This window comes from Lacerta agilis, chromosome 4, assembly GCF_009819535.1.
Source record: "Lacerta agilis isolate rLacAgi1 chromosome 4, rLacAgi1.pri, whole genome shotgun sequence".
Lineage (NCBI taxonomy): Eukaryota > Metazoa > Chordata > Lepidosauria > Squamata > Lacertidae > Lacerta > Lacerta agilis.
This window is the reverse complement of record NC_046315.1, coordinates 92055984-92128072: the sequence shown is the minus strand read 5'-3', so window position 1 is coordinate 92128072 and position 72089 is coordinate 92055984.

Below are 72089 nucleotides of genomic sequence, written 5' to 3'. Positions count from 1 at the left end.
CGATTGGCATGCAGATCAAAGTTTTTCCAAGAATCATAAATAAAACAAGACATGCTGTGGTATCTGTTGGAAATAAGCTATGCAGGCAACGATTTCGAAAGACAGAAGAGCTCGATTGGATTTCTCCTCCCCCCCCCCGGAAAAAAAAGTTGCTTAGAACAAAGAAACAAACAATAAATCAGAATGCAAATTCACAAGCGGTGATGAACGAACTGACTCTAAAGCTTCGACTCATTTGAGGCATATGCAATAGGTCTATCGATCCGAGTTTATGTTGTACGGCTTAGCTTAATGCAAGTGGATTCTAACTGCTTTTGCTGAATACTGTGCCATGTGAATAAGAAATTGTTAGCACTGAGAATGTGAAAATAGGTACATTGTGTGTGTGTGTGTGTGAGAGAGAGAGAGAGAGAGAAGAGAGAGAGAGAGAGAGAGAGAATCTACATCAGGGGTCCCCAAACTAAGGCCCGGGGGCAGGATGCGGCCCAATCGCCTTCTAAATCTGGCCCGCGGACGGTCTGGGAATCAGCGTGTTTTTACATGAGGAGAATGTGTCCTTTTATTTAAAATGCATCTCTGGGTTATTTGTGGGGCCTGCCTGGTGTTTTGACATGAGTAGAATGTGTCCTTTTATTTAAAATGCATCTCTAGGTTATTTGTGGGGCATAGGAATTTTTTCATCCCCCCCCCCAAAATATAGTCCTGCTCCCCCCACAAGGTCCGAGGGACAGTGGACCAGCCCCCTGCTGAAAAAGTTTGCTGACCCCTCGTCTACATCCTCGTGCAGTTCACAGAACTTTCCAGAATGAGGACCTGTCCAATATCACCTTAGTCCACCTGTCCAGCGTATACTTAGGAGTTATACGCTAACATTTTATTCTAAAGGAATTACACCTGATTTTCTGCCGTGGAAATGTGCACGGCAAGAGCTCCTCTCACTGACCGCTGGCATCCATTTTTGGCCGAGAACATCATGGGAACGGCAGATGAGATGTTAAAACTATTCTTGGGCTGTGCTGCTTGGCCTAAGGAGCGCACAGGGCAGGGTGTGGTAGGGTGGCTGGGTGTAAAAAAAAACTTCCTGCACATATGAAATGAAGCGTGTCAGCCAGAAGAGTTCCAGCATAGCTTTCTTCCTGATATTGTAGTATTGTATGTTCACAGAGGGTTTTTTTTTTTTTTTTTAATAATCAGTACGGAGGGGCATTTGGTCATGTGCTCTTCTCCCCCGGCTTCCCAGAAAGCTGAAATAGGAACAGTTTTACCAGTTCTCCTGTCGTTTATGTATATGAAGTATTGCTATTTTTCATCTGAATGGGAAATATTGATATTTATTCCCTACCTTTTTGCAATGATTGAATATAGGTGGTAGATACTGTAATAAGCAGATTTCCAGGTAATGGGGATATAGAACTAGTTGACTGGAATGCTAAAATTCTCCTCACCTTCCCTTCATTCCTTGTCTCCCTGGATGCTTCTGAATTTTCAGTAGGATTTATTTATACATGCTTGAGTCTTGCCCTTGTTGGTTTATGTATTTGTATATATTCCAGTGCTGTAAGTCACTCTGAGGACATTTAAAGCACATGACCTACCTCAAATAATCTTGGAAACGGCAGTTAACCTCCCGCAGAGCTACAATTCCCAGCACCCTTGACAAACTGCAGTTCCCAGGATTCTCTTGGGTAAGTCACATGCTTTAAATGTATGATGTGCACCTGTGGAAAGTGACAAAATCAGTAAGTAATATAAAGTAGATTCATACGTGCAGAATAATAACCCTTGATGTGCTGACAGAACAAAGGCAACAAAAGGAAACCAGCAAAGGGAAGGAAGAAGGGCGCAGGGAGACTTGGGAGAAAATGTGGAGACTTAGAAGTGCTTACGACAGACTCCAGTTACCCTTAAAAGTTAAGGAAGTAGTGACCAAAAATTCCAACAAGATTGGGGAAAATTTGGAGACTACCTGAAAAAGCAATGCCCCACTGTGAAATGCTGGCTCCATTTCTAAGCACTCTGTATTGTGAGCTAAAGTTAGAAAGGAAAATAGAAGAAAATAAAATAGAAGGATTACACAAGAATACCAAAGTAGTAAACTAGAAGAGATAGACCGACAACCTGGGATGAAGACAAGTGGAAGCCGTAAGGGAAGGGGAAGTAACAGATAGTAGAAATGGACAGAAGAAAGGAAGAAATAAGTATTACTAAAGGTTAGTACAACTGATTTATATGAATATGGAATTGGATGTTATGTTTTGCTTTGTATTATTTACAACTGAATTATTGGGAATATAGGAAGGCATTAATTGAATGCATTTTGTGTTTTTTTTTAGGAAGAATTCAACATGTAATCTTTTAACATTGTTATTCTTTGGTTATCGTTTGTTTTTTATTCGATGTTCTTTTTTCCTTTTGTATAGATGTAATAAAGTAAATAAAAAATTTAAAAAAAAAGTTAAGAACACCAGGTCTTTCTAGTGATCATTTACATAGCTTGTTTAATTTATAGCGCAGTTTACAGACATTGTGTTTTTGCTGACATAACAACATAGTCAGGTGCATCATTTTCACATTCCACAAGATAAAATAGTATTGTTGGCATCCGTTGGCCTCCAGAGAAAATGGAGTGTGCCTCTGGGGGTGAAGTCAATTGCTGTGTTAGCAGCAGCTCAGGGACCTCACTGGAGTGCAAGCCTGGGCAGCGTATCTGAAGGTCTTGGGCTGCCCAGACGCCGAGTCCACCTCTTGGCCTTGTTGTTGTGGCCCAGAGGAAAGCAGAGCAATACGTTTGACACCAGCTTGACTGCCAGAGTTGCCGTAAGGCATTTGTGGGGTATGGGGTGTTTAGGAGAGGGGTGGCAGACACGCTGTGCTCTTTCTAGGGTACTTTGTCCACCTTTGGCCCTCATCTGCATTCAGCTCTCACCTGTGGCTCCTAGAAGCTGTCAGCATGGAACAGCGGCCACACCCGGGAAGGGCTTCCACTGGCTGGCTCATAGCTGTTAACTTTTCCCTTTTCTTGCGAGGAATCCTATTTGGAATAAGGGAATTTCCCTTAAAAATGGGAAAAGTTGACAGCTATGGGCTGGCTAAATCAGGCAAGGGTAGCCAATGGGTCTCAAACCCTCCATGAGTTAGGGACTTCTCCTGCATGTTAAGACAGGCTCCGGCAGATTGAGAAGGTGAGGCCAATAGTGGGTCCAAAGGTCAAGAACGCATTTTCTGTTCGTGCTGTAGAAGGAAGGGAGGAGCCGATTGGGCTTATCAACCTGGGAAGGTAGACCATCTAGGAGAAGGAAAACTCTGATCCTAAACCTCCGCTGCATTGTGGGATATCTTCAGCAACTCCTGCAGATAAAATATATCTGCAGACAAATATATTACACAGACAAATATTAAGAATTATATTATATATTAGTGCAGGGGTCAGCAAATTTTTTTTTAGCAGGGGGCCAGTCCACTATCCCTCAGACCTTGTGGGCTGGACCAGTGTTTTTCAACCTTTTTTGGGCAAAGGCACACTTGTTTCATGAAAAAAATCACGAGGCACACCACCATTAGAAAATGTTAAAAAAATTAACTCTGTGCCTATATTGACTATATATAAAGTAATTCTCTTGAATTTTTCAATTTTTCCCACGGCACACCAGGCAACATCTCGCGGCACACTAGTGTGCCACGGAACAGTGGTTGAAAAACACTGGGCTGGACTATATTTTTTAAAAAATAATAATGAACCAATTCCTATGCCCCACAATTAACCAAGAGATGCATTTTAAATAAAAGCACACATTCTACTCATGTAAAAACACGCTGATTCCCGGACCATCCGCGGTCCGGGGTGAGAAGGAGATTGGGCCGGATCCAGCCCCTGGGCCTTAGTTTGCCTACCCATGTATTAGTGTATATTTTCTCTTATGGAATATTAAAGAGTTGTTTTCATGTTTGTAAACTCAAACTTAACTGTTGTCTTTTTAGCGCCGTAGTTTGTTAATGAGAGTGGTGCTTTTTTCTGATAGGTTATGTTCACAGACAAAGAAATAGTATTAAATGAGGGCTGTCTCAGGGCCCCACAATTAGACCAGAGCCTTTTGGGCCTTGGATATGACTCTACAAGTTCAAATACCAGCTTGCCATCTAGAGATGTTCTTGTTGCTCCCGTTTCATAGACATGTTCTAGTATTTGAGCACAAAAAAAAAAAAGGTTTGGGCGTGCCTACCTGTGCAACCGAGTGTTTTTCTCCCCCTTTGAGAATAAATAGGTGGAAATTTCCCTCTAATTTGATCTTTTCATCCCTCCAGTGTGTGGGTGGTTTGAAGCTATGCCAAGTTGTACCAAAAGTGCTGTACATGAAAAAGAGTTTTAACGTGGCAAGACATGTCTGGGGTTGTTGAATTGGCCTGGGAAAGCTGGTTGTGGCTGTTAGTAGTAGTGTAACTGGTAGAACTATCTTGGAAATCCTGAGGTAACATTGATTCTGTATGCATGCCATTGGCTTGAATTCTTTCCCAGTTCTCAGCAACCCCCCCCCCCCCCATTGCACCTTGAAGATCATTATGCAAAGATGTTTACACCTAACTTGGCAACCTTCTAGCCTGGCCATTTTTTATTCTTTTAACACAAGAAGTTTGTTTTCCACAACAGCTTTTGAAACAGCAGAAAGCCGATTCTTAAACTTTGTCAGAGAATGTGACATTAAGGGAGTTGTGAATTCAGACACTCAAGTTTATTTCCTTACATTCTCTCAAATACAAGTTCTCTCGATTCCCAGGAGAATACATCAGTTCATATATATATACAGTATAGGTGCTTTGTGACTGATCTGAAACCTAAAATGGGTTGCACCAGCAATACTAACGCAACAGAGAGAGACAGAAAGAGAAGGAAAGAGAGGAGAAAGTGATATCCAGAAGAGAGAGAGAGAGAGAGAGAGAGAGAGAGAGAAACTGGATCCCATGTAAAGGCGGTGATTGTGCTCGCCTTTATCTGCTATTAAATTATATGGTCAGGGTAAATTGTGAAGTTAGGATTATGCCCTGCATGCGATCCCCACCTGACCACTATTTAAATGTTACATTGGCCTTCATCCAATGATCGCTTGCCAAAAAATATAACAGAATCCCAGCAACTGAGCACAACCTGCTTTTAAAAGGGTTAGGTGCTGTCTGTGCTGATTTGAAGAACGTTGGCTAGCTGACACGGAAGTGAATATCACGTCTTGGGGTGTTTCCAATCATCCTCAAAGCGAAAAGGATCTCTGCCTCCAGCCCAAATGTAAGTATGTTGGGAAACTATGAACAAGCTACTCAACCCTGTTTCCTGAACGTGGTTTTCAACCATGTTATTTTTGAAAAGCCTTCTTGTAATGCGCCCTCCATATGCCTTGCTGTTTGGAGAAAATGAAAGGAACGGACTATTTCAGAGCAAGAACTGCAGAATTAGTTTAGACACAGTTTTTAAAACGATCATATTTTTGTTTGGCATGAGATTTATTTTGCATTTTACTGCTATGTCTTGTACTGTGACTCTAATTGTGCAATCCTATGTGTACTTCCTCAGACGTTAGTCCCAGTCTGTCTAGTGGGCCTGCTTCCTGTGTTTAGGACTGCAGACTACCGGTAATTTCAGGAACAAGAGAGCAATCATCCTGATCCTACTTTCTTTATGAGAAATCACAGAATGGCATGCAACTGTTTTCAGGATTGTACACTTTCTAATTTATAACCATCCTGGGATGAAAAGTTTCCTTCCACTTCTGTCCTAGGATGGTAAACTCTTGTGAATCTCAGCTCTGATTCTCAACTAAGCTTTTCAGCTCAAATTATTCCTGAAGCACGGCTTTCTAACACTCTGATGTGTTTCAGTTTGGAAAACGACGACAACAGTTGTGGTTGTTCCTGCCATTGAAATGAAGCTGGCTGTAGAAAGGTAAGATTCATATCCATTGCCCCACCTACTTTCCCCCATGCCCATACCATACCTCCCAACATCCTGCTGATCAAAATCAGAACACTCGTTTTTGGGTTTTGCCCTCTTGCTGGTTTTTTGGTCCTTTGCTCTGGCGCGAGCTTTCTGACTTGCACCAGAGTGCGAGACCAAAAAAAAGGGAACACCTGATCAGAAACCAGGTTGGCTTCTGTAATTCCAGGATGTTCCATTAGAATCGGGACTGTTGAGTGGCATGCCATACTTACCAGTGTTATGTGTTCCACACACACCCCTCCATGAAAATTGGCCACAAGGAAGCATGGCCTTGGACCTGAGAAAAGTTCCTCTCCTCTTGAGTCTGTCCGACTGATGAAGGAAAGGGATATCTAAACCAGGGGTCAGCAAACTTTTTCAGGAGGGAGCCGGTCCACTGTCCCTCAGACCTTGTGGGGGGCCAGACCAACCCACTCCTGAAAGGACCCCCACTCCTGAAAGGACCCGCCGATTCCGCCACTCACACTGCCACCGCCTCGTCTTCGGCAGCATCGTTGTTGTCCTCTGCCTTGGCCAGGGGTCCGCAGGGCACAAAGCCCATGCCGCTGGCCTGGGTGGCAGGGACAGCCTCCTCACCGCCATCGCTTCCTCCTGCTCAGCTCTTGGCCATACGTGGCCGCCTCAGCAGGAAGGAAGGGGTGTTGCCCAGAGGCGTCTGCGGCTTCGGATTGGCTGCAGGAGCTTCCTGCAGCCAATCCGAAGTCACGCCAGCATCACCACCTGCCCAGAGATGTCCATGGCTTCGGATTGGGTGCAGGAGCTTTCGGCAGCCAATCCAAAGCCGCGCCAGCGTTGATGCCCGCCTAGAGGTGTCCATGGCTTCAGAGTGCCAAAGCTGTGCCAGCATCGTGGAAGTCAGTCCCCACGTGGCGAGGCCTCCGTGCCATGCCGGTTTAGCACGGGGACTGACTGAGCAGGCGGCAGGGTAGTCCACAGGCTAGATTTACGAGCCTGGTGGGCCGCATCCAGCCCCCGGGCCGTAGTTTGCCAACCCCTGATCTATACTCTAAAAACTGAAATCAAATGTCCTAAAAAGACAACACTCCATTCACTAATACCCATCTCTTTTTGTAGATGTGGGCACAAGGGCCAGCTCCCAAATGTGGTCTTGCACATGACCACATCATCACTTTTCTGGGCGAGTGAAAAACATTGCCACTTTAGAACCAGTTCTCAGTGTTCCCAACTCTGCAGAATGAGCTAGAGAGGTACAGAATGCAACAGGGCTGACCTATCACATTTTGAAGTGAAATAATACACACCACCCCATAAGTAAGTGAAGTCATACACGCCACCAGCTAAAGGGGGTGAAGCACAAGACCATTAAGTCTGAGGAGGCCCCCCAAAGCCCATTACATCTACAGCCTAAAATGGTAGCCAGAGTAAACTGGTTCAGGGTTTCTGCAGATAAAGCTCTTGGTTTTTTGTTTTTTGTTTTAAAAATGGCAGAGAATGAAAATCCTCTCACTTTACTCAAGATCATCTTCCATTACAGATCCCAGGAAATCCAATGGAGGGGTGGCTGTGTGGTGATGGGGGAGCAATGTTAGCAGGCTAAAGAGAATGAACCCTGGAACTTGTTTGCATATGATAACGACATATTAGGACCCAGCTTTTGCTTGATTATCAAAAGGGGTGGAACTCCTATCAGCAATCGGCTATCAGATATCATTCTCTTTTATCACTTTACTTATCATCCCAGGCAATTATTCAACAATGGTAGACAAAGTCGGTCCTGATAAGCCAGCCAACATGTTTGCCATCCTCGAAACTAGCTGTGTGAACTGACTTTCTCTTACCATAACGTGCTTTGGGAATCAAGAATGAGTCACAGTGGTCACAGTCCGATGTACTATGCAAGCTATTATTGCATTCTTTGCTTCATTTTCATCGCTGAGTCTTCCACCTATGCAAATATTGTTTTTCCGGTAAATCAAATGATGAATGGCAATTCATGTGCAGCTATGAGTTTTGTGTTCTTCAAACTAGGGTTGTAGCCACAGGGGCAGTGGGACACAGGTCTCCTCTGGGCACTCTAGGGCAAGGGAGAAGAAGAAGAAGAAGAAGAAGAAGAAGAAGAAGAAGAAGAAGAAGAAGAAGAAGAAGAAGAAGAAGAAGAAGAAGAAGAGTTTGGATTTGATATCCCGCTTTATCACTACCCGAAGGAGTCTCAAAGCGGCTAACATTCTCCTTTCCCTTCCTCCCCCACAACAAACACTCTGTGAGTTGAGTGGGGCTGAGAGACTTCAGAGAAGTGTGACTAGCCCAAGGTCACCCAGCAGCTGCATGTGGAGGAGTGGAGACGCGAACCCGGTTCCCCAGATTACGAGTCTACCACTCTTAACCACTACACCACACTGGCTCTGCCAGGGAGTATTCTGCTTCATGGTATACTGCCTCCCAATGTTTTCACCAATGTGGGTGGTTGGGGGATTGTCAAGCGCTTGCTATTTATTTCTCATTTTCATTCAAACAAAATTTTATTGGAACAAAATGGAAATCCAGAGTGGGTAATGAATAGAATACTGGATTTGGAGTGGGCAGGCCCCATTTCCAATAGTCACAAATCTCACTGGGTGTCCTTGGGCCAGTCACTGGTAGGGTTTATCCACACTTAACTTTTGCCCTGCTCTTTCCAGGCACAGCTCCATGCTCCTTGCTGCATGTCTGAGCACTCCTTTTTTTTACCCCAGAGATTTCCCTGTGAAAACCTGCTCAGTCGCTAGAGAACAAGACTCTTAATTTTAGGGCCATGGGTTTGAGCCTCACATTGGGTGAAAGATTCCTGCACTGCAGGGGGTTGGACTAGATGATCCTCGTGGTCCCTTCCAACTCTATGATTCTGTTATCTATTATCTTTATAGCTGAATCGGAGCAGGGGGAAGAGGGCTTGGACATGGAGCTTTAAAGCACGGAGGAAAGGTCAGTGTGGATACTCAGCTTAAGGTAATTCACAGGGTTGTCATGAGGGTGTTATGGATGAGACCACATGTACCCACATGTTATGGATGAGACTCTGCGATCGCTGTGGGGAAAGTGGAATACAGCTGCAATATTCATTTAATTAAAATATCGGTGTGTCACCTTTTCACCTCCAAGGCACCTGATGAAAGAGAAAATAGAGTCATGGCAGACATACGTTTAAAAAGCCCAGGGATGTCAGATGAAGGAAGGGGAAGGTTTGTTGTTTAGTCGTTCAGTCATGTCCGACTCTTTGTGACCCTATGGACCAGAGCACGCCAGGCACTCCTGTCTTCCACCGCCTCCCGCAGTTCGGTCAAACTCAGGTTGGTAGCTTCGAGAACACTGTCCATCCATCTCGTCCTCTGTCATCCCCTTCTCCTTGTGCCCTCAATCTTTCCCAACATCAGGGTCTTTTCCAGGGAGTCTTCTGGCATGAGTTTGGGCCAAACTGCGGGAGGCAGTGAAAGATAGGCGTGCCTGGCGTGCTCTGGTCCATGGGGTCACGAAGAGTTGGACACGACTGAACGACAACAAAGTAACTTTAGCATATTAGACTACCTGTTTTTAATGTTTTCCTACTTATATTGATTTATGACTTTCCTTCCTAGGCGGCCCCCTGCCCCTTACCACCACCACATTTGGAGACAAAAATTCTTTGACTTTATTTTTTACTACTACCTGCCTTCTATCCTGAAAGCAAAGGACTTGGAGCTATGGCTGAGAGTGGCCCTTTCCCTACCAAAGTGGGCTTTGCTCTCGTCTTGCAAAGTGAGTGGTGATGAGTCATTATGACCACAATTAAATAAGACTTTCCTGCGTCACAGCCAGCGCAAGCTTCCTTTGTTCTCTCCAGTGTGCACTTTGCTCTATATAAGAATTCAAATATAACCTGCTAATGAGGCTGTTCTTTTTCAGTAAGCTTAGCTTCTCACAGTCCTTTCTAGCTTACTGAACCAAATGATGATTTCATCACCGAGTTTTAATGTTCTGCTAAGGGCCAGTTCAGACATGCTTTGGTGCTACCGAGTCCCGATAGTCCCTACATGGAATTATAATGGTTCCTATGATCTTAGGCAGGGGTTGCCAACTTGTGGGAACATTTCAGATTTTTGAGCTTGTGCCAGTTACAAAATGGCAGCCAGCAGGTATGTGTCATAAAACAACATGGCTGCTGTGTGGGGGGTGGGTGAATGGCATAACTCAAAATTAGACCATTTGCTGTCATTGTTGCTTCCTCGCATCCAGTGGGCAATCTCATGCTTACCATGACAACTCGGCTATGCCCTGCTGTTATTCCCCATGCCAACCCTGAAGAATTTAAAGGAAGTCAGTGTTGCCCCCACCGGTTCCTAAAATTGACTGGCAAGAACTCCTTCCAGACTGTAGATCCTTGTCCATGATGGAGTCTTCTACTGTCAGTGGACATTGATGAATATATGCAGGAATAGTAGAATTTTTGTCCTTCCTTTCATCATTAGTTATCATGCTGGTTTATATGCTTTTTAATCACTGACCCTTTGGGACTGTTTTTACATGGGGTTTTGTATTTTATACCCCTTTTCTCTCTCAGTATATGTGTATATTTATATGTTTTTTGAGACTGAACTAGGAAGACAAAATCAATCCAGGACCAGCAAAGAAGCAAAGATTGTCCTCTGTTGCAGACATAGAGCAAAATTTATCTTGCACCCACAATGCAGGTTTTTTTTTTGGGTTGCAATTTCTTTTATAATAAGCTTTAACTTTACCTTTCCTGCCTATAGAGGTACAGTCCCATTCAGTATTGTGTTTGGAAATTGGGACTACTCCAGAATTCTAGCTATCTGGAAAAGTACAAAACAACAGTGTTTACTTGCGAAAAGATACCAATCAGTGACATAAGCCTGAGAACTGGAAATATTTCTCATAAGAGAGACCAGTGCAAGTCAGTTCTTGCAGGACTCCCCCATCTAAACTCCTGCAATTGAGTAGCTCTCAGAGAGAAAAATTGTGTCATCTGGACAAATCTCACTGGTTGCTATTTAATCCATCACCATTACTAATTGACCTCATGCTAATACATGAGGAATCCTTTTGTGCTCATTGCATACCAGGTACTATGAGGAAACATCACATAGAAAGGAGATTCTGTTTAAGGCATACAGTTACATTATTTCCTACAGAACATGACAAACAAGGCAGGTGCTGAGGCAGGAGATAAGTGAGAGGGAATAGTTTATATATGTGTGCTGAGAATACTCTGTGTAGTCAATAATTTCGGCTATACCCCCAGGACATTAAAGAAGGAAACATTGTGTCATAGGTGGAGAAATTAGTAATCAGTGCTGGGGTGGAGCAAGCAAGGGCCCAGGCTACAGGAAAATTAAGGTATACGGAAAGAATGAAGGCCCTGGGAGCCAAAAGAAGTTACCAAATCAGGACAGGTGATTGAGGCAAGGCAAGGATTTTTTTTATATATACAGGAATGGTATTGCCTAAAGGTGCGAAGTGGACCATCTCAGGCAGCAGATTTTGGGTATCCTTAAAAAACAGCACATTCCCAGTTTTTTTATTATTCTGTAACAACTGGGGCCTGTGAAATGTTGCATTTGTGCAGTGTTCCAGCCAGTCAACAATGGCAGCTTCTGAGATATTCCATCCCATTCCCATTTCCCGCTGTTTTCTGGTCCCCCGCCCCCTCAATACCTGCTCAGTGTATGTTCAGACCTTATGTTCAGTCCTCATGGGGCTGTTTTGGGTTTGGTGTTCTTGGGTTTTTTAAATCAACTTGGTCTCTTCCTCCCTTCCCTCGCTGCAAATATTTTTTGTTCTTCTGTAAACCTCAGGGTTGTCTTGAGCATGCTGATAGCCTCCTCTTCTTCCTCTGGGCTCCACTGGGGCTGCAGTCATGTCAACACTCACATGCTGAGTTTGCTATTAGAGGGCGTGATCATATTTATTCCTTAATTGTAAATTAGGGACACCAGCATGCCCTTAACTAGCTCTACGTTTGTGGCAGATTAAAGCCCTCGATATTCGAGGACGGAAACACCAGCAGGTACTTATTATGGGAAATATTATTACTATTATAATTATTAAGATGGCCATAATGCAAATCCTGAGACTGTGGGGAAATGTTAAACACAAAGAGTTGATTTATATCTCTTATAGCAATGTTTATTCACACCAGTCTAAATTATCCTTTGCATTTTAAAGCAAGGACTTTATGCACACCTAGGGCTTTGATGTGCATAACTGTTTTGCCTGCCACTTTCTGTGCAAAACTAAGCTCTAACAGCTTCTTTGCAATGATCATATGTGGTGTGCAACACAGGGAACCTGGGACGGCACATAGGAAATCTTTCCGAACACATTCCACTAATAATTTGCAGTTATTCGGTCAAATGCTTTGGGAGCATGATAAAGCAACTTTGCGTGCTAAAATGTAAACATGGCATTTCCCAGGTTTAGAAAACAGCTCATAATCAGTCTTGGATGATTTGTGAAATGTGGAAGTTGGTGCCCGGACTTGAATTTCCCTCCTGAAATTCAACTTCCTGAGCACTTCTCAGCATTTGTACCCAAGTAGGCCAACAGCAGAAGACAATATTTTTAAAAGATTGTTGTGAAATATTGAATTGATTACCCAACCAAATTTTATCTTATTTCTCTATTTTTATCCTTGAGTACATGTGCTGCATCGTGAATAACTTTGAGAACATAAGTAACTTAGACAAAACTCAGGATTGCAACTTTGGAAAATCAGTTCACTGTCCTGTTTAATAGCAATCTGCTTGGTTTCTTTAAAAGGATTTTTCTGTCCTTGTTCTCATATGCCTACACCACTGCCTTTTAGTCTAAACTGGACAAAATTCATATGTGTTTGCTTACATGCATTTTCAGTACATTAATGCATGACTTACCATCATAAAGTCATCTGCAAAACCATCTGCGAGGTGATAGACAGTAGGATCAAATGACAGTATGGGCAAATGAGGTTCATGAATTTTTCCATCAGGGAAGAGGAAATAGCACAATCAAACAAACAAACAAATGTGACTAGTAACAGAGAACAGGACCAAAGTTTCTGGTAGATCTGGTGACTGAACAGTGGCAAGGCCTGGCTAGACCGGAGTCATTATGCAACTAACATCCCCTCACTGCAAGGATCTACGCTTGTCAAGGAATGTCAACCCTTCTCCTCCCCACATGCAGTCCCTAAATCTGTCAGAGTGGTTCCCCCAACCCTATGGAGCAATCTGGAAGAGGAGATGCCTTGTGCAAGCATACACCCTTGCGCTGATGGGACTTGTCACTTGGAAGCTACCCCTGCTCTGTGAAACCTGTATTCCAGATCTACCCCTCGGTTTGTGCTTAATGGGAAAACCTGCTGCCCATCTGTGTGTTGACCTTGTATTCAGACAATGTCTTTCCAACCACTACTGAAGCGCCCCATTCTTTCCCTGGCTCCCTACACTGCCTGCTCTTAAGTGCTGCTGCAACAAAGCTTCACAACTGCCCCTGTGCCTTCCCCTCCCCAATCCAAAATATCAGGTTAATAAACCTGAATTAAACTTCAAGGTTGTCATATGCTACCTCCCCCCTCCCTTCATCAAGATAGGGATAACAACACTGGACTACTTTACAGGGTCAGTGTAACCCACACTTTCTGGTGTGGTGCCAGTGTGGTGTAGTGGTTAAGAGCGGTAGACTCGTAATCTGGTGAACCGGGTTCGCGTCCCCGCTCCTCCACATGCAGCTGCTGGGTGACCTTGGGCTAGTCATACTTCTTTGAAGTCTCTCAGCCCCACTCACCTCACAGAGTGTTTGTTGTGGGGGAGGAAGGGAAAGGAGATTGTTAGCCACTTTGAGACTCCTTCTGGTAGTGATAAAGCGGGATATCAAATCCAAACTCTTCTTCTTCTTCTCCCAGCCACAGTCTTGTCCGCTACCATATGGATACAATAATAATTGCTCTGTTAATGCCAGTGCAATCTTTAAGACTTGGAAGAAATTTGCATTTTAGGGTAAAACAAGTCCTGGTTTAGAACGATGGTGTGCTCCTGTAACTTTGCTGCTACGTTTTTGTTTTTGAGTTGATACAATCACATTAAAATCCTGGATTTTAGGTCATGCAGTCAATTCCACACCAGGGAATGACCAGCAGAAAAGGCTGATGATCTAGAAGAGTCGAGATCATGGGTGTTTCACTCTTGCTTTTTCTGTCTCTCATTGGCTAGATCTGCTTTCCCAAATGTCACTTACTGGTCCGACTTCATTGATTGGCTAAAGGTGGAAGAAGGTGAGTTGCTTTCAAAACAAATGTAAATACCTGTAAAGTGCTCACAGATTTGGCCCCATATCCCAGCTTCTACAAATGCTAGAAACTTGTTCTTTCTAAATGGATCGTATATGCACATGTGGTGGTATTGTCTGGAGGTTTGTGTTTTTTTGGAACAACGTATACGAAGAATTGAAGAAACTATTAAAATGTACATTTAGGAAAAAAACAGAATTATTTCTATTAAGTATGGTGTCAATAGAATTCAAAGAACCAAAATGGATATTAATTTCTATGGCATAACAGCTGCCATGATATTAATAGCCAGAAATTGGAAAAACAAAGAGTTACCAAAAAATTCAGATTGACAGATATTAATGGTGGAATATTCACAACTAGCGAAGAGCACCGGAAGAAGAAGAGGACAAACGAGATAAAAAGTCCATAAAGAATGGAAATTATTTAAGGAGTATTTGGTAAATAATGGCGTAGGTAGTTTCCTTATGGCAGATCTAGACTGAACCCGATGAAAAATCAAGATAGAGTAAATTAAGAGATTTTTTTTAAAAAAGAATAAAACGAAATTGAATAAATGTGCGATAATGTAGAAAAAAGAGTTATATACAGCGAGATTAATTGGAAGTCATTTTTAATTTTGTTGTGAAGATGTGGAACTGATTGTAAGTTATGTATAATATGTAGATTTTTCTTCTTTTCTGTTATTTGTTTTGTTTCGTCTTGTCTTGTTCTGAGTTGCTTGATGTTTGTCAATTGTCTTTTAGTGTTATCAGGGCCCTCTTAGGCAGATCGGCCGCCGTGGCACAACGATCCCTCCGGCGCCCCAGGCATGCCGCCTCTCCGCTTCTGGGGCCACCTCCCTCCCGCGCTAGCTGCCCCTCGGGAGGGGGGGTGGGCGAGCGGGGGATGAGGGGCGTGACACTGGAGCGGCGCAGGGCTCTGCGTGCCCTTCCAGCGCTCCAGCTGGGGCTCCCCGCGTGGGATGGGAGGCGAGGGCGGGCAGCTCACAGCCCGCCTGGGAGCGGCATGGGCGGCAGTGGCTGCGCCGGTGGCACGCGAACGCCTGCCCGCCCGCCTGTGGGGGCAGGGGTGGGTTGGGGAGGGAGAGAGATAGATGTTTATTCGGCATTTGCGCCCATCTTACAATACAAAACAGAACAAACAAACGAGAATCAAATAAAACAACGGCACCGTACAAGCTGCAAATAAGATAACACAACTCACAAGGACCAATATTAACATTTCCATAAGAAATTTTAAAGTTAAAATTTAAGCATCAAACTAAAACCAGTGACTAATTTCATTTTGGAAAACATATTTATAATTTCATTAATCAGCTAACATCCCATTTCGTCTCTTATACGAAATAACGGCTGTTAGGAATCTAGCAACCTGTAGGGTTATGTAAGGGTCCACATCTTGTTTGGGGAGGGAGCGCACAGTATGCCGGCGGGCTCGCGGGGGCGCCCCTGGGGGGGGCGGTGCCCTGGCGCGCCGCGCCAGTAGCCCCTATGGATAAGACGGGGCTGAGTGTTATTTGTAACTTTTTAAAATAACAATAAAGATTTATAATAAGAAAGAAACTTGTTCTTTCTTTCTTTCTTTCTTTCTTTCTTTCTTTCTTTCTTTCTTTCTTTCTTTCTTTCTTTCTTTCTCGAAAGCTGGGTACATGGGAGTTATCGTTCATCCAGGTGGTTCAACTGCCCATGATGAGGCTGAGGACTGTAAGGGCAGGGAAGGAGGAGGAAGAAAATGGCACAGCAAAACAACATTGCAACAACGTGAATGCGTCTGCAACAAGTGCCAAAAAAACTACCAAAACCAGAAGGCACTTTTGACACTCACGAAAACAGACTTAAAACGAGGCAAGTAGTTTCAGCTCACTCTTAATTTATATCCCCTTCATTCCATAACAAAATCCTCCCTTATGGTTTTAGGATTATCTTCACAAAGAAAACGCACAAGGTTTGGTCTACAATCAAGCTTGTTTATGAGTCATCCTCTTGACATGTGGTGGAATTTTCATGCTAATAAGCATATTTTAAGATTGGATCCTTAGGATCAGATCCTTATGAATGTCTTCATTCAGCACAGCACGTATTAGCACAAACAAATGCAAGCCACAAATCTTTGGGAATATCTTTAGCTGATTTTTTTTTGGTGGGGGGGGGGGGAAACTATCTGTTGATACTTTATTTTATCACCCAGTGAGCCGTGTGCATTTGGCAGCAAAGGCTGCTTTTGCTTTAGGGGGAAAAAATTACATTAATATTGACTTGATTGCCTGATAAAAGCAATGCTACAAAAGAATATTGCAAAACCTCAGAGGTTTGGCATGTTTTTCTATGTGGGTGGAAGAGTGTGCTGTAGCCAAGTAAGAATGAATCATGAGCCTCTAACATAAAGGGAAAAAAAATACTAGAAGATATAGTTTTTTAAAGGATGACAGCTAAAACAACAAAGTTTGTAGGCCTATGCATGTACATGCAACATAAAGAGGCTGATATAATGGTGCAAGATGAGACATCTTTGGCAACAATGTCCTTTTTCTTTCCTGGTGCTGCAGCTTTTTTTTTTTTTTAAAAAAAACTCAGTACGTGATATGAGAGTGGTTTGCTTTCCAGACACCAGACTATCTCCTGTTTAACCAAAGTGCGCTCAGATGGACACTGGTGAATGGTCCAGGAGAACCTGTTGTGATGTTGAAGCTACATGAGTACAGGCCTAACCAGTGCCTGAATAAGAAATCGCATGTAAGATGCTCTGAACTTTCAAAGGAAAAGAGAGCTGAAGAGGAGAAGGCTTAAGGGAGAGCCTGCTCATGGCTTTATTGGGTGGGGAAAGCAGATGTACTGGTATACATCTGCGCAGTTGTCCCCTGACATGTTTTGAGGCTGCACTGATGATCTTTCATCCTTTGGAATTGCTAGTCCCAGTAGCAAGAGATGGCTTCAGGGTCCTATATCAAATCTCATAAACCCCTGTTTGTTACCCTTCCAGTTGGCTGCCTCCCGTCAATGGGGAGCTCCTATTCTGAGAGGCATAACCTTCACTAAGAGAGGAAACTCCCCACCACAGTCCTTTGCTCTCAAAGTCTTGGAGGCTCCACACAGACTAAAGATCATAGAATCCTAGAGTTGGAAGAGACCACAAGGGCCATCCAGTGCAACCCCCTGCCAAGCAGGAAACACCATCAAAACATTCCTGACAGATGGCTGTCAAGCCTCTGCTTAAAGACCTCCAAAGAAGGAGACTCCACCACATTCCTTGGTAGCAAATTCCACTGCTGAACAGCTCTCACTGTCAGGAAGTTCTTCCTAATGTTTAGGTGGAATCTTCTTTCTTGTAGTTTGAATCCATTGCCCCGTGTCCATTTCTCTGGAGCAGCAGAAAACAACCTTTCACCCTCCTCTATATGACATCATTTTATATATTTGAACATGGCTATCATATCACTCCTTAACCTTCTCTTCTCCAGGCTAAACATACCCAGCTCCCTAAGGCGTTCCTCATAAGGCATCGTTTCCAGGCCTTTGACCATTTTGGTTGCCCTCTTCTGGACACATTCCAGCTTGTCAGTATCCTTCTTGAACTGTGGTGCCCTGAACTGGACACAGTATTCCAGGTGAGGTCTGAAAGATGGCATGGTGCTTGGCAGGGAACCCAACTCCCTGTTACATGCAAGAGTGAAGATTATCTGAATAAGAGGAGAGGGGGACACACACAAAGGTGTGTGTTTTTTGCTTTGTTTCCAGAGTTAACTCCAGAGTTAATGCCATTTTAGCGGAGCCCTGCACCCCTTCCTCCTTTAGCCCAGAGCTAAGCTTTTGGGCCAGCAGAAGCCACGCCAACAGTCCAACCAACCCAAGCTGTGCTAAACCTTTTGGCCCACAGACTTTTTCACATTCGGAGTGTTTGTGTGCAAGAAAGTGAAAGCCCCTCAAGATTTTGCACAGGCAAATATCACGGTCTGATCAGGGGTAGGGGGGGGTCTCTTAGCTGAATTTAAGATAAGGTGGCCAATGGTTCCAGTTACAGGTGGGTAGCCGTGTTGGTCTGCCATAGTCGAAACAAAATAGAAAATTCTTTCCAGTAGCACCTTAGAGACCAACTGAGTTTGTTCTTGGTATGAGCTTTCGTGTGCATGCACACTTCTTCATTGCTACCAATGGTGGTAGCAATGCTTGTTGTTGTTTTTGTTGTTGTTGTTGTTGTTGTTGTTGTTGTTGTTGTTGTTGTGAAAGAGTGTGATCTTCCACTATCAGCTGGCCCAGTGCATTTCAATTGTCTCCCTGGTGCTTTGGCAACCCTGGCAACTGCATACCCTGGACCCATGAAGTAGTATGCAGTTCAAGAGATACATCTAAAGATTATTTGGAAAACTCACAGGGCGTTCTAGCAGGGTGGATGAATCTGTCCATATTGGTTTCTTGGTTTCTCCAACCTTAATTTCAGTTTGCCTCACCTCTGCATCAGTTTGTGAATTTCTTTTTAAAAAGTTCTCATGAAAATCCGCCAGTGTTTTCCTGTCAGAGTTTCTCCATATTTTTGTATGAATTTTGCCTAACAGATATATTTTTGCAACCAATTAACTTCAACGCAATTCCTTTTTTAAATGTCAATTTCACTAATATATGCATTCTTATGTACACCTTCCTCTAATAAACTTTGTGCACTTGTGCTATGGTTTAAGAATCGCATCACAGAACTCAGAGAAGTACACATTTTGCAGAACAGCTGCATTCCATTTCGGAAAGTGTGAATTAGGCAGGTTGCAAATCTACGGTAATTTCTCTCCAATCTCTAGATTTTGGAGCATGCTGCTTAGACACTTTGAAGACAGTCCTGCTTGCCTGTCCTGAGTCGCAGCCAGGCTTCATGTTTTCAAAAATCGGGAGCAACCATTTTTCAAAACCAGCTATGGATTTTGGAGTTTGTTCTTTCTCGGTGGATCTTTTCTTGCATATTAAAGAACCTGGAAAGTTAGAAACCACTTTGTAAACTTGAACATTTAGCTCTTGAACTAAATATGGAAAAGTTAAGTGAGCAACGAGGAAAGGGATTTTCTTTTAAGAGTTAAAAGGGAGCACGAGTATCAGAATAAATGAGACGGAGCTGCCAATTAGTAAGTCTAGGGTAGCGATCAGAACATTTCTCACCGCCAGAGAAGTGAAATTCTAGAACATTCCCCCTAGAGCCACTGGAGTGAAGGAACTCGCTCACTTTGAAACAGAGTGAGTTAACACTTATGAAATATACTGCATGGAGACTTTTCATCTTATGCCTGACTGACTAATAGATTGGCGAAGGGAAGGCGGGGGGAATCCTCCTTCTTTGAGGTAACTCAAGTGGGATATTGGATAGTAGTAATTAAAAATGCTAATAATATATTTTCCCTGAAATGAAGAGGAGGGGAACACCTCTTGCTTTCATGTTCAGAATCAAAGTGATTCCCCATGGTTTTTTTGTTTGTGTGTGTGTGGATGGCAAGAAATTTCTCCTCAGAACAGATTGGCTAGTGAGTGTTGTGCCCATCCCCTCCCTTCCCTGTGGAGTACAATCTGGCTGGGTTGCTTGAGCTTCCACAGCATGTTTTGTGTTAAGCAATGACTAGTCTTACAAACACCTCTAGCATAATACTCTTCAATCCCACCTGCTCTTGATTTGTGGCCTGTTGTATAACCTGGCCCTAGCCTGCAATATGACCTAATCTTCTAGGGATTCTCGGGGAATCTTCAGGTCAGGAATTCCAGTTCTTCAGTCCTGTAATTATATGGGCTATCAATGCGCCCAGAGGCAGACAGAGGCTTCCTATCGAGTGCATACTCAGTGTTGAGCCACGGACAATCTCATCTAACTGGAAAGTGTATTGTTATGAGCTTGTGGGTACCAGACTCCCCTGTGTTGTGAGTTTCTGGGTGCCAGACCTTTTAACCCCTGGATTCAGCAAGTGTTAAAATATAAGACAGGTTAGCTTCCTCATAAGGAAATCGCCTGGGTAAGGAGCCATTAAGAGAATAAAAGAGAGGGAGATGAGCCATTAACAAAGCAAAGGCTCTAGGCCTGACCCCCAGATAAAAGACAAAGACAGAGTACTATTGGTCCCTAGGGCATTAAAAGTCAGGGTAAGATCTCAGTGCAATATTGTAGCATATCATAGGACTCTGAACATGCTCAGTGGACTTCAGAATAATGTCAGAGAAGAAAAATGCAAAACCAAGAGGGGAGGAAGAAGATTGAATGGGCTTGCTTTGAGCCCTTAACAGCTTCTTCTTCTTCTTCTTCTTCTTCTTCTTCTTCTTCTTCTTCTTCTTCTTCTTCTTCTTCTATTTGTATCAAGCCCTCCCCAGCCGGAGCCTGGCTCAGAGTGGCTAACATTATATAAATAATACAACATGCATAAAAACAAGCAATCAATCGATTAAATTGCATCCCAAATTAATTCCAATAAATTAAAATTAAAATTAGAACTGAACAAATGACAATCCTCAGGTTAAAATTGAAAGTGGTTAATACTTGCCAGGACCAAATGTTTCTACTGATATTATAAGGCCCTGTGAGTGGGCTGGCTAATTGGAACCCTGAATCAGAATATTCCTGTTAGGAGCCCGGGTGAAGATGTACTGTAACATTTTGTGACAGGGTACACTAGTAATTGACAAAGATTTTGCTGCAATCTAATTGCGGTCTGTAAGTTCTCCTGCTATAGTATCTGCAGAAACTTTAAACCAACCCTTTTTGCTCAATTCTTCAGCAGTTAATCTTGGGACAGAAATAAAGCAAACATTTAGGGCAGCAGTATTAAATTTGGGAATAGGCATATTGCCCATAGATCATTAACCCACTTGACCACCTTGTATTCCGTCAGGAGCACCATCTTGTTCAAAGGATCATCAAGTACATATTTGGAAATTCAGCTAAGGAACGAGGAATCTAGCTATCTTCCCTCCCTTCCCTACTCCCTCCAAGCTCTTGGGAGCTGCAAACTGGTTGCTAACTTCTCTGTCAACAAATAATAGCATTTGCATTCTTCATAGGTACGGTGATAGTATTGGACCTACTTGCGTTATATCTTATGAGGTAAATGTTTCCTCAGAAAAACGCTTTCTGGTTCCTTGACATGGGGGAGGACACATGAGCGGAAGACAGTGGTGGAGTGTATATGTCTGTTATGGTCATGATAAGATAAGATAACAGAAGAGTAAATCTTTCTGCATGCTTCACGTTTCTATCCAGAATGTGATGAATTGAAAACAGTGATTTATTTATTTATTTAAAAAAAAAGCATTGTGAAGACAGCTTTAATTTCTGCAGCTGTCTTTTCCTGCCACTCCCAGATGAATTGCACATGGCACATCTATAGCACATGAATATACATGTTCTTAGTTTAAACAGGTGAGGTCTTTGCATGGAAGGTCACCTCAGGATGGCTGCAACATCAAGTGACGATTTGAATGTGCAAATGACACATCCCTGGACACACATCACAGAAACAGCTTTCATATTCTCTCGAAGTCAGTGGATTTAGTTTGTCTACACGTCAAGCGGAATGAGGGAGCAGAATCCTGAGATGATAAAAGCGGACTGTACCTGTACACAGGTGAGGGGGAGGGAGGTAGATGGGTGCCATTTTTGAACAAAGCATCTTGTTTTAAATATATGTTTATTAGGTTTTCAAAAGCAACAACATACCAACAAAACAAACAATAAAGAAACAAGCAGCAGTGTTTGTGTGGAGCACATTATTGCTGTTGGAACAAAATAAACAGAAAGGGGGAGGCACACTTTTGCGGACATTGTAATGAAATAGATTTCGGAAGTAATAAGGTAGCCTCGTCACAAAGAAGCATGTGTTATTGGGGGGGGGGGGCTAGGCAACACGCTATTTTGGGCATATAAATGGTGCCCATAAAACAACAACAACAACTTATTTATACCCCACCCATCTGGCTGGGTTTCCCCAGTCACTCCTGGCGGCTGCCAACAGAATTATTAATAATAAAGCGATAAAACAGCAAACATTAAAAACTTCCCTAAACAAGGCTGCCAATGGGAGGGCGTTCCACAGGGTGGGCGCCTTTACCGAGAAGGCCCTCTGCCTGGTTCCCTGTAACCTCACATCTCGCAGTGAGGGAACTGCCAGAAGGCCCTCGGAGCTGAACCTCAGTGTCCGGGCAGAACGATCGGAGTGAAGACGCTTCTTCAGGTATGCTGGGCTGAGGCCGTTTAGGGATTTAAAGTAAGGTTACCAGATTTTTTCCCCAATGAATCCAGGGACACTTTTCAACTTCAATGGCTTTTGGATGGGGCCTGATTTGTAAATCCAGGGACTGTCCCCGGGAAACGGGGACATCTGGTAACCTTACTTTAAAGGTCAGAACCAACACTTTGAATTGTGCTCGGAAACGTACTGGGGTCTTTCAGGACTGGTGTTATGTAGTCTTGGCAGCCCCTCCCAGTCACCAGTCTAGCTGCTGCATTCTGGATTAGTTGCAGTTCCCGGGTCACCTTCAAAGGTAGCCCCAAGTAGAGTGCATTGCAGTGGTCCAAGTGGGAGATAACTAGTTGTTTCGTAACAACTCTTTGAATGCTCCTTAGAATCCGGACAAGGCAATGCCCCTCACTTGTTCAGACCATCCATCTCTAGAGGGGCCTGCTGCAGACTTCCAGTGTTTGGCTTTCTATATTTATTGCAAGCTTTCTGCTCTGTTTATACCCTCACTAGCTTAATCTTCATGGCTGGAGCCTTATAAGAGTCACATCCACCCCCACATCCGGCATTTCCTCATATTAAAACAGGGCGTAGACAATGAGGTACCTTTTGCATCGGGATAAATTTTCATAACTGAAAAATGAGGATTTCATGGATGGCATGAGTCAACCGCCCACTGCAAGTGTGAGTTGGCTATGGTCTTTGTTAAGGGACGGGCGATAGCCAATTGTATGCGGGTGTGTGAATGAACTGTGTTATGGATGAAAAAGAATAGGGGGGAAAAGCATCCATTTCCTTTTGTGGGCCTTCTTGCGTAATACAGGCACAGTCCTGTATTATGTTAATGCTGTTCTTAGCCTTCTCAGATTTGGATGTGTACAATTGTTCTCCATTTGATCTCCATGCCTAGCTACAAGCACTGCAACATTTATTTGCTTTATCAATTAGATTGAAAAAAACTTTCATTTGTCTAAAATGGTGTCACCAATTAACTAGGCGGCAGATCTCTCTATTTCTCTATACACAACTGCAGACGAAAAGCTCTATTTTAAGAGAGGCATTCTTCATTTGATCTAATATGCAGGGTTGGCCCTACCGTTAGACACACAGAGAGAGGCAGCTGCTTCGGGTGGCAAAAACTGTTGAGCAGGGTGTGGCAGAGAGGTGCTGGAGGCTAGAGCATTGTGCACCACACTACCATAGGTACAGCAGAGGCAGCCAATTTTGATTCAATTGATTCAATTGCCGGTCTAGTTAGCTGCTTTACAAAGAATTGGGATGAGTGTGGTGGGGTGATGTATTGTCTTTTACCTCAGGCAGGGAAATATCTTGTTCCAAGATACTAGTGCTAAGATGATACCTCTTATAACACAAGTGTGTTGTACCTTGGCACAGTTGGTTCTGTGCTGTTTTTGTTGTGATTGTATTTTTTTTTAAAAAAATAAGACTATATATATATATATATCTAGAGAGAGAGAGAGAGAGAGAGAGAGAGAGAGAGATTTTCTATTAATGTTTAATTGTTTTTTAAATGATTGCTTTTCTCTCTCTCTGCTTTTAGCTGTTTTTATTTTACCTGTAAATCATCCAAACTGCGAGAGGTAGTGAAGGATAGGCGTGCCTGGCGTGCTCTGGTCCATGGGGTCACAAAGAGTCGGACACGACTGAACGACTGAACAACAACAACAACAACAAAAATCATCTGGAGCCCCTGTCAGGGAATATTTTAATAATACATCCAAACTCTGCTCATTCATTCTCCTAATTCTTCTATGTGAGTTCTCTTATACCACTCAACCTTTCGCCCTCCAGATGTTGCTGGACTACAACTTCCATCATCCCTGATCGCTGACCAGGAAAGGAGCCCCAAAATCCCGGTTCGAATCCCTGCCACAGGGTGAGCTCCCGTTGCTCGGTCCCAGCTCCTGCTCACCTAGCAGTTCGAAAGCACGTCAAAGTGCAAGTAGATAAATAGGGACCACTCTAGCAGGAAGGTAAACGGTGTTTCCATGTGCTGCTCTGGTTTGCCAGAAGCGGCTTAGTCATGCTGGCCATGACCCGGAAAAACTGTCTGTGGACAAACGCCGGCTCCCTCAGCCTGTAGAGCGAGATGAGTGCTGCAACCCCAGAGTCGGACACAACTGGACCTGATGGTCAGGGGTCCCTTTACCTTTAAGTTGTACCCAGAAGGTACAGTACCCAGAATTCTTTGAGGGAAATAACGTGCATTCAAGGTACAGCACGTACATTGGCTACATAGTTTTTCTATACAATTTTTGTCGAGTGTTTTAGAAGCTCTAAATCACTGTGCAACTTTTCAAGATTTCTTACAAATCAACAGCAAACAACTTTTTGTCGAGTGTTTTAGAAGCTCTAAATCACTGTGCAACTTTTCAAGATTTCTTACAAATCAACAGCAAACAACGAAACAAACTTCAAAATAATACTAAACAAATCCGGCACTTACATGAAGAACATAAAATCTCATTCCCGAAATCTGTGTAGGCAACACTTATCCCATATGTTTATACTCTAAAACGCATCATTACGTGGAGGCAAATAGTCATAGTTGGAAAAGCTGGTGAGGAAAACTGAGGGGAAGAAGCTGGTTTTTAGAGTCTAACTCTTCAGTAACACCATGCAAATGTGCATTTAGATGGCGGCTGCAAAGAATTGTGCTACTCTTCAGCCAATTGTCAGAAGAGATAGTGGATCACAAAAAAATCCCATTGTCCGGAGATAATCTGATTGGGTGGGTTTTTTCCACAGCAAGAACATCCTGTTCCCTGCAGTACCAGATGTTCCAGCATAGTCTTAAGCATAGTCTCTTTTCAAGGAAAAGTGGTTCCCTCATGCTGCAACAGACGGAGAGAGGGGAGCTGGTCTACTGCATCGGCTCTGTTGAGAGACCAGCTCCATTTGGCTCCTCCTCTTCTCTGAATTTTTTCCCTTCCCAACTGGAGCTGTTATGTAACATTTATTTATTTACTACATTTATGTTCCATCTTCCCTCCAAGCACACGTGGTTCTCCCCACCTCCATTTTATCCTCACAACAACCCTGTGAAGTTGGCGGGTCTGAGAAATAGTGACTGGCCCAAGGTCATCCATTGAGCTTTGTGGCTGAATGGGAGGTGGTATTCAGCTATGTTGTACTCAGAGTAAATCTATTGAAACTAATGGGCCTAACGTAGTCATGGTTATTAGTTTCGGCAAGTCTGCTCTGAGTAACACTTAGACAACTATCACTCTGGGTTTCCCCTGTGCTGCTCTGACACTAACCAATCTCTAAGAATTTGTGACTGGGGTTGCTTCCCTCTTCCACCATTTTATGTTATGCCTTTCAGGAAATCTGTAGACTGCCCTGTTTTTATTGACCAGACATAAGATGCTCTGGGAGACTTTCAGGCTGAGGAACAGGGTAAAATGGCTTTAAATAAAATGTTATTTCCATCGTTGCAACTACCAGTTCAGATAAAATTATTTGTTTAAGGAATATGGCTGCACAACATTTAGAAGATTAAAATGACAAAACTTTAGGAATGTCTGCAGCTACAGTAGGAATCGCCGTGAATGGACGTGAACTTCTGATAGTTGTGAAATTTCTTTATATAAATTTTATGAAACAAATGAACAAAATATGAAACAAAATGGGGAGGATTCACTTAACCAGTCCTATCAATGGAAGTCCTATGCAAGGACTTCTGCTTGTGCAATGGAGATTTCCTTCCTGTCCTTCTCCCATCTTCCATGTTCCCTAAATTGGCTGGAGCCCCCTCTGCCCTGGGGAGAACCTCCAAAACAGTACAGGAAGGAGAAAGGGAATCATTCTGTCTGGCAATATGGAATGCTTGTGCAGATGGAACATTTGGAAGAACACAATATGGAATTCCGCCCATTGGTTCCATAAATATCTGATGGTCCTCCAGCACTATTAAAATCCACAAGATTGTTTTAATCTGGAGCTGAATTTCAATTACAGAAAAAAAAACCCACCAAGCCATCTTTTAAGGCACTGTGACTTACCAAAGAGTCAAGGCTACTGCATGATTCTAGTCATGGTTAATATAAATAGGAACCTGTAATGGCAATATAACATGGGTATATATTGCCATATACAAAGCAGAGCATATTTCAGTCCACCTGAAAGCACAATGTTTGTGCTAAAAATGTTTGCCGGCAAACATTGAGCCCAACAAGCTGTTGCTTTCAAGTCCTGCTTCTGGGATTCCCAAAGACATCTGCTTGTCCCATCCACATTAGTGGGTGGCTGCAAAATTTGCACAAGGCTTAACTTGCATATGCAGTGGTGCCTCGCTAGACGAAAATAATTCGTTCTGCGAGTATCTTCGTCTAGTGATTTTTTCGTCTAGCGAAGCACCAATGCAAGTAGCGGTTTTCGCGACGGAATTTTTTTTTTCCGTCTTGCGAGACAGCCCCATAGACTTTTTCATCTTGCGGGGCAGCCTTCCGCTAGTGAGTGCCTTTCGTCTAGCGAGTTTTTCGTCTAGCAAGGCATTTGTCTAGCGGGGCACCACTGTGCTTTTTTAAAAATTACATATGCTTAAAGAGATGTGCATAGACGTTTGCAGGAAGCAACTGAGATCTCACCAGCAGGGCACTTTGCCGCGCATCCAGCCACTGAATTTGCAAAGTTATTCTTGTCTCTTAAAAAAAACAATAATAAAGGACAGAAGGATCTGCAGATCTGGGGCCTTCCACTGCAAAAGATCTAGGGTTTGGGGTCTCTGGATCACTACGTATAAATGGTGGATTTTATTGGCTTGATTGGTCACAAGTTGTGTAGGTCTTCAAAATATCTCTACCCCAGATCTTTCCACTTGATTGCTGTGAATGCAGTTGTTTTGTCTTTTTTAAGCCCCACATAGTTCTATATTTTATCTGCCTTCAAAATGGTCAAGTTTTGGTCGAGCAAACTGGTAATTTAGATTAGATTCATTTCTGGACTAAGGCCATTTTTGCAGGCTGAGAGCAAACATTTCCAAAGAGCTAAAAATTAATGCATTGCATGGTTTATTTCTTCGGAGAATGTGCCAACCTACCATTTACTTTAAAAGATTCTGTTTATGAAGATTTTTGGAAACACACTTTGATGGCCCTGTGATTAAACAAGTGCTGCAAGCAATGCATACTTAATTAAACTTCAGTTTATAATTGTGTTCTCTGCAGCTGGAATTGAAAAACCTGCAAGCTGCTTAGAAGCCTGAACATTTTGTGTCATAACATAGACATAATTACCAAGGTATATGAAGAAGGTGAAATATGGAAGAAGGTGGATTATTATTATTTTTTTAAAAAAACAAACAAACCTGGTTTTATTTATTTTAATTATACAAACCTAGTTAACACACTCTGATGAGACAAAAACCTTTCTTCACCTTGGCATATGCCGCTGGAATAGAAGTAACGTGCATGCCATTGCATGTAGATACAATATAAAACATCATAATCTGTTCTTCTTAAATGTGAGCCGAAGTTAATAGGACTAAATACAAGTACACTCATTAGCCCTGTAACTGACTTGAGAAGAGCCCATAATTAAATGGTAGATTTCAGGTGTCAGGGTTAGGGTGTCTTTTTAGTTTATGCTCACTGCAGTGCCAGCTGTACATGTTGGATATTAGGTAATTCTTCATTACATTCACATTTTGGGCACTTGCCAACCAAAGTTAAGTCCCTTTGATTTCATTGGTCATGGTTTAGACAAGTGTTTAATTCTCCCACATTGAATTCAGAGTTACTTAAAAGTGCACTGCACTTGCTAGCTTGTTCCAGGTGTTTATTTATTCAGTGCTATGTTTACAGTTGCCATCACTCGTCACTTTGTGTGGGAATGGTCTTGGGAAGACCTAAAATTTCCTGACTGAATATAAGAACAATAGCCTATGCATAAATACCCCTTGTCTCTTCCCCTTTCATAATTAATCATGGTTTAGTGCTGTGTTGGCACTGAGGCTTGCGGGGATTCTTTGCTGGAGCCTCCCGTGTGCAGGACGAGGTCAACTGCACACGGGATACCAGTTGCTGGGGATCTGTGGCCAGCGTCTCACGTGCGTCCTTGCACGGGCGCCAGCCAGGCCTGCGAACGGGACGGCCGATAATTCCGGAGCTTAAACTCACACCGCGCCGTTGTCCGCCAGGCTAAATCTGAAGGGTGCGTGAGTAGTTCGGATGAAAAGTGCCTCGTGAAAGTACCTGCAAGCACTTGCGACCTCCTAAGTTGTTCCCTTAAGTAACATACCCAAACAAATGATGGCCAAAGTTACGGCCAAGCAAAAAGGCTAGTAAGCTATGAAAAATTTAAATTAAGACGAAATAAAGACAGACGACCATTAGTTCTTTAGATGGCTTTGGCTAACCCGCATGGGCTTCTACATTTCTCTATGCCTCGACTATTCTAAGCTTTCCTAAGCTAACAAACCCTGCACCGCCAATTCTTCCGCAATGCTAAAGCTAGCTAAGTCTTTACCGCCAAATCTTCCGCAATGCTAACCTATGCTAACACTAAAGCTAGCTAAACCTTTACCGCCAAATCTTCCGAAATGCTAACCTATGCTAACACTAAAGCTAGCTAAGTCTTTACCGCCAAATCTTCCGCAATGCTAACCTATGCTAACACTAAAGCTAGCTAAGTCTTTACCGCCAAATCTTCCGCAATGCTAACCTATGCTAACACTAAAGCTAGCTAAACCTTTACCGCCAAATCTTCCGCAAGCTAACCTCTCTACCTCCTGCACATGCTTCCAACCCAACCAACCCAACCAACCCGTTCCCCAAAAACCCCGACTAACTGAACGACTGATGAATCCTGACTATCTGCCCAAAACGGGGAGCCGCAGCCTTTTATTGACAACAAAACGGCAACGTCATGATCAATACTTTTACCAATCAGAACACTGTTGCTGCCCTTGAAAAGGGCGGGAAGCAGATTAACTGACCATTAACAAGTTTAAACCTTTGGAGCCAAAAAGTCTAAGCGGAGGGATCTCAGTGGCAAGACGCCTACTGAGCCCTGCTTTCACTTTCGCTTTTGGTCGGAAGAATACGTTAAGTAGTGCATGTTTTGACATTAACCAGATACAAATAATCGCGGATGCAAAGAAATCCACGAAGTGTATTCCCACAGAGGCTAATGCTAACCATGGTTACTCTTAATTATGGTTTGCAAACCAGCAGTATTAAAAGTAGCATAACACCTTGTGCTATTGCACGTGCTCAACAGTGCCCAATTTTCTGGGAAGAAGTAAATCAGAGCGCTATGTTTGAACCAGTGCCTGTGGTTTGTTTCTCTCCAAATAAACCACTGTTGGAAGCCAGGGTTTGTTCTTAGCTTACTGCTTCTGGTTTGCTTGCAGGAAACAAACTGTGGTCACTGGTCCACTCTGTTTCTTCCTGGCATGGCAAGAGCAGGACAGCAGCAAATGGGAACTATTGAGTTTACTTTAAACTATGTCTTAATGTTGTGTGCACAGCAGGCTGCTGTTTTCAAGCTAACCATGGTTTGAGGTCACGATCAGCACAGAGTTAAGGCTACTTTACAGAGGGAGGGAGGGTGTGTAGGTTTTAGAGGCAGAGGGCCATAATGACGACGAGGGAATGAATGCAAATCAGCTGGACACTCTTACACTTGTAATCATGGGCACAAAAATGGGAAATGTTTGCTCTCAACTGGGCCGGTGTTGGAGTATTTTACCAGTGCAGTGAAAGAATCTCAGTGAACTTCAATTAAGAAAAAGATAAATAAGTGGCAGATCTTATGGAACAATCTGCTCTTTCGACCTGAAGATGCTGAAGCTGAGTTGCTTACACTCTTGGAAAACCCCTCGGTTTCCATATTAAACCTCTTGCCTGCTACCATTTATTATCGTATGATCTGTATAGAGACAGCTGTAAATAGTAAGCAAAATATAAATAAAGATGCGATGAACCTGGCGTGCATTTTGCACATCAAGTTCGACAGTGCAAATAATAAAACCTGAGCTTAATTGTAAACATAATAATGGGGTGCTTACTTAAATGTTCACTGTTGAGACCAAAATTCTCTTTTGTAGTCTGCTGCATTAGAATTTCATGCCTTTAATTTGGGGTGGGGGTGGGGGTTAATGGCAGAGTGAAATTTAGCGCCTTCCTTCGAGCAACAAAATTTACACCTCAGCACTAAAGTGCATGTCCTTACACTTGAAAGAAGGTGCTGAAATTTATCCTTCACATGTTGTCTTCTGCATTCATGTGTTCATGTAGAGGATGAAGACACAGCTCTGTGGTCCCAGACCCTGTGCTGCTGATCCATTCCACCCCCAGCACCTGCTAGCTGAAGTGGATGGTTGTCTCACACTCAGCTATGGGTAAGGATGGCCTTGAGAAGGACTCAAAAAAAGGGAAGGCAGAGTATTAACAGTGAAAGGAGGACGGTTAGTTGCAAAGGAAGACAAGCCTTTCTCACTGTTGGTTCTGATTCAAAATGGTAGCCTGCTTGGTGCCCCCCGAGAAGGCTTCTGAAACTTTTAGATTAGGCAGCACTGTATCTAAGATAAAATACTGTTTTCTGTGAGTTATGTGGAGAAACAGTTGTGAGCAGAACCATTGTGGGAACAGAGATGAATGTGATCAGGTTCCTGCAATCTAAAGGGCATGATGTATAGGGTTGTCAACTGACCTTGACTCTAGTTTCCAAATCTCTAGCCAAGTGGAAAAATAATGCGCAGAGCAGCCTTAAGAGAACTATTTGAAAATTCTCCAAACTCAAAGCGGAGGGGAGAGAAGGTTGCTGAGTTAACGAGAAGATGGAAACATTTGTGAATAGAGCTGTTCAATTCACCAGTCAAATGTTACTAGTTTTTCACTTGTATGAGTTTCCGAATCATCTGAGGCCTACAAATAGCTCAGCCAGTTCATTGCTTTTGTAACTATTCATAGTTTCCCATTTTGGAATTAATCCTCCATGATTTTCAGTTCTGTCGTGTTTGTGAAACAACTACTAGTAATGGAGCTTCTGGGTTGTACCTATGGCATGCTCAGAGCAGACCCATTGAAATCAATGGACTACCTCCACTGTCAAAGGCAGCCTGCTGGGAATTTCATGTGGGGAGGGTGCTAATAAGCTCAGGTCCTGCTTGCTATCTTCCCATAGACACCTGGTTGGACACTATGAGATCAGATGCTGGACTAGATGGGCCATTGGCCTGATCTAGTGGGGGTCTTTTCATGTTCTTATGTGGTTCTAACCTAAGGTAGTCTTAACCAATGGCAGTTTTAGGGTAGTGCAACAGGGGCAGGGGGCACCACAACAATGCTGTAGAACGGATTGCAAGAGGTGTTGGGTATTTTAGTGTTGTGCAGGGTGCCAATGAAATTTGAGAGCTCCAAGTCTGCCACTGTCAAAAATAAAAATGGGAGCAGCCTTTGGGCAAGGGAGGAAGTGTGGGGGGAATGCAGCTTTGGGAACTGTTAAGATACCATGCAGCTCTGTCCAGTCATGCAGCTGCAGAAGCTGACCTCCCAATCTATCGTCTGACTCAAATGGTCAAGAGCTGCTGCTCGAGAGCAAGAATGAGACAAAGAGCAGATGTCCCCCAGGTATTAAAAGCACATTCAACACATATTTGAAGCAGATGGCTTGTTAAGGATGCTAGGAACTGTTGCTCTGTGGTGGGAGAAGCTACAGTTCTCTGGGCACGTGAAAGGGGAAGCCATCATGACCCAACTGCGCCCACCAGGCAAGATCTGATGGGGCAGGGGAGGTGGAGTGGCAGCAATATATCCTGAGTCGTCTATCCTATACAGGGTGGCATCCAACGCCTCTTGACCAAATATCAATTATAAGACCTTCAGGTGATCATGAGAATGGATAAGAGGCACTTAAGAGATTGTCTCTTCAGGTCCGATGCAGAAAGGGATTTAACCACGATTGCCTCTACCAAAAGTTCACCATGCGTAGAGGATCTGTACCACTATTTATTGTAATGCCCGGTATGGTATATATAGAACCAAGAGTCCGATTTATAAAACCCCTGCTTACGAATGGAACACACTCGAACAGGGCGGAAAGGGTGAAATGGCTGCTGGGTTATACTGATGACTTTGTAACTTATAAAGTAGCACTATATGCGTCGGCAGCTAAGAAGATAAGGAGAAAAGAACTAGATAAAAGAGCAGTCAATTGCAAAGGTGATTCGGACATTTAAGCTGGCACATTTTACCTGAAAACCCCCTGCTATTCTATCGTATGCAACAAATAATTTTTAGGAGACGTGATCATGGTTTATTGTATCTGCAGTGCCTGATGTTTTTATGGTCATTATTGCTTTTCTTTTGGTTCCCTTTGTGAATGATGCCATGGCCTTCAGCTAGTGCAATAAAGTTGTTGTTGTTGATGATGATGATCCTTCTATACTGAGATATCCTGCACAGAAAGGGTGATTTCAGTGTCCACCCAGAGCCCCTGACTCAGGACTTCATGGTCTCCGTGGGCCTGGCTCAGTTACTCACTGGCTGTACACATGTGACAGGGCCCCTCTGGATCTGATATTTTCCTCTCAGAATGAAAGAAATCTGGGGGTAAGGGTGCTGAAAAGAATGTTGCCAGGGAGGGATCCCTACCTGGCAGGCAGGGGCGCTTAAGCGTTGAAGGGCTTGTGGTCTCAATAGAATGGCCCATCTTCTGAGATGACTGAATCCAGAAGGATTGCTGAATGCTCTGGGGGATATTCCAGCTGTCGTAATTCACCTGACAAGCTTTGGGTGCCTGTCTGGGAATAACTACCAACTTCAAACAGCAGAAGGGAAACTGAAACCTAACTAACATAACTGTTTTGCTCCTAAAGTGCAACATACAAAAATGTGTACAGTGGTGCCCCGCTAGACGAATGCCTCGCTAGACGAAAAACTCGCTAGATGAAGGCATTCGTCTAGCGGAAGGCAGCCCCGCAAGACGAATTCGTCAATGGGGCTGCCTCGCAAGACGGAAATTTTTTTTTTCGTCTAGCGAAAACCGCGATTTACATTGGTGCTTTGCTAGACGAAAAAATCACTAGACGAAAATACTCGCAGAACGAATTATTTGCATCTAGCAAGGCACCACTGTAGTTATATAATATCCTCAAAGGCCACTGAGAAATATACGTAGATTACAACATGACACCAGCCATGTAACAGGTGAGCCTGCCGAAGCCCTGCCTGATCTCTCCCAAGAACCCTCCCACCCTGATAGTGATGCGAGGTGAGAATATTCTCCAGAGAATATTCTCCACAAACTGTAAATTCTAATGTAAGAACCAGTTTTATAACCCACATTTAATTTTTTTTTAGTAAATAATAAGTCAAGCTGTGATATTGCCAGTGTAAGTAATGAACAATGATTTTTTTTTTATCCAGTTACATTACTGGACATGATGTCATTCACCATTGGCAGTTCTGAAATGACAGCTACCAAAAACTTTTTGTTTTGTTTTGTTTTAAAAATGCTATTCATTTAATTTGATGAACATTTGAACTCGAATGTATTTCAACTATATGTAATAGTCTTTTTTCTATTTTGGTGTGACCTTATTCTTAGCAATTCTATACCCTTGGCCATGGGTAGGCAAACCAAGGCCCAGGGGTTGGATCCGGCCCAATCGCCTTCTAAATCTGGCCCACGGACAGTCCGGGAGTCAGTGTGTTTTTACATGAGTAGAATGTGTCCTTTAATTTAAAATGCATCTCTGGGTTATTTGTGGGGTATAGGAATTTGTTCAACCCCCCCCCCCAGTATAGTCCTTCCCCCAAGGGACAGTGGATTGGCCCATGGCTGAAAAAGTTTGCTGACCTCTGCCCTTAGCCATACAATGTAATTTTTTTTTTTTTAACAGAAAGTAGCTTTATTGCTTTATACACCTAAAGTACCTAGGCCTATACAATTATGTGTAACAGCACATCTAACTCACTGCATTGCCCCCATTGAGTAAAAGTATCTGTACAGTTTTTGATTGCCATCTGAACAAGATTACCCATGAATAAACATGTATATTAACTAATTATATAATTTTCAACGCATTGAAATTATATCATTTTCAATGCATTAAAATGAATATTCTCCTATTTTAAATGAAAATTCTCCAATATTCTCATTAATCGAGAATATTCTCGGGAATATTCTCCGAAAGATTATTCTCAAGAATTTAACATCACTACACCCTGAGCAGAGTCTGGGCTTGTTGGTCCTTTGAGGAACTTAAGGTGATTAAACACTTTGGTGGACAGCTATATAAAACAGTGGAGGGAGATTCAGAATGGATCCATTTTAGGGCTTATTCTGCGGCAGAGATGGCAGCAAAGAAATACTTCTCTGCCACCACTGCGTCAGTACAGAGGACTTACTTTGAGTAGTACATTCTAGGCCCCAGAGTGTTGAAGATCAAACCATGGCGACGTACTGAGATAACACACTTGATAATAAATGCATCTCTTTGGGAAGATTGTAACCCGGATATGTTAAAGGAACTGGCTGTGAGACAACAGTTCAAAATTAGTTGGGCTCCCTGCTATAGATATCCATTCTTCAATGGGCCTGGCTCTCGTCTGATCATTTGGCCAAGACCAGGAGAGATTTCCAATCTGGTGCCCTCCAGCTATTTTGGACTACAGCTCCTACAAGACCCACGGGCCAGGAATGATGGGAACTGTGGTCCTTCTGGAGGGCACCAGGTTGGGGAAGACTCTCTAGGTTTGCCAGTTCCCCCTCAGCTCTCAGGAGTCCTAGCACTCAAGAAGTTCCTCTGCTCTTCCTTGATCACTTTCCCCTTTCTTGCAGCCAGACACCACGTTGAGAACGAATTAGAAGGTGATGACTAGTTCTCTGAAATGGTGGGATTTTCACTCCCTAAGCACCATGCCTTCTTGCACAACCCATGCGGAGCACTTCTGAGGCGCGGACTGTCAGTTTGGTTTCCTCATTCCAACTTGGGAGGGCCAGTAGCAGCAGCAGCAGCAACCCTGTCATATTTGCCTTTGATCTCCACACTCCCGCTCAAGAGCTTTGCGTGGCATCAAAGTTTGCAGGAAGGATGAGGTGACTTCAAAGAAGATGACAGCCCGTCGCATTAAACGAATAACAATTGGCAGGCAGGATTTGAGAAGCAACGAACTGGGCTGAGGCGGCCATGGGAAAATTAATGAGCGAAAAGGGAGGGAGGGGGAAACCCCTGCAGAATGGTTTTGTCAAACATTTATGAAACATTTTGGATTAGCTAGTATTACCTGCTGAGAGTGGGGAGTGTCAGCAGCCAGCCGCCACCCCCCCACACACACATCATAACACCCCTGACTCACTGGGGTCATCATAACAGGACCCAGGGGGCATAAATATGTAAAACTAGCTCCCTTCTATGCCATAAATTCTTTTAAAAGAAGTATGTTTTAATATTTCATAGTGTGTCTTTTAATTTCACTAAAGGGGCGTGGGGGGGGGGTCAGTTAGGTCCCACTTAAAGAAGGGAAACGAAACCTCTGATATCTGAAGTAATGGGATCCCAATGATGTCAGCATGTTGAAAACTCTTAACCAAATGCCACAATAGTGACTTAATCTTGATCCCGGGTTAAGATAAGGAGGTGTTAACCAGACAGTATTGTGTTTTGTTCATGCCTCCAGGAGAGTTTGAATTCAAAGCAAAAAAAAAGAGGAGATGAGTATTTCAGGGGTACCTTTACCTTTTTATCTTATCAAAGCCCTGAGAACCAATACGTCTTTCTGATAATTTCTGAAGGGGAACTATAGTGAGTGACTGCATATGACGGCGTTGTTTTGTTTGCATAAAAACCAGACCAAAACAAAGTGGATTTTCACAGAGCTGCTCTTCCTGTTCCAGGGTTAGGCCTTTCGGTGGGAGCAACCTCTTGTCCACTTTAAAGGTAAAGGTAAAGGGACCCCTGACCATTAGGTCCAGTCGTGTCCGACTCTGGGGTTGCAGTGCTCATCTTGCTCTATAGGCCAAGGGAGCCGGCATTTGTCCACAGACAGCTTCCGGGTCATGTGGCCAGCATGACAAAGCCGCTTTCTGGTGAACCAGAGCAGCGCACGGAAATGCCGTTTACCTTCCCACCGGAGCGGTACCTATTTATCTACTTGCACTTTGACATGCTTTCAAACTGCTAGGTGGGCAGGAGCTGGGACCGAACAACGGGAGCTCACCCCATCGCAGGGATTCGAGCCGCCAACTTTCTGATCGGCAAGCCCTAGACTCTGTGGTTTAACCCACAGCGCCACCTGGGTCCCTTTGTCCACTTTAGTAGGATTTTACATATATATATATATATATATATATATATATATATATATATATATATATATATATATATATATCTGTTATTTTTGTGACCAGTCAAATCTTTCCAAGAGGGTAGGTGGGTGGGAATCATTTTGTTTCAGTAGTGATGTATGCAGGATTGGAGTCGGCGAATGCAGTACTCTTAGCAGCACAAGTGAAGGGCACCCATTACCAGGGCACTTTGCTTTGCCCATAGCACTCAGCATGTGCCAATGACATCAAGGACCTCTGCCATGGCTGGGCGCTGCTCTCTGGGCACGGTGCCCATGTTGTAGTCCTGTCACACCCTTATCTCTGCTAAGTGATGCTTTCTGGTTTTTGCCTCTTTTTGCCAATCAGCTGCTGTGCATGAAGAAAAATGTGTTGAACCTCCCCTTTCCCACAGACCATCACTGTTTAGCTCCATGTTGACCCCATGTTGCCTCTGACTTTGTACACCATGCGTGATTTTTCCCTTGAACACGGGTAAGGACTCCAACCCACCTCCCCAGGCTCCCTGTCCTGCTGCCAGATTCTTCTTTGAGTAAGGTTGTCTTCCATGAGCATCGTCTTAATGGTGTGTCCGTATGTGACAGTGGAGGCCAATTCTGGATTCACACGTCCTTCCACAGTGGGGACCTAGGTTTCTGGGCAGGAGCTGATCACGGTGAGGATTTGCCAAACTTGCCTTCTTCTTGGCTCGTTTCTCCCTTTTGTCCTGAATTTGTGCTTCTTCAAAGTCGATGACACCTTTGGTAAAGGCTATTCTCCGATTGGAGCGCTCGCAGGCCAGTGTTTTCCAGTTTTCTGTGCTTATACTGCGTTTTTTAAGATTTGCCTTGGGAGCATCTTTAAACCTCTTTTGTTGTCCACCAGTATTTCTTAATTTGGGAAGAAGTATTTGCTTTGGAGGGGACCCAGGTGGCGCTGTGGGTTAAACCACAGTGTCTAGGGCTTGCTGATCAGAAGGTCGGCGGTTCGAATCCCTGCCATGGGGTGAGCTCCCGTTGCTCGGTCCCAGCTCCTGCCCACCTATCAGTTCGAAAGCATGTCAAAGTGCAAGTAGATAAATAGGTACCGCTCCAGCGGGAAGGTAAACGGCGTTTCCGTGCGCTGCTCTGGTTCCCCAGAAGCGGCTTTGTCATGCTGGCCACATGACCCGGAAGCTGTCTGCGGACAAACGCTGGCTCCCTCGGCCTATAGAACGAGATGAGCGCCGCAACCCCAGAGTTGGACACGACTGGACCTGATGGTCAGGGGTCCCTTTACCCTTTACCTTTACCTTATTTGCTTTGGAAGACGATAATCAGGCATCCAAAATACATGACCAGTATCTGAAGAAGTGTGCATGCACACGAAAGCTCATACCAAGAACAAACTTAGATGGTCTCTAAGGTGTTACTGATGACCCTGATGTTGGGAAAGATGGAGGGCAGAAGGAGAAGGGGAAGACAGAGGATGAGATGGTTGGACAGTGTTCTTGAAGCTACTAACATGAGTTTGGCCAAACTGCGGGAGGCAGTGAAGGATAGGTGTGCCTGGCATGCACTGGTCCATGGGGTCACGAAGAGTCGGACACGACTGAACGACTGAACAACAACAACAAGGTGCTACTGGAAGGATTTTTTTTTTCCCCAGTCCAACAAAGTTGATGTTGAAGAATCATTGCTTCAACACTGGTGATCTGGTGCTGCCAGATTATACCCCAGTGCTGTACAGCATTGATCATATTCCAATTCTTATAAACCCCTCACTGCCACTACCTGACCATAACATTCAGATCACATGGCTGGCAACGTCTGTGCAGACGCATATGGCTTTGCAGGTATAGCAAACCATGCTATACAAGCATTTCAGAACGCAGCCTTGCGATCATCATAAAAAAACAGGAACCCAAGGAAATGGATTATAAAAACTCAGAGTGGCTTTATTTTTTGAGTCTGCTGAGGACCTGAGAGACCAAAGGAAGTATTTCAATTATATTTATTATTCAAGATGGACCAACATCTGTTTCCAATTTGCACTGATTATTGACACATCTGGCTGCTTGGCCTCGGGAACTACAAGTTGCTGTTTGTGGCATTATTTTCTGAATCAACGTTTCAGACCACCCGGAAAATAATACAGATGAAAAGGTGGTGATATTTGTAACAAGATTACCTTTTGGCACTGGCTAACAATTGCACTAATGGGGATTCTGTCATATTGTGTTTTATAAATTACAGTGATATATTTCTTTGACACCTGCAGGGAGAATGGGGGTCTGCGGCCAAAAGGTTTATTATTTGACAAAGATGAATTGGAGTGGCCTGATAAAGACTTCAAGTAGATACTAGAAATCTAAGCGGTAGTTAAATATTTGGCTTAACAAGTCAAAGTCCCTTGGTTGAAACAGAATCCAAGATGGATTGACTGCTGATTAAGCTGCTTAAAGGAGCTCTTTGCGATAGGATTTGATATAGCATATATATTACCCACGAGTAAAAGATCTTTGATAAAAGGGAGCATTGGTAGGGTTATGCTTAGCTGAAGTCCTTGTTGTTGGGGAACACGTTTAGCAGTTTGAAAAAGCCTCTATTGACGATTTTTGGGGCAATGGCTGTAAAACCCTTTGCTTATTTGTCTACATCTGCCTCCAGGGTTGTTGCCAGTGCTGCTGTTCTGCTCGAGCAACAGACGTCCACTTGCCCAATGGGACTTTCCCCTCCACTCCTCTGTCTTGCAGTTCCCCGCACATGCTCAAAGTCTTCTCCAAGGGGTTGGGGGGCCCCACTGGAGCAGTTTTGGGGGGAGAAGAAGCCTTGTTGTGCAAGTGGAATGCTGCTTGCACAGCACTGGATACAACCACCTCATCTCTTTGCTTTGTTTGTCCTCAGTGACATCATAATCAGTGCTATTTTGCTAGGGAAAATAGAACTCACCATGAACACCTCCCTCCTTGTTCTCTTAGAATGGCAACAGTGCCCATCTGAGAGGTGCCGGAACTGAGTTCCTGCTGAAAAAAAAAGCCCTGATCATATGTGATCAGTTGCATAATGACCGCTCCCCACATCAAATGGGGGGCGACGTTTGCGTGGTCGTGTGCAGCCCCCTGAATTCCTGGGCAACACCTGGTAGTTCGGCTGGCTGCGCCCTCCCCCAGAAGGGATACCTATGGTCTCCACCTACCCCAGTTAACCGTCCAATCCCGCCTGGGGGAGGCGTTGCCAAGGGATTGGCCAGGTAAGGGGAGGGACTACCCAGCCCACACAATAGAAGGTGTAGCTTACCTGGGAAACAGCAGTCAGCTCCAGAGCTTCTCCCACCCTCCACTCCCTCAATTAATACTTAGTTTGCAGGTGAACCTCTTCTCCACAGGTACGCAGGCACTGCTATGCCAAGGCCGCTGTTGAAGGGCCAGAAAGGAATTTCCCTGCATTGGCAGGTTTCGCCTTTCCCGTAGCAATTTATCACAACTTTGGCGGTTTCAGGTCTTGGGCGGAACCCTTTAGACATCTTCCTAAATGGGGGGGGGGCATGGGGTGGTGACTCCACGCCCCCAGTGTGGCGGCAATAAAAGGGTTCCCCGTTAAAGGGGTCTCAGGGGGAGGCATTGACCAAAAGCCGAGAGGTTGTCATTGCTCTCCCCCACCAGTGGCGGCAAAATGGGGCGGGGGGCGGGCTCTCTGCTTGAACATATGTTCTCCAGAGCCAGCCCAATCCCCACACATTCTGGATAACCCTGATGTTTCCCAGATCCCCAGCTGGGGGCTGGGAAGGATAAACGCCCAGTGCCTGAGCCAAGGTCTCCCTACATCTGAATCTTAATAAAGTTGTGGCCAATTTTAATCCCATAGCACGTTGTCTTGTGTCATGATTCTGCTTGGGGGTCGCCTAGGGTTTGGGGGACTCCGCCATTCTGCTCATGACATGATCCCTGATTTGACTGAGTTCACCCACATTACTAATCTAGGGAGCATTGCTCTCAGATGCAATCTGCTTTGCTTGCCTCCATTAATCGGCGCAGCTACCAAAGATCGGAGCCGACACTTAAGTGAGCAGACATCATTGTGACAGGGGTGGAAATGTCACAGCAACTTGGAGACTTTCTGGTAACAAGCGACCAGAAGTCTTATGAGGGAATTGGGCACGATTAGCCGGGTAAAGAGGAGACTGAGAGGAGATACAGCCATCTTCAACCATTGAAAGGGCTGTCACGTGGAAGATGGAGTGAGCTTATTTTTCCCTCCTGCTGTGGAGGCTAGGATCTGAACCAAAGTTACGAGAAAGGAGATTCCAACTAAACACCAGGAGATTCTAAATAAACATCAAGCGATTACAATTAAGAGAAAGAGCTGTTTGACAGGGGAACGGACTCCCTCAGGAGGTGGCTGACTCTCCTTCCTTGGAGGTTTCTCAGCAGAGGTTGGATGACCATCTTTCATGTATGATCTGGTTGAGATTTCTGCATTGCAGGGGGTTGGACTAGATGACCCTCGGGGTCCCTTCCAACTCTACAATTCTTTGATTCTGTGATCTGGCTCATACTCCGACAGCAGCATAAACGTGGCAACACCTGCATGTTCAACGGTACCAATTGTATGACCATAGAATCATAGAATCATAGAGTTGGAAGAGACCACAAGGGCCATCCAGTCCAACCCCCTGCCAAGCAGGAAACACCATCAAAGCATTCCTGACAGATGGCTGTCAAGCCTCTGCTTAAAGACCTCCAAAGAAGGAGACTCCACCACACTCCTTGGCAGCAAATTCCACTGTCGAACAGCTCTTACTGTCAGGAAGTTCTTCCTAATGTTTAGGTGGAATCTTCTTTCTTGTAGTTTGAATCCATTGCTCCGTGTCCGCTTCTCTGGAGCAGCAGAAAACAACCTTTCACCCTCCTCTATATGACATCCTTTGATATATTTGAACATGGCTATCATATCACCCCTTAACCTTCTCTTCTCCAGGCTAAACATACCCAGCTCCCTAAGCCGTTCCTCATAAGGCATCGTTTCTAGGCCTTTGACCATTTTGGTTGCCCTCCTCTGGACACGTTCCAGCTTGTCAGTATCCTTCTTGAACTGTGGTGCCCAGAACTGGACACAGTATTCCAGGTGAGGTCTGACCAGAGCAGAATATAGTGGTACTATTACTTCCCGTGATCTAGACACTATACTCCTATTGATGCAGCCCAGAATTGCATTGGCTTTTTTAGCTGCTGCATCACACTGTTGACTCATGTCAAGTTTGTGGTCTACCAAGACTCCTAGATCCTTTTCACATGTACTGCTCTCAAGCCAGGTGTCACCCATCCTGTATATGTGCCTTTCATTTTTTTTTGCCCAAGTGTAGTACTTTACATTTCTCCCTGTTAAAATTCATCTTGTTTGCTTTGGCCCAGTTGTCTAATCTGTTAAGGTCATTTTGAAGTGTGACCCTGTCCTCTGGGGTATTAGCCACCCCTCCCAATTTGGTGTCATCTGCAAACTTGATCAGGATGCCCTCAAGCCCAGTTCTAAAACATATCAGCTAAAGCTTATGCCCCAGCAAGGAACTTAAAAATGTATGGCCTAGAGACCTAGAGGAACGATGTATCGAGGGAGTTCCACAGAATTGGCACTGCCACTGAGAGGTCTACTAAATGCCCACTGTATTTCATTTGGCAATGACCCCTGGAGGAGGTGTCTGACACTGAATGGAGTACATAAAGGAACACATACAAAAGTCACCTTTAAGATACTGTATCTGGGTTTCAAAGCATTTCATGGAATCATAGAATCATAGCGTTGGAAGGGACCACGAGGATCATCTAGTCCAACCCCCTGCAATGCAGGAATATGCAACTATCCCCTACGGGGTTCGAATTTGCAACCTTGGCATCATGCTGCAACCAACTGAGCTAACCAGGCTGACTATGTAGAATAGTTTGGCCAAGTGAGATTGGAACTATGGTCTAAGAATCACTAAGGCCATAATCACTGCTTTTGCAGTGAAATATGCTCATCTTTTTTTTTGCAGAGGAGGAAAGTTGGCTCTCTAAAATTACCCCAAAGCAAAGTCTTTCAAAATAAGTCATTTTGATTTTGTGGGTTTATCGGTTACAACAGCAGATTGCTTTTTGAAAAAGCAAACAGACCGTGAATGGGTTGCAGACGTTTCCAAGAAATATACTATGTTATTCATATTGTGTAATCCTGTTTCTCACCTGGAGTCCTTGAAAAGCTAGCTGTGCCTTTATATAAAAACATGCCAACATGGTCTGGCTGTGTCTGATTGTTTCAGTTCTGGCTGAGGTTGGTTTTGGATCATGCAAATGGGCAAATTTAGGCATATAACGAACAGCAAGCAATCTGGTTTTAGCATATGGAATGCAGACTACACTTGATTATTACACAGCCGTACTGCATTGAAAGGAAATGATCCCATTTGAAGGCTGTGGAATAAACTTTCAGGCACTCAACGGCATCTTAAAGACATTTGCATTGGAAATACAGATATATTGGTTCAGGTCCCACAGTATTAAAATATCAGAACGGATTAGTAGAGAATATAGAAATAAAGAGCAATGTTCTCACAAGCAAATCATGGTTGAGAAGCAGTTCAAATGTGTTTTCTCATCAGCTGCTGTGGAAGGCAATAAAACAGAAAATGAAAGAACAGCAACAATAGCAGACAAAAGAGCAAAGTTCAGTGTTATGATTCTAAATATATATATATGGAGCTGTCATACTTAGGTTATTATGCCACTGAGCTCTGTGTTCTGACCTGCCAAAGCTCTACGAGATCTTAGGCAAAGGTCTTTCTCAGCCCTGGTATATAAAATCTATTAAACCTGAAGGTCAGAGTCGAATCAGGCACTGTCTCCTTGCAAAGCATGCTCTCCCTACCGCTGAGTAACGGCCAGTTCCCAGGATCTTTGGGAAGAGTTGAGAACTCTAGAACTGAGAAAGGAATTGCCACCCAGTTCTTTGTCTACCAGACACACCAGATTTTCTAAACGGTTAGGAAGACCTTTTTTCTCCAATGAGTCCAATCAACACTGAGTCCTCTTCCATAGTTGAATTGTGGTCGTACTGCCGTTTTTCACAAACTTAGGACTCAGCCAGATTAGTGTGTGTGTGTGTGTGTGTGTGTGTGTGTGTGTTCTTAAAGTGTTTTAAATGTGTGATAACACTGTGACACCAGATAGTTCTGTAGAGTTGGGACTTTCGGCAACGTGATTTCCCATTATGAGGTTTACAACGTGTTTTCCTGAAATGGTTTTTTTTGATGTGTGTAGATCCAGTCTCAGTTGCCACTCATGCATGGTAGCAATATGTTTCTTTCTTTCTTTCTTTCTTTCTTTCTTTCTTTCTTTCTTTCTTTCTTTCTTTCTTTCTTTCTTTCTTTCTTTCTTTCTTTCTTTCTTTCTTTCTAATTGGGTTTCCATGCTAGGCAGTACAGCACTGTTTATTGCTGGAAAAAGCAATTGAATATAGGGGGAGGAGCTTAAAGTCACATGTTGTGTTTTGTTACGCCTTATTACACCATTACATTCATCAGCTTAATATGTATTAGAAGTGGGCAATTTATAAAAGCTTTCTCTTTTACTAAGGTTACCTAGTGAGGAGGAATTAAAGAACCTTTTAATGAGGGTGAAAGAGGAGAGCGCAAAATATGGTCTGAAGCTCAACATCAAAAAACTAAGATCATGGCCACTGGTCCCATCACCTCCTGGCAAATAGAAAGGGAAGAAATGGAGGCAGTGAGATATTTTACTTTCTTGGGCTCCATGATCACTGCAGATGGTGACAGCAGTCACGAAATTAGAAGACGCCTGCTTCTTGGGAGAAAAGCAATGACAAACCTAGACAGCATCTTAAAAAGCAGAGACATCACCTTGCCGACAAAGGTCCGTATAGTTAAAGCTATGGTTTTCCCAGTAGTAATGTACGGAAGTGAGAGCTGAAGAATTGATGCTTTTGAATTATGGTGCTGGAGGAGACTCTTGAGAGTCCCATGGACTGCAAAAAGATCAAACTTATCCATCCTTAAAGAAATCAGCCCTGAGTGCTCACTAGAAGGACAGATCCTGAAGTTGAGGCTCCAGTACTTTGGCCACCTCATGAGAAGAGAAGACTCCCTAGAAAAGACCCTGATGTTGGGAAAGATAGAGGGCACAAGGAGAAGGGGACGACAGAGGATGAGATGGTTGGACAGTGTTCTCGAAGCGACTGGCATGAGTTTGGCCAAACTGCGGGAGGCAGTGGAGGATAGGCGTGCCTGGCGTGCTCTGGTCCATGGGGTCACAAAGAGTCGGACACGACTGAACGACTGAACAACAACAACAGTTACCTATCTTTCCCCCAATACCTTAATTCATAGTTGGGTTGTTGTTGTAGAGGGAAGGAAGGGTGCATATTCGCAGCCCTTTAAAGTGAAACTGACAGAATAAAAAAGGGAGTAAAACTGACAGGATGAGAAGGTTGGTCCAATAGATTTCACCACTCCATGGACTTGTATGGTAGCAGCAAAAGCAGCTGCAATTAGGAATTAGGGAAAACTTTTCAGACAAACTGTCCCCCGTGTGGTAAACTCCCCTCCCCACCCCCACAACTGAAGTTGTGTGCAATGGATTGTTCCTGTGGGGAAATGGAAGCAGTTTTTTTTCTGTACTAAAGATTTCCAGAGGGGTAGCTATCTCAGTTTGTGGCAACAAAAACCAGAAAGAGGTTTCAGGGACCTCAAAGGCTAACAAACTAGTAAACTAATGTCAAGTCCATGAAAGCTTATGTCATAATTATTTGGAAGTCTTTATGATATCAGAGGGACGCGGGTGGCTCTGTGGGTTAAACCACAGAGCCTAGGGCTTGCTGATCAGAAGGTTGGCGGTTTGAATCCCCGCGATGGGGTGAGCTCCCATTGCTCAGTCCCTGCTCCTGCCAACCTAGCAGTTCGAAAGCATGTCAAAGTGCAAGTAGATAAATAGGGTCCGCTCCAGTGGGAAGGTAAACGGCGTTTCCGTGCGCTGCTCTGGTTCGCCAGAAGCGGCTTAGTCATGCTGGCCACATGACCCGGAAGCTGTATGCCAGCTCCCTTGGCCAATAAAGCGAGATGAGAGCCGCAACCCCAGAGTTGTCCACAACTGACCTAATGGTCAGGAGTCCATTTACCTTTACCTATGATATCAAAAGACACACGGTTGTTTCTGCTTAGTGCTACTCTGTTGGGTGATCTCTAACCTATAACCAGTAGGTTTACTGATGGTATATTCCGGTATATCCACCATGGTAGCACTAAGGGGAAAGTATCTTCTATTGCTTTATAACAGGTGTGGGGGAATTTGGACCCTCCTGATGCTGCTGACCTACAACTCACACCATCCCTAGCCATTGGACATGTTTGCTGGGGCTAATGAAAAGAATCTGTAGGCTGTTTACCAAGAGGAACATAAGGCTCTTAATATTAGGGTTGTGGGTTCCAGTCCCACGTTGGGGAAAAGATCCCTGCATTGCAGGAGGTTGGACTAGAAGTCCCTCGTGGTCCCTTCCAACGCTACACTTCTGTGGACATTGGTACCCGATTGCTCAGGCTTTTGTGGAATGTTAATGGGGTGTAGGAAGAAGCCATCAATCCAGTTTTAGAGGCAATTCTATTTTAATTGCGACAGTGTAATCTGGTCCTCTTGTACATATGAAACTGATGGTATCATTATATGCTATGTTTCTGTCACCTGGTTTGGGATAGGTGATTATGGGGGTGGGGGCTAGAAAATTTAAAAATAAAGACACAAAGTCACATAAGCAGAAGCCTAGTTTGCCAGATGCACAAGTTTCGCATAGTGTTCGTGTTCATATCCCAAACAAGAAGTATTTGGGTAAAGAAGGCATAAAACCCTGTGGAGTGGCCAAAGTGCAGCAGGTTTGTTGTTGTTCAGTCGTTCAGTCGTGTCCGACTCTTCGTGACCCCATGGACCAGAGCACGCCAGGCACGCCTATCCTTCACTGCCTCCCGCAGTTTGGCCAAACTCATGTTAGTAGCTGTGAGAACACTGTCCAACCATCTCATCCTCTGTCGTCCCCTTCTCCTTGTGCCCTCCATCTTTCCCAACATCAGGGTCTTTTCTAGGGAGTCTTCTCTTCTCATGAGGTGGCCAAAGTACTGGAGCCTCAACTTCAGGATCTGTCCTTCCAGTGAGCACTCAGGGCTGATTTCCTTCAGAATGGATAGGTTTGATCTTCTTGCAGTCCATGGGACTCTCAAGAGTCTCCTCCAGCACCATAATTCAAAAGCATCAATTCTTCAGCGATCAGCCTTTTTTATGGTCCAGCTCTCACTTCCCATTACTACTGGGAAAATCATAGCTTTAACTATACGGACCTTTGTCGGCAAGGTGATGTCTTTGCTTTTTAAGATGCTGTCTAGGTTTGTCATTGCTTTTCTCCCAAGAAGCAGGCGTCTTTTAATTTTGTGACTGCTGTCACCATCTGCAGTGATCATGGAACCCAAGAAAGTGAAATCTCTCACTGCCTCCATTTCTTCCCCTTCTATTTGCCAGGAGGTGATGGGACCAATGGCCATGATCTTAGTTTTTTTGATGTTGAGCTTCAGACCATATTTTGCGCTCTCCTCTTTCACCCTCATTTAAAGGTTCTTTAATTCCTCCTCACTTTCTGCCATCAAGGTTGTATCATCAGGATATCTGCGTTTGTTGATATTTTTTCCGGCAATCTTAATTCCGGTTTGGGATTCATCCAGCCCAGCAGCAGGTATGCACATGCATTTCATGCTCAAAATCGCAGACTCAATCCAGGGGGGTAAAAAGATCTTAGGTGGAGGTTCTGGATGACTTTTGTTTCAGACCTTGGAGCACCACTGCTGATTGTCTTGGGGCAGAGATGGACCAGTGATCTGAGATAGTACACACAGTTCCTTATATTCTTGTGTTACAGGTTGTACATGGTGCAAAACAACGTCAACATACTAGGCTAGTCCCCTAATGACTCCTTGTTTATGGCCTTTACAGAAGAACTAGACATGACCCATGCCTTCGAAGAAGAGTTGTGCCCAACAACTGAAAGGCCCTTTGGTATGTGTGTGTGATTTGAAGCAGAGAAGCCAAAAGTATCTGGAACTACATCCGTGTTGAGCCTGCTGTTCCTGCAGCAACACCGTAACTCTTCATCTCGTTTTTTGATGCCAGAAGTGATCCCAACTTGAAGAAAAACAGCCTGGGGAGAGGGGCGAGGAGGAAGATGTCTGAAGGCCTAAGGCTGCCGCCACACTGTCTAGTCCCACCTCCAGTCAGTCGTGCTTGAGAGCCACCAAGGCACTTGGAGACGGTTGGCTGTGACCCAAGATAGCATTCTCCATACGCAGTGTGGTTACCCTGATGCAAAAAGTTAATACAGAACTAATAATCATCAGACCAACGAGGCAAAGTAAACATGCCGTGTTCCATATGAAACGTCAACACCAACAAAAATGGCATTAATGTTATGCAATGGTACATTCTGTTGAAGGCGTTTGGAAATTTGGGGAATTCCTTTGTTTTCCAGGTTGCATGTAGTTCATAGCGCTCTCAGCTGACCATGGTAGGACATTTACTTTTTAAAGGCATGAAGAACTATAGGAAGTGTGGGGGCATGACCACTGATGTTTTCAATGACTTCTGTAGCTCAGGAAGCAACTGTAGGGACTGTGCTGTGAAAACCAACGTGGTCCTTTCACAATGCATAAAATATACCTATGAACAAATATTGCAAACATTTTTTTTTCTTTTTCATGGGACTCACCCCACACCATACATTTAAAGCTCATGGCGACTCCCAAAGAATCCTGGGAACTGTAGTTTGGTATGAGTGCTGCGAACTGTAGCTCTGTGAGGGGGTAGACTACAGTTCCCAGGATTATTATAGCCAGGGGCAATAATTGATCTTCTGTATACCACATTTTGTTTGTTTTATTGCTATGGCTGGTGGCTGATGCAAATAAAGATTCGTTCATTCTGTGCCAGGGGCAGGGAATCATGTGCTTCAAATGTGCGGTGACCATTCGTGTTTTTCCATCCCCTGGTGAGATAAATGACAAGAAATGCAGATCTCTTTTATCTGAGCATTAAGATATAAAATGGCTCTGCATTAGGATATTCTATTTTCTCTTTTCCCTATCTCTTTTTGCGCCATTAACATTTGGGCTGATGTTAGAAGATCATGGTTTGGCAGGTGAAAAAAGAATGGGGTTCCTACACCTTTAATACAGTGGTACCTTGGGTTACAGATGCTTCAGGTTACAGACTCGGCTAACCCAGAAATAGTACCTCAGGTTAAGAACTTTACCTCAGGATGAGAACAGAAATCGCATTGCGGCAGCGGGAGGCCCCATTAGCTAAAGTGGTACCTCAGGTGGTACCTCAGAGCTAGTGTGGTGTAGTGTTTAAGAGCGGTAGACTCGTAATATGGGGAACCGGGTTCGTGTCTCCACTCCTCCACATGCAGCTGCTGGGTGATCTTGGGCTAGTCACACTTCTCAGAAGTCTCTCAGCCCCACTCACCTCACAGAGTGTTTGTTGTGGGGGAGGAAGGGAAAGGAGAATGTGAGCCGCTTTGAGACTCCTTCGGGTAGTGATGAAGCAGTATATCAAATCCAAACTCTTCTTCTACCTCAGGTTAAGAACAGTTTCAGGTTAAGAACGGACCTCCAGAACGAATTAAGTTCTTAACCCGAGGTACCACTGTAGTTGTACAGAAAAGGGCATTTCCGTCCATGTTAATTGTGTCACAACCTCCCTCTCCTCCAAGGAGGTGCCAGAACCTGAGCTTCTTTTGCATCTGACCACCCTTGGGAAGAGCAGTGGCAGGGCTGACCCAGGACATTTTGCTACCTGAGGTGGGTCCAGTGCGGATGCTTGGCTATTTTGTGCTCTGGGCAAGGCTTGCTGCTACTTGCATACCGCCACCCACAATTGCTAAAGTGGGTTCTCCACTCAGGGAGAGCACGGGTTGCAGAAGGGTTAACAGGACAACTCCCTTGTTGCTGGGCGGGTTAGTTTGGATGGCCACAGTTGGGATTGGGCTCATCAGGTAGCTGGGGAGATGAGCATGTTGCAAGTTAATAATTGACAGGCATAGTTGTTTAAATTCTTGCATGCGACTTTTAGGTTTCACTTTTGCTGCGTGCAACGGATCTCCCGCCTGCCCTCCCTGTTTTCAGGGCCTTTTCTCTTCTTGCATTTGAACTTACTATGCCTGTCATGGGGTTGTTCGCTTTGGAGCGGGGGCCTGGTAGGAATTTTGTCCATTTGGCTGATTGGCTGGTGCCATTTGGTTTTTTGCCTACTGCATAGCAAATCGTCACAACTTGTAAGGTTGCGGTTAGTCATTGGTTGGTGTAGGGGTAAGGAATTGGCTGGGCCTGCCCCTGCAAAATGCTGCTGCAAGGGTATTCCGTTAAAGGAATCCAGGGAGTCATCTTGCTTTTGTCCGTACCCCCCGAGAAGGGGCTAGGGCCGTGCAAGAGCCCCTGGGAGCATTTGCGGGAGAGCTGAGGGCCTGGCACCCAGCTCCTGATCTCACCCCTATAGGTGTTTACCCTTACTGACTTCTCTGGCTAGCGGGTGTCAGTTCTGTCCCAGGGCGGGGGACAGATAGTCGGAACCAATGCCTAAGCAACAACTCACATTGGTTGTATTTAAATAAAGTTGTGGCCAAAATTATGCCAAAAACCTTAAAACTTAAATGAATGTGTGAAGTGTGAATTATTGGGGGGGGGGGAGGTGTCTTGGAACCTCGACACGCAACTTCAATTTTCAAAAACAGATGCCTTGTAGGAAAAAAAAAGACAAGTCCAACACTTGAAACGACTAAATTTATTTTAAGCTGCAAGAATGAGTAAAACAACAGTCCTTGATTATTTTTCTCAACTGCAAAAGAAAATGTTTTAGCACACATCATTTTGAGTGTGAATTCATGTGAATTGTGATGTTAAAATCTAAGTCTCATTTTCAGGCATGTCAAAATCTCACTTGGTGTGCCTTTTCCTTTGCAAATTTTCATTTAAAAATTCCTTCAGGAACATGCATGGGCATGTTCAATCGATATAGTCACCAATCGATACAAGTTGATTAAAAAAAATATTACGATAAATTTATAAGATACAATGAAAACTACTCTGTATAAAACTGTGTCCCTCAAAGGTCAGCACTGAGGTCTGTTTTCAAAGCTGGCCAAGTTATTTTAGCACCCGAGGCAGACAATCCCACAAGTGCTTGACCCTGGAGTAGACAACATCAATAGTGAAGAATTAAAAAGCATTGATGTAACAAGTTGCTGTCCTTTCATTACACCTCTAAATCAGGCGACTGAGGTAGCCACCTCACACTTCCGTCCAGGGGTCCTTTACCGTCCTTTTACCTAATGGCAAGGATGGCTCTGATTGGTGGGATACAGTTCACATGGCCCTCTAAGAAGTGGTGCATACATTAAAGGAAGGGACCAAAGAATTTACGGAAAAGCTCCCTTGAGATTGACCCATGTGCTCCTCCAGTGTGGTGTAGTGGTTAAGAGCGGTGGACTCGTAATCTGGGGAACCCGGTTCGCGTCTCCGCTCCTCCGCATGCAGCTGCTGGGTGACCTTGGGCTAGTCACACTTCTCTGACGTCTCTCAGCCCCACTCACCTCACAGAGTGTTTGTTGTGGGGGAGGAAGGCAAAGGAGAATGTTAGCCGCTTTGAGACTCCTTTGGGTAGTGATAAAGCGGGATATCAAATCCAAACTCTTCTTCTTCCTTCCTTCCCTCCACTAGGATTGCAGGGATGGGCAAGGGAGGCTATTGAGCAGGGTTGCCAACCAAGTGGCACGGTTGACCTTGGCAGCCCACGGTGCTGACCCCCCCCAATGCTGTGAGAGGCTTCGCCTGCAAACCAAGGCGCCGTTATGGCAACAAGAACCGATCCCCTCTCCTCAGTTGATAACCCTGCTCTTTAGCTCTGAGCCGCATGTTTTCCAGGAGCCCTCTCAAGTTGTGTGCCCATGTCAGCTGCCGGCGCATGGCATCTTGCGAACCTTTTGATGGTTGCTTGTATGGGCAAGAGGGCGGCAAAGGCTCTGTCAAAACCGTTCCCACTTAAATCCATTCTCGGCGCACGTTGGACGGCTATGAAAGCTAAAGATTGAAGCTGGCAATGGTGGCACAACAACCCATCCATCATCAGGACGGGGACGGGGGGGGGGCGAGAGAATGATGGAGTTCCTCAGACACGAAAGAATCTTATAAAGTCTCACTATCTGATTGCAACATGTATAACCTTGCACTCTCGTTCTCCCTCTCTCTTTTGAAACTTGTTGCGCTGCACTCGCGAATCTACGATTCGTGACAGGAATGCAGTTTGGATCGCTTGCAATGTAAGCAGCTGCAGATACTTCAAATACTTTGGCACATGTGATCTAGCAGCTCACTATAACTTTGCCCCTAAAAATAAAGTAACAAGTGAACAGTGACAGGAATTAACAGTATAGAGCATTAATAGAATGTACAATCCCTTACCTCAGACTTCTTTTAATAAAACGCCATCTATAATTACAACCCAAACAAAAAATAACGCCCTACAATTCTATTTTTGAACACGCTTGCAGCAAGATTCCTTTTAAAGATTTTTTTTTTTTAATGTTTGGACCCCAGAGAAAATATTTGTGGGTGTACAATGTCACTAGGAATGAGACTTATATTGTTACATCATCTGAGTATCCCCTCATTGATTTACACGTACGGTATGTCTGGAAATTAAACTGAAATTACTATTTCATTAGCATTCAAACTAGCAGAGGCTGCCAGACATCATGTAAATCTATAACCCCCAAACTGTGTGCCACAAGAGTACTATTAAGGTGCCTTGAGAAATAAATGAACTGGTTAATTAAAGGCTTCTAAAAGCTTACTCTTATATGAGACTGGCTGTTGTATTGCTACATGAGTCCCTGCTCTGTAATAAATCAACAGTACAGTCCTTTCCAAATTAACTCAGTTGAGTTTAGTGAGTCTTACCTGCAGGTAAGAAGAGTGCATAGGACTGCAGCCGTATTAATTTATTTAAGAGAATTTTATCCCACCCTTCAACAACAGTTTCCAGGAACATATAATATCAACGAAACATCATATCATTAAAATATAATATTAAAAACAGTGACATAACAGAAATTGAAAAGCAGGATTTGAAACAATTTTAAATGGAGTACATGAGCTGATGTCAATGATTTGGAAGGCTATTGTGTTATATATCTTTAACTTACAGTGAAACTCTATGTATGTAAGACCTGTTGAGTTCCATGGGACTTACTCCCAGGTAAGTGGGTATAGGACTGCAGCCTGAATGAAGTGATAAGTGTGTATGTGAAATTTCTCCTGTTGAACTGAATGGTCCTTGAAAATGTTGAAACTTGGGTGGATCAGGCCCTAAACTCAACGTTTGCCTTCTTGTATGTTTCTTCCTAGTTTCATTTAAAATGTATAAAACATTGTGTCTGTGTGCTTTTAAAAAGAATTACCTGTTTTACATAATCTCTTGCTCCACATTCTTTCTGCATTATTGCTAGGAAAATTGTCAAGTTTTAAGAGGAAGCACTTTGGGGTTTGATGGGAGTGTTGTCTTTTTCAGAGGAAAGTTTGATTGAAGACCTATTTTTGGCCACAAGGAAAGAACGAAGAAAAAAAAAAAGAGAGATTACTTAACCTTTCTTGAATGAGAGGAGATTAAAGGTTAAAAGCTTTAGAGACCTGAAAATGCATTAGCACTAGAACAGTAAATATAGTGTTTGTGTGGAGGGGCGAGATGAACAAATTAGCAAAGCAAACGTTAAAGAGAAGCAATGCACTTTAAAATGTGTTGGAATCTCTACAAATATTTCCACTTGCAATGCACATTTAAGTGTCATGCTAAATATTTTTCAATATCTTCATTACCAAGTTGGCATGGGGTGTGGACGTATCATAAGAGATCATTTCCACCTTGAACTGCCCACATGAAAACTACTTGGTGTTATGTGCAGTTTTCCATCCACTTAAAAATATATATTATGGGCTGAACGTACTCAAGTTCAAAAAGTCTCCTTGTGGGGGGACAAGATGAACTCAGAGGAATGGTAATAAGAAAAGGGAACCTTTCTTCATAACAAAGAACATTTGATCATAATATTTGTCCTCTGGTTCTGTCTTTCAAGTTATCATGGGTGTGGACCATGAATGGAATGATGCTCTCCTAACTTAGCTTGTAAAAATATTTTGTTCAAAATTGTTGTTGCTGGAAACCTGTCTGTTTTCGAAAAAACAAAATCTTCCATTTCATTTATATTCCAGGGAATGGGTGAAACAAAACCATGCCAAGTAACTTAAACGTTAAGTCATCTTCTCTTCCTGTTTCCTGTTTTCCAAGTTCACCGAACTTTATTCTTTTTGGTACTTCCATTTTGAGAAGTGAGTGGTTTTAAGGCTGTGGGGAGATGATTATTTCTGAAGGACAATGGGGGTAGCACCCTATTCGCAGCACCCTACCCATTCATGAGTGCTCACTGGAAGGACAGATCCTGAAGTTGAGGCTCCAGTACTTTGGCTACCTCATGAGAAGAGAAGACTCCCTAGAAAAGACCCTGATGTTGGGAAAGATGGAGGGCACAAGGAGAAGGGGACAACAGAGGACGAGATGGTTGGACAGTGTTCTCGAAGCGACTGGCATGAGTTTGGCCAAACTGCGGGAGGCAGTGAAGGATAGGAGTGCCTGGCGTGCTCTGGTCCACGGGGTCACAAAGAGTCGGACACGACTGAACGACTGAACAACCTCTTCATGCTTTCAGTTTAGCACCAAAGATCTGAAAGCTATAGAAGGGTATGGTAAGCCTTGTTCCCTTACGGGTCCTGGCTAGAATCCCTTTGTCTTGGGAGAAGACAATTTTACTGGAGAAGTAACATTGACTAGACCAAATCACAAGATGCTTCCGATCAAGTCAATTTCACTTCTAAGGGACAGTTGAAACAATTAAATTGCCTTTATTTTAAAAGGCAAATGGTGAGGAAATTTTGGAATTTATATGTAAGAAGAAACCTGACTTTTAAAAAAACCAAAAAAAACCTCGTAAACAGCAATTCTGTTACTAATCATTTTAAGAGAAAACCAGTGGTGACTGTTAAATTGAATAAGAGAAAGGAAGTTAACCCCAACGGATATTTGGGGTGTGCATGTGATGACAGCAAAAGGGAAATTATTTTTGTACGTGATGGGAAATTCAGAACTATTGATGAAAGTTATCTCTTTACATTCCTTATCCTTTTGTGTGGATATTTATTTTTACTTTCTTATCTTAAAGATTGAGTGCACAGAAAACATTAGGAAGTAATTGCCAATCCGATCTTAACAAGAACACCTGAAATAGCTAGCCAGTATATATTGTCCGGTGGGCCTTATTAGAAGACTTCGAAGAATTTGAAACACAAATCTGGTGAATTACTTACCAGGAAGAGAACAAAGAGTCTTTTTTAAAATAAAAATAAAAATGAGAATTTATTTTGATAATCAGAATGTTTGTTGGTTATTGAAAGAGGCAACTTAGCTATTGAAATTCTGGCTAGGATTCAGAGATATAATTGAGACATGTCAATTAAACATGGCTTGGGCATGGCTAAGTGGGATGTTTGACATTTCCCCTTTGAACTGCAACCCCCCTATGCCAGGTCACAAGTTGCTTTTGAAAGTAAGAAACAATTGCGCCACGAACCCCTGGAAGCTGTGGTTTGAGAAACAGCAGCCCAAAGCCCCACCAGGCATATGGTACTGGTCGGGCAGTTCCTGGGATGCCAGGCTCTGACATTTAGAGGTCTGGCAATGCTCTAAGCACTTTGGGGAAATATTTCATCTTATTTCTAAATGCGGTGCTGTGTGGATCATATTGCTATTTTACTGAATCTGTTAAGTTATTTTATTTGAAGCAAAGTAGACAAGCAAACTCTTGAGAGTCCCATGGACTGCAAGAAGATCAAACCTATCCATTCTTAAAGAAATCAGCCCTGAGTGCTCACTAGAAGGACAGATCCTGAAGTTGAGGCTCCAGTACTTTGGCCACCTCATGAGAAGAGAAGACTCCCTAGAAAAGACCCTGATGTTGGGAAAGATGGAGGGCACAAGGAGAAGGGGACGACAGAGGATGAGATGGTTGGACAGTGTTCTCGAAGCTACTAACATGAGTTTGGCCAAACTGCGAGAGGCAGTGAAGGATAGGGGTGCCTGGCGTGCTCTGGTCCATGGGGTCACGAAGAGTCGGACACGACTGAATGACTGAACAACAACAACAACAGACAAGCATAGATTCCCCCTTTTAGAGAGCTGTGTGTAACATCTGCCTATTGAAACTTAAACTTCAAAGTATTTTCAAACAGTTTCAGACACTGGACGGGGTATGCTTGGTTACTTAACACAGGTACAAGCCTAGAACTGCTCATGAAGACAGTTACTCCAAAGTGTAGGTAGGCAGGCCCTATCATTTGTAGCAGGTGGATTGCACTCCTGGGAGCTGCCCTAAGGCTTTCCTCAATGTACTTCTTGAGGTACCAATGAGAAACCTATTAAAACCAGTTTGACTGGACCTAATGCCAGAATATGTATGTGAATATAACTGTAGGCAATGCTATCTCTAGAGTTCTGGCTCTGATTCTTTTAGGTAGACAGTCCATGCTGCAATCTGATACACACTCATTTAGGAGCATGAGCCACTAAACGAAACAAGATTTCACTTACAGGTAGGTAGCCGTGTTGGTCTGCCATAGTCAAAACAAAACAAAAATCCTTCCAGTAGCACCTTAGAGACCAACTAAGTTTGTTCTTGGTATGAGCTTTCATGTGCATGCACCCTTCTTCAGATACGATTTCACTGTAAGATTTATTTGTTTTTCAATTCTGCAAAGCTTTCCATTTATTTTAATGTATTGTAGTTGTTTTGATCCTTGTAGATAGATCCTTGTAGACTTGTTTTAGCACTCTCTGGCTTTATAATATCGTGTGACTGAAGTTTTTATGTTGCAAATTAAAAAGAAAGAAAGGGGGGGGAAGCAGCAAGTGAATAAATGATTGACTCCAAAATACCTCATCTGTAATCTTTGCACCTAGAAATATGACACTGTCCACTTTTCCACAGCAAAATCAATAGCACCATCTTCTTCATTTTCCATTGGTTTTCTTGATCAAACTGGATGAGTCCGTCTTAGCTTCATAGTGTGACCTTCTAAATACAGCACAGTACTAAAACTTATTGTGCAAATCCATACATGCTTACTCAGAAGTAAGTCCCATTGATGTTAGTGGGGCTTACTCTCAGGGAGATGCATATAACCATGCAGCCTTAGCACCTCTTTCCACATGCACTGTGTATACAATATTATTGGGTGAGAGGCAGTAAGAATATAATGTGGGGATGTTGCTCCTTACGCCCATTTATTTATTCCTTCTTTATTTTCCTTCGGCTCCATTATTTTTCTATGTCACCCAATGCCAACCTGGCACCCTCCAGCTGTTTTGTGCTGGCCGGGGCTAATGGGAGTTGTGGCTGCAAACAGCTGGAGAATATCAGGTTGACTAAGATTGTTTCAGCATGTGCAAATCCTTTTTCCCCCTTTAAATGATCTTCAAGGTTATATAAATTCACGTGCTTGAGTCATCAGATTACAAGATGTGTTCTTACACCTTACCATGTACGTCTATTGTTCTTATCATACTCATCTAATCATAATCCTTACAATAAATTATTGGCAATTATCTCATCTTCTTCCTTTTCAGTACAGAAGGAACTCTGTGTTAAGTTAGCAAACTCGCAAATTATTCATTCTTATAATTCATTTCATTGTTCCTTAGAGAGGGCCTTTACAACAATAAGTTTAGAATGATCTACAGGGTGTGCAGATTCAGTGCTCGTTACGGAGGGCAAAATAGCCAAGGGGTTGCAGGGAAGTCCCATTATACACTCGGGTTCCTGGAAGAAACACTTTTCCACTCCAACACATGGGGATGTCATGTCTGTCAATATCTATCTCCCTATGCTGAGAACCAATTGGCTATGCCTTCCTACATTCACCGTGGAAAATCTATCCGATACAACTTCCCAAAGCCCTGTGCCTTTTAAAAGGTGCTGTGCCTTTTAAAAAGAGATAAATAAGGTGATCCTATAGCAAGATCCACAGGGACGAGCAGCTTAGGATCCAGTGGATCTCTGGCTCAGCCAACTGATTGCCAGCTCAAACTGGCTCCCCACCCCGGTTTAACCAAAGATATGCTGATACAACATGCTCAATCCTTGCTCAGCTGGGATTTAGCCAGCTAAGACCAGGACAGTGCAAGTCCCCCTAAAAGGGACATTATGTGGGTGTGCTGGAACCAGAGAAGGTCATTCAGCTCAGTCGTGTGACCTAGCAACCCCTGCATAAAACCCTATTTTAACTGCTTGCTTTCCATCTGTAAACAGCAGCGCCACCGCTGAACACAGTTTGAAAGCAGTGTAACATTTACACTGACTTCATTTACACTGTCTTGTTTTACGCCAGCTACTTGTGCAAAAGAACTGGTCCCTAGTTTACTCGATAAGGAAGCCGCTTGCAGTTCCATCTGCAATATGGAAATAATAAAAATGACCTACCTTGCAGGGTTGTTTTGAAGATGAAGAATAGCAGCAGCAGCAGCAGCAGCAACAGAGATAATAGGTGATGATTATGATGACGACTTTTTGTGATTTTCTGTTCTTTGGCAGCAACAGAGATACTGTGGGAGCAGATGGTGAATTCTCCTATTCTTCCACTGTATCCATTCTGAGGTCTCTTCACTTGCACTGAGCAGTTCATGGCCATAACAAATTCACAAAAAAATGTGGGATTAAAGCAGGCCATTCGTCAAGCACATCAGATAAAAGGCCAGGTATATATTGGGATAATATCATTTCTTGATGATGCCAACCAACCAACACATCTGTGGACAACCTAAAGCAAGGGAAATTCCCTTATGGAGCAAATTTGCTGAGGCACAAACCCTACTGTATTCGGTGCAGCTTCCTCACAGGTAAGTAGGTAGAGGATTCCCTTAATTTGTTCTGACAAGGAAGAGGAGGGGAGCCGCCTTGCACATCTCTTGAACCTTCACCCTGCAAGGCATCCCTCTGGGTGGTGCAGAAGAGGAGATTAACAGGCCCTTCAACTTGGATGTCCATGATAGTAGGGACAGCATACGCTCCTCTCCAAATGATGGCTGTGAAGGAAGAACCCTACCTAGACCAATATCGTGTGAAGAATGCCATGAAGGTCTCCAGATTGCTTTTGGTGCTCCTGGAGCTGAAAGATAAGGGCCGGCAGCAGTGTGGGAAAGGGAGAGATTACGGTAGATCTACATACGTTCCAAAAGCTACAGTTAGAACTGGATATGGAGCAACTGATTGGTTCAAAATTGGGAAAGGAGTACGACAAGGCTGTATATTGTCTCCCTGCTTATTTAACTTATATGCAGAATTCATCATGCGAAAGGGTGGACTGGATGAATCCCAAACCGGAATTAAGATTGCCGGAAGAAATATCAACAACCTCAGCTATGCTGATGACACAACCTTGATGGCAGAAAGTGAGGAGGAATTAAATAACCTCTTCATGAGGTCAAAACAAAATAAAATAAAAAAAATTCCTTCCAGTAGCACCTTAGAGACCAACTAAGTTTGTTCTTGGTATGAGCTTCCGTGTGGACTATGGCAGACCAACACGGCTACCTACCTGTAACTCTTCATGAGGGTGAAAGAGGAGAGCGCAAAATATGGTCTGAAGCTCAACATCAAAAAAACTAAGATCATGGCCACTGGTCCCATCACCTCCTGGCAAATAGAAGGGGAAGAAATGGAGGCAGTGAGAGATTTTACTTTCTTGGGCTCCATGATCACTGCAGATGTGGTGACAGCAGTCATGAAATTAAAAGACACCTGCTTCTTGGGAGGAAAGCAATGACAATCCTAGACAGCATCTTAAAAAGCAAAGACATCACCTTGTCAACAAAGGTCCGTATAGTTAAAGCTATGGTTTTCTCAGTAGTGATGTATGGAAGTGAGAGTTGTTCCATAAAGAAGGCTGATTGCCGAAGAACTGATGTTTTTGAATTATGGTGCTGGAGGAGAATATTGAGAGTCCCATGGATTGCAAGAACATCAAACCTATCCATTCTTAAGGAAATCAGCCCTGAGTGCTCACTGGAAGGTCAGATCCTGAAGCTGAGGCTCCAATACTTTGGCCACCTCATGAGAAGAGAAGACTCCCTGGAAAAGACCCTGATGTTGGGAAAGATTGAGGGCACAAGGAGAAGGGGACGACAGAGGACGAGATGGTTGGACAGTGTTTTCGAAGCTACCAACATGAGCTGACCAAAATGTGGGAGGCAGCGGAAGACAGGAGTGCCTGGTGTGCTCTGGTCCATGGGGTGATGAAGAGTCGGACACGACTAAATTACTAAACAACAACAACAACATATGTTCACAAGAAACGGGGATACTGCAAAAAATGGCAGCTCTGTTTCAACATCTCCCCCTTTCTAATGGATAGTCAAACTGACCTCTGTCCTGCTCCACCTCATTGACTGCCGCTGGTGGAGAAATTTATGATGTCACAATACAAGAGGCAGTTAAGTTTTGAAGGAAGAGGGAGGAGAACTTGATTCAGGTCTGCAGTTATGGCCTGTGTTAATTGTAACCAACGGGGGAACCAATAACCTTTTTTCCAGATGTTGCAGAACTACAAATCCCATCATCCCAGACCATTGCCCATCTTGGTTAGGGCTGATGGGAGATGTTAGCAGACATCTGGACTGTTCCTCCGTCTTGTCTACCATTATGCCTTTTGCAGTCAGGGTCTTTCAGAGGTGCATAGCAGCAAGGAAATGATTGCAAACGAATTGGGGAAAGAGCTTTCGACAGTGTCTTCAGACTTCCACTTGCCTTTAACACATTTCAGAACTGCAGCATGTGTTTGTGGGGGTGGGGAACAAAGGCAGTGGGATTATCCTTGTCAGAGTAGAGCCTATGTCTTAATGACATTATTCAGCTGTTCTCCGTTTTCAAAACTTTGTCTGTTCTGATCTGTAAATACATCTTAAGGTACACACAAGGATAATCAATGGCTTCCTGTTTCAGCAACGACAACTTTATTAAAATGCAACTCTTCCTTAATTTGTAATACACATTACAATTAGACGACACAAACGGCAGTGTCTGAACTTACTTTGAACTGCTTTTCACCCCCTCTTTTCCTTTTCCCTTTTTTCTTCTTCGCTGGAGCTCTTGGCTGAGGAATTTGGGAGGGGGAGCAGAGGGGGGGGAGGGGGAAAGCTATTTGTTTAAATTTGATTCGGAACAAAGTCCTAACACTTGGACATCACTTGCAAAGTTGCTGTCCAGCATTTCATTTCAAAGCTTGGTGGGTGTTGGTAAAACATTTTCTCAAGGAAATCGACTCTTTTAGCAAATAGTGCCGTCCATTCTGTATGATGTTGGAGCAACTGGAAGTATGCAGTTTAGAATTAAGGAAGAGTTTAAATGGCCAGTAAACCAAGGGATATGTATATCTTAGCCCCATGAAAAAGAATTTCTTAAACATTGTGGAGAACCTGGAAACTACAACTAATCCAGAATGCGGCAGCTAGACTGGTGACTGGGAGCGGCCGCCGAGACCACATAACACTGGTCTTGAAAGACCTACATTGGCTCCAAGTACGTTTCCGAGCACAATTCAAAGTGTTGGTGCTGACCTTTAAAGCCCTAAATGGCCTCGGTCCAGTATACCTGAAGGAGCGTCTCCACCCCATTTTTTAATTCTTAATTTTGTTTTGACTATGGCAGACCAACACGGTTACCTACCTGTAACTCCACCCCCATCGTTCTGCCCGGACACTGAGGTCCAGCTCCGAGGGCCTTCTGGTGGTTCCCTCACTATGAGAAGCCAAGTTACAGGGAACCAGGCAGAGGGCCTTCTCGGTAGTGGCACCCTCCCTGTGGAACGCCCTACCACCAGATGTCAAAGAGAAAAAACAACTACCAGACTTTTAGAAGACATCTGTTTAGGGAAGCTTTTAATGTTTAATAGATTATTTCATTTTAATATTCTGTTGGGAGCCGCCCAGAGTGGCTGGGGAAACCCAGGCAGATGGGCGGGGTATTAATAACAGTAACAACCACCACCACCACCACCACCTTCCATTTACCACTGATCCACAGGTAGCCAAGCATACAGGATGATGAATTGAGTCCTTGAATGACAAGAGCCCTGGGGAAGATTCACAGTAGGGTGAACCCAGAAACAGTGCTAGGCCAGGATGGACCTGTGCAGAGAAATTCATTCAAAAGGCTGTGCAGTAGAGGCAAGCCGGCAGGAGGACAGGCAAACACAAGAGGTTGTTGGTGAACTAAGAGGATAGCGAGAAGACCGGGAGATAGAGGTTAGCTTCTACTGTATAACGGGGGAAACTGTGTTTGCTGAATGTTGCTCTGCAGCTGCTTCCAAGTCCCTGAAGCAGAGGTGGCTCAGCTGTTGTTAGGCTGCAATTTCCATCAGCCCCATCTGGCTTGGATACTAGGGATTATGGGAGTTGTAGTCCAGCAACAGCTGGAGAGCCCAAATGTGAGCTACCTCTGTTTTAGAGGGTCAAAAAGCTCTGGTCTTTTTTGAATTATGCCCATCTTTCATGGAAGAAAACGACCGAGGAGCGACTTGGCCACAGTTTGCAGACACTTTCCTGAAAACGAACTGCAACCAAAGCAGGTATTTATGACTTTGGTGGTTTAATATGGATAAGGAGCCAAACCCTTGTTCCAATGCAGCCAGAGGCTACTTGTGTGCAGAAGCAGGCTTTTGAATAAATACCTGTGATTGGATGGAAAATTGTACATGCCAATGAATGTTGTGCCTCCCATTCCTCAGCTCAGTCCAGTTGGGGGCTGCATGCTTGTAGCTCTTTCTAAACGCTGAAATCCTGTCAATCAGCTGTTTGGAAATGGGGGCTATATCCAGTCCCCCGCTGAACAGCTGCTGGTCAGGATTCCATTTTTTAAAATAGGGCTGTGCTCCTCCCGTAGCCCTGGTTGGTGCACACGAGCTCTCTTGGATTGGGGCCAGTATACTTCAAGTGCTTTGAGTGAGAGGAAACAGAAGCTGACCTTTGACTTGAATGAAAATAAACACATGTACATCACAGATAAAGGGAAGCATGATGTTAATACTCAAATGAATGTATATGGAAGGTTATTGTAATTATAAAATAGCTTTGTATTATAGCATAATGAAGCGTTATAGGGGCTGCAGCCTGTATAATGGCTAGATTAATTTGATAGCAGATGAGAGTTAAGGTTGGGTTTTATTTTTAAGCTGAGAGTTAAGAGCATGGGTAGGCATACTAAGGCCCGGGGGCTGGATCCGGCCCAATCGCCTTCTAAATCTGGCCCATGGACGGTCTGGGAATCAGCGTGTTTTTACATGAGTAGAATGTGCCCTTTTATTTAAAATACATCTCTGGGTTGTTTGTGGAGCCTGCCTGGTGTTTTTACATGAGTAGAATGTGTGCTTTTATTTAAAATGCATCTCTGGGTTATTTGTGGGGCATAGGGATTCGCTCATTATTTTTTTCAAAATACAGTCCGGCCCCCCACAAGGTCTGAGGGACAGTGGACCGGCCCCCTGCTGAAAAAGTTTGCTGGCCCCTGGTTAAGAGCATTGAAGTTTTGTTTTTTAAGGCTGTATTTTGGAAACTGTTTTGGTGTATTGCTACAATAAGAGATGAAAAAGAAATATTAAATATTACCTTTCCTTCTAGGAAGTCAGGTTATCTTTTGTGAAAAGCACCTAGTTTTGGTAATATGTAGCAATGGCAAAGGTATAGACTGTAATCCTGTGTATCTAGGATTCACCTGGGAATAAACCCTACTGAAGAAAATGGTGCTGGAGTCTTCTGAGCAGTCAGGTGTAAGGGTGTACTGGTAAGTGCCTAGTTATCCCCCATGTTGAAATCTGCAATTGGATCGTGGCCAATTCTTTTGTTGTTGTTGTTGTTGTTGTTCAGTCGTTCAGTCGTGTCCGACTCTTCGTGACCCCATGGACCAGAGCACGCCAGGCATGCCTATCCTTCACTACCTCTCGCAGTTTGGCCAGACTCATGTTAGTAGCTTCGAGAACACTGTCCAACCATCTCATCCTCTGTCGTCCCCTTCTCCTTGTGCCCTCCATCTTTCCCAACATCAGGGTCTTTTCTAGGGAGTCTTCTCTTCTCATGAGGTGGCCAAAGTACTGGAGCCTCAACTTCAGGATCTGTCCTTCTAGTGAGCACTCAGGGCCAATTCTTTTGCTTTTCATTTATTAATGTATTGACCGATTTAATGGAAAATTCTTAATTGTGTAGCATTTTTTGCTCTGCTGTCAACCTTAATCCCCCCCCCCCCCCATAATTTTATGGTCAATAATGACTGTTAGTAGAAATGCTCTATGGAGTATTTTTTTTAAAAAAAAAAAATGATAAAAAGAAATGGGCAAGCTGATTAGATGTTTATGCCAGTTCCTTTTCATTCCAAGGATATGTTCAATGAAAGGGAAATCTGTCTGTTGGATTTTAATAGCATATACCTTAGTACTTCAAATAATTATGAATGTAAGCTTTTAAAATGTAGGCATTGACTGAAATAAGTTCACTTTGCATTAGTCAGTTGGTTCAGGGACAGGCAATGTGGTGACTTCTACAGCAACAGATGTCATTTGGTTAGGGATGTTGGAATTTGGGCTCAAACAACATCTGAACAACACCATGTCAGCTACCACTGCATTGATCAGTCCACTAGATTCATTGATTTAAAACATTTTGATTGCCTAAAAAAAGAAAAAAGAAAGTGTCCCTGATTAATTAGGGAGGAGCCTTTTTATAACTACTGAAAAAACTGCCTTTGCGTTGGCACCTTAATGGAAAATACATTTCCTCCTATGTGAAAGAGTTGGCAGTTCCTCATCTAAGATGATGCTTGCATGCAAAACAAAGAAAGACAACGTTGTTTGTGTAGGTTCTCTGTTGTTCGCTTGTGTTTCTTTGGCGATGAGAGAGGTTGGGATTGGCGTAGGGTGTGATTGTTCATTTGTGGTTGGCTATGGTGATCTTTGGTTTCCAGTGTGAATGGGGTGGGTGGGAGTTTTGGATCAGGTTAGCCATATTGATTTGTATGCTGTCGGTAGATTTTTGTCATTGTCTTGTTGGGCTGTGTGTGTGATGAAGGGGAACAATACCGCGGTGAAGGTGTCTTCTTCTGTTTGTCCCCATGTTAGTCCAACCCCTACACATATTAAGGAAAACAGAAACATCGTCACCCCACCTCACCCATTCCCGCATCCCACCCACCTCCTTACCCCCTTCTCTCCCTAATGTCTCAACAACCAAATCTGATTTGTAAAAATGTTACACGGAAAAAAAATACGAGAGAGACGTTGCACACACTTTTGTAAATCAAGAAAATCTTTAATAAAGAAAGAAAGAAAGAAAGAAAGACGATAATGATCAATGCAGGTATGCAGATTGTTCACCTTGTTGAACGTAAAGTGTGACTACCGCAACTTGGGGAATGACCCTTTTGGTTTGGTTGATTTTTATTTATACTGCTCTCTAACAACATCTTAAGGTCCGTATAGTTAAAGCTATGGTTTTCCCAGTAGTAATGTACGGAAGTGAGAGCTGGACCATCAAGAAGGCTGATCGCCAAAGAATTGATGCTTTTGAATTATGGAGCTGGAGGAGACTCTTGAGAGTCCCATGGACTGCAAGAAGATCAAACCTATCCATTCTAAAAGAAATCAGCCCTGAGTGCTCACTAGAAGGACAGATCCTGAAGTTGAGGCTCCAGTACTTTGGCCACCTCATGAGAAGAGAAGACTCCCTAGAAAAGACCCTGATGTTGGGAAAGATGGAGGGCACAAGGAGAAGGGGACGACAGAGGATGAGATGGTTGGACAGTGTTCTCGAAGCTACTAACATGAGTTTGGCCAAACTGCGAGAGGCAGTGAAGGATAGGCGTGCCTGGCGTGCTCTGGTCCATGGGGTCACGAAGAGTCGGACACGACTGAACGACTAAACAACAACAACAACAAGGATGTGCTTTATAACAATGAAAGCCAAGCATGATTGCGCAGTCTCTGGTCATTTGTAATGAAGGCGCTTCATTGTAGGAAAAGCAAAATGTCTCACCAGTTTTTGCATTAGGGAAGTGGCTATAGACGACACTGAGTAAGGAAACAGAATCTACAGCAGCCACAGATTGGCACAGCTTTCAGTTAAAGTTTCCTTTGTTGTTCATTCTGCTGTCCTCTATAGTCATCATTTATAAACTTTACAGCATCAAATATTATAATCTGGTATCGGTTGATAACTAGCAACGCGTTCTGATATTTCCCTTCTATTTGCCTGTAGAGATGTGCTTTCATTTCTAATCTCTCTCCTTATTATCACAAAACAGAAAAGCTTTATTTTAAAACACATGGTACGTGAGTGGAATGTTTTTTATGATTACATGCACCATTTTCTTGAAAAGCAAATTCTTATTGTTTGGATCAGGGGAAAAAAGTTAATAAAACAAAATGAAAGAACGTATTCCAGGGGGAAGCATTTCCCTTCAAAAGCTGTGTATCTTGGAAAACTGTAGTCATAATCAAATCTTCTGCCTTGTTTATGCAAAAAATATTTAACATGAGGAATCCTGTCGGGATTGTTTGATTTTCATAGCTCTCTTGGAGACAGAATGCAAAGCGGAGAGCTAACATAAACAACTACTGTAATTTGTGCAGGCATCTTTAAAACATTAATTTTCTAAAAAGAATTGTTTTTATGCTTTGTACTTTAGAACTATGCAGCTGTTATAAACCTTCTAACCTGATCGTGAAATGTTCCTTCCTTGTTTAATATTGCGGATCAGGGGAAAAAAAAAACATGGGTCGATTTGGGTTTCCCTGCGGAAACCAATAATTTCAATCTTATTGCTGAAAACTTAATGGCGTAATTTTGCATAGCAGGATTAGCCAACATGGTTCGGCAAACGTAAGGCAAGGGCATGGGGAAACTGTGACTCTCTGGCTGTTGCTAGAGTCGAACCATTGGCCATGTTGACTGGGGCTGATGGGAGTTGGAATCCAACAGCAAGCAGGACGGCAGCACACGTCCGACTCTTACATGGTATATGGGGCCTGTGAACTAGATTTTTTAAAAAAAGACTAGAGGAATAAGCAGAGTGAAGCTATTTCAGGCACAGGACAGTAACATGGCAGAATGTGCAAAGGTGGCAACCATAGCTGTCAAGTTTTGGATTTGAAAATAAGGGATCAGCAGCCTCACCTATCCCGGGGACAGTCACATGGCAGTGGTGGGCGGAGCCAGAAGCAAAAGTGGGCGGCACTGGTGTGAACGCACACAGTAGGCTTACTGTATTTTGGAAACGCTGCCCGTGGGCTACGACACCTGTAAGCGTGGGAAATGGCTCTCACTTGCTTTGAGGCTGCAAGGAGGCGAGGTCTTCCCAGTCCCTGGCCAGCAGGGGGAGGGGGAGGAGCTGCTTCCTTTGAAAAAACGGGAAATTAAAGGGATATAAAAAATAAGGGATAGCAGCGGGAAACTGCTTGAAATAAGGGAGATTCCCGGGGAAAACGGGATACTTGACAGCACTGTGGCAACTCGGCAAAAATGGGGAACATGTGGGCTCCAGCTGCCATCCAGCCATCATGGCTAGTGGTCAGGCATGATGGGTTTCCCATCTTGGTAATAGGGGAAGGAGACAAATAGGTTAGAACAGTGCTCGCCCCCCCAAAAAACAGATGCAGGAACTCACCATGAAGCTGTTACAGTAAGTGCAACACTTTTTAACAACCAAAAGAGGGTTTTCTGCGTACTTTGAGTACCCCCTGAAAAAAAAGCACTGGGTAAGAAGCTGAGTGCTAGTTAAAGGGAAATACAGTGAGGGGGGGGGAAGTATTTGACCTCCTGCTAAATTTGCCCGTTTGCCCTCTGAGGAAGAAATGACCAGTCCATAATTTTAATGGTAGGTTTATTGTAGCTGTGAGAGACAGAATAACAACAGGAAAACCCCCCGAAACCCAGAAGAGAAAAGTCAGAGATTGATGTGCATTATAATGATCGAAATACGCATTTGAACCCCTGTCAACCAGCCAGATGTCAGGCTACCTGGTATCTTCACTGTATGTAATGAGCTGAGATTAGAAGCATCTGCTGTAAGATAGAGGTCCACCAAGCTCAGCGCTGCCTGACAGCGATTCTCCAGAGTTTCAGACAGGAGCTTTCTCCAGTCCTTCCTTGAGACACCAGAAATTGAATTTGAGACTTTCTGTGTGCCAAGAATGTGTTCTACCACATTCCCTTCTCCTTGAGGTTCTGCAGAAACTCGAATACATTCTGCAATCTTCTCCCATTAGCTTCTGTTGTCCTGTCAGGGAGCATGGATAGAATGGGTGGCAGGGTTCTCTCAGGCAGGCAATGTTGGCTCATCGTTCCTGCCAATGACTTGCCACAATTTCTCTTATAGAAATGTCTTCATTTCTGCTTGGCATCTCTTGCCATCAGTGATTTGGCCGTCCAGACTCCCACATCCTTTCCCTGCGTGGCTCCCATTTGCTTCAAGGAAGCTTGCACGGCAACCTCTCCCTTTACTTCTATAAAAATGGTATACAAATGGCAGTGAGCAGTGACTACCACATTTTTTTTAACGGGTAATGTTCCAAATCTGCCTCTTCTCAAATGCTCACGTACATGAAGCTAAGGTTGTAAATCAAGCATTTTTTAATTGCACTTTCGCCGTTGCCAAAGAAAGTGGCATCCATTATTCCCAGCGGGATTAGAAATGCTACTTAAAACCTTACATTAATCATCACTTCGGAAAATATGCCCTGCTCTCAAATCAGCACTATCTGTTTAAGTAGGCTTTGATTCTGTTTCTTTAGACTTTATCCAAAGACAAATGAGAAGATCAAGTCCATGCAAAATTCTACCCTGAGAGCAAGGAGATTTGGTGATTAATCCACCTTCTCAAGGGATGTTCCCAGAGGAGCTTTCCATGCTCCTTGTCTAATGTGCATGATCAGAAGAAATGCAGGAATAGATAGTGCTGGCCCTGGTAGACTTATGCACATCCTTCCTCCATCCAGGCTACACCACCCAAGCCGAGCCAATGATCTCCCATATTGGATCTGCAGGATGCCATAGGATCACCTGGTGCCATGTGGTTTTAAATCTTGGATAGCTTGGAGTTCTGCCAGTATTTACCTCGAGGTGCCTTCCACCAGGTTTTATACATGTTATTTTGGGCTTAGATCCAGTATGTTGATTGCCTGTACCATAAAAACCATGGAGGATCATTGCTCGTGGTTGTGATGTCTAAGATCTCTGATACAGTCCCTGGTGTCTCTAAGTATCAGACTGGGAAAGGTCTGCTCAAGGCCTTGGGGGACCACAGGAATACAAGAAGCTCTCTTATTTGAGTCAGATCACTGGCCTGTCTAGTTCAGTCCTGGTTGCTACCTTAATTGGCTGCAGCTGACCAAAGTTTCCAACAGAGGGCATTCCCAATCCCAGCCCTGGTTGTACTGTAGATATCAGGGATTGGACCTAGGGCCTTGTGCAAGCAAAGTATTATGCCTACTTTAAAAAAAAAAGAAGTTTGATTTTGTTGGTGTTATGTATTGAAATTCTCACCCTAGGCCACTAGGGGTGTGTGTATATAGTTCATTCTGCTGCAGTTCTCACTCAGGTCCACACACGCAAATGAGGGGTTGAAAGTGACGTTCAGGGATTGGGTAACTACAGAAAGTTGTTACTGTTGCTTGTAGCTGAGTTCTATACAAGCAGGCTGCTGAGCCCTTCAGTTCAGTCCTGTTCCAGCCTGAGAATAAACAGAGCTGCTTGGAGAATCACTGTGTCATCTGCTATGTCCACCCACTATTTAATAGTTGGTATCTTAATGTTGACTATTTTATATAGTTTTATGTAAACCGCTTAGAAGCTGTTGTTGATTAAGCAGCATAGAAATCTTGTTAAATGGATAAAAAACAATTAAAATAAAGCATGTGCCACTGCCATAATGCATATCCGAAGAAGTCTGCATGCACACGAAAGCTCATACCAAGAACAAACTTAGTTGGTCTCCAAGGGGCTCCTGGAAGGAAATTTTATTATTATTTATTATTTTGTTTTGACTATGGCAGACCAACACGGCTACCTACCTGTAACTGCCATAATGCTGTCATTCTGATCTGTGGTGCAACCAGATTTGGAATGGTTGTGCGTTTTGGGTCTCCTCACGTCGAAAAGGTTCAGAAAAGAGGCAACCCAAGCGATCAGCCTCCAATGAAGGGGCTGTTTAGTTTAGAAACAAAAGACAGTGAGGGGAAACACAATACGGTAGATAGTTTGAAGGAGGTGGACAGAGTTTTTCTCCCTCTCTCGTAATACGAGAACTTGGGACCACATAATGAAGCTGAAAAATGGAAGATGGGGAGATTCAGCACTGAGCAAAGGGAGTAAACTGTGGGATTTGCTACCATAAGACACCAACCTGGGTGGATTTAAAAGAGAATTAGACAAATTCCTGGAGGATAAGGCTACCAGCCATGATGGCAATGTTCTACCTCCACTGTTGGAGGACTCTGGAAGTATTCCCAGTTGCTGGAAATCACAAGTGGGAAGAGTGCTGTTATATTTGGGTCTTGTTTGTGGGCTTCCTATAGGCATCTGGTTGGCTACCGTGAGAGAACAGGATGCTGGCCTTGATGGTGTGATCCTGCAAGGTTCTTCTTAAATTATTATGTTCTTCCACTGATCAACTAGCTTTATCAGCCAAAGTAAATAGCACCAGGGAGACCATGGGATCGATCATCTGATACAGGATAGGACACATGTACTGCATTTACTTTATTTAATATCCTCATGTGTTTAATGAGGTAATTTAACAGGTCTTCAAAGTTCCTTGAGAGCATCAACAGGGCAGTAACTTTTAATTAAGCGTTGTTCCCGGTGAACAATGAAAACGTATCTGTTGGGTTTTGTAGATATGCATCCAATCTAAACACCCAAACCCTTTATAATAATAGCATTTACAGGGTGTCTACTACTCTAACAAGAAGAGCCTTTCATAAATGCTGATTCATTAGAACGCACGCACATGTCTTCCCTCCAGGTATGAATTATCCCCAAATTACAGGTTTGAAAACTGAGGCTGTGAGAGCCTAAAGGGTTTGCCCAAAGCCACAGCCAAGAATAGAAGCCAGGAAGAAGATGTAGCTTTAGTTGAAGTGGGTGGACGTGGCCATGGGCGTACCCAAGGGGGGGCAGGAGGGGGCACCTGCTCCCCCCTAGAAGCAAATAATAATAATAATTAAATGGTTATCGGCAGCCTAAAAGGGGAAAAAGCTCTCCTAAAAAGTACAACTACCGGTCTTTCTCCCCCTCCCAAAATCTAAATAACAATTGAGCTCTGCTGACCGGCAGCCGGCCACTGTGTGTGTGTGTGTGTGTGTGTGTGTGTGTGTGTGTGTGTGTGTGTTGCGGCTGATCGTTGCAAAGGAGCTTTGGAAACAGTTCCCTTGCATGGTGAGTTGTGATGGCTGAGGATCATAGGAAACTGAGTTTTTCAGCCATTTGGGGGCTTTCTGTTTGGGGAGGGAAAGTTTTTCTGTTTCTTGAAGCTGTTTTTGTTTGCTGTTTACATAATATGGTCAGTAATCTAAAAACGAACTGAACCCCTAAAAAACAGGGCATTCCTCATCCCCAAAAAAGGTCAACAACAGGGGTAGATCACTGCTGAAAGTAGATCACAGTCTCTTGGGAGTTGGCCACCCCTGGTATAAGACATGTAACTAGAATAAAAATTAAAAAAAAATCAAGCAAATAATTGTAATAACTACTATAATAAAGCACTGCTATAATTATATATAATTTTCCTAAAATTTTGGTTTCATTCGCCTTTCCATGCTGAAATGTCACAACCTGAACGACCATGGCTTGCCCCCCCTAGTTTTGATCCTGGGTACGCCCCTGGACGTGGCAGTGAGGGCTGTAGCTAATACCACTAAGCTTACTGGTGACTTCCAATGCACCGCTCTCCTCTTCAACAGCATTGATTCTCCAGTATATTTAACTGGAATCACTTAGATTGGCTGTCACTTAAGCCCCCAGAATTCACAAAGGCTTGGCCCTCTAGACGAGTCTTCCCCCACTCTCCAGGTGTTATTGGCTACAGCTCCGAACATTCATCCTTCCTAGCTTCCGTAGTTAGTTTTCTTGCTGGTTATTATAGCTACCTCGAGAGAAGGCTCCCTAG